The sequence below is a fragment of the Apodemus sylvaticus genome, chromosome 20, assembly GCF_947179515.1.
Source record: "Apodemus sylvaticus chromosome 20, mApoSyl1.1, whole genome shotgun sequence".
In the NCBI taxonomy this organism is placed as follows: Eukaryota; Metazoa; Chordata; class Mammalia; order Rodentia; family Muridae; genus Apodemus; species Apodemus sylvaticus.
Window position 1 is genome coordinate 55010736 of NC_067491.1, and position 72089 is coordinate 55082824.

The 72089-nt window shown below is 39.7% G+C and overlaps 3 protein-coding genes across 4 annotated transcripts in view; 1 reads left to right on the forward strand and 2 right to left on the reverse strand.

Annotated features, from left to right (window-relative positions):
- The window catches only part of LOC127670564 (zinc finger protein 14-like), a 22197-nt gene extending 17295 nt beyond the window's left edge, over positions 1-4902 (forward strand). The window contains exons 4-6 of the mRNA XM_052165068.1: positions 1099-1225; positions 1450-1507; positions 2309-4902. Coding sequence (XP_052021028.1) covers positions 1099-1225; positions 1450-1507; positions 2309-3557 — 1434 coding nt within the window. The 3' untranslated portion in view covers positions 3558-4902. The remainder of the gene's footprint in view (positions 1-1098; positions 1226-1449; positions 1508-2308) is intronic.
- Positions 4903-18798: 13896 nt separating this feature from the next.
- Positions 18799-38045, reverse strand: LOC127670565 (zinc finger protein 491-like). Its single transcript, XM_052165069.1, is given in 5 exon segments — positions 18799-21458; positions 21460-22738; positions 23535-23589; positions 29745-29882; positions 37997-38045. Coding segments are annotated over 5 exon segments (1662 nt in total). The 3' UTR covers positions 18799-21317.
- On the reverse strand, positions 37938-53067 carry LOC127670395 (zinc finger protein 501-like). 2 transcript variants are annotated; one of them, XM_052164748.1, is made up of 4 exons: positions 52926-53067; positions 46153-46279; positions 45927-45972; positions 37939-42486 (listed from the first exon to the last, which is right to left on the reverse strand). In XM_052164748.1, exons 1-4 carry the CDS (start codon positions 52944-52946, stop codon positions 40845-40847), a joined length of 1836 nt encoding a protein of 611 aa, XP_052020708.1. In that variant the 5' UTR covers positions 52947-53067; the 3' UTR covers positions 37939-40844. The 2 variants fall into 2 exon arrangements, with proteins under 2 accessions (XP_052020709.1, XP_052020708.1); XM_052164749.1 differs by lacking the exons at positions 46153-46279; positions 52926-53067 and having other exon boundaries at positions 37938-42486; positions 45915-45969.
- Positions 53068-72089: the final 19022 nt, after the last annotated feature.

Genomic DNA, 72089 nt, shown 5'->3' on the forward strand with positions numbered 1-72089 from the left:
TGTGTAGTGCACTGAGTAGTATAGTTTGAAAATGTGTCCTATTCTTTTTTATTTTTCTAGTATCTATCCAGCCCAGGCAGGCCATGAACTCAGGGTCTTGAATTCAGTTATCTGAATCAAGCTATCGTTTTCTTTTTCCTAATGTTTTTAATGGTAGCAAACACTTATTATTACATACAGGTTTGGATAAATAATTCTTGTTAACAATCTAAAAGTTTTATGGGAATGACATGATTTCATATAGCCATAATATAATATGTTTTTGACATTAATGTGCTATTGTTCCTGTGGTGTCATTGTCCACTGACGTTATTTTTAAAAAGATGGGCATTTATAGTTGAGCACAAAGAATTGCCATTTGCAAGTCTTACTTAGTCTTAAATCAAGGTTGGTCTATGAAAACCCACCTGTTTTTAATTAATATTCTCTTATAAGATCATTTCATAGAAACAGTCTTCTTAATGATGCCACTCATGTTCTGCACATCATGGAAGAATGTGCTCAGTGACCACTAAGGAACAAATCTTGTCAGTAGATGTTTCCTTTTGTCTTTGAGACCAATGGTAGATTTTTCATGTAAACTTTCTTTGGGGTTTTGATATTATAAAGACCACATTTCTGTATTTAATGACAAAGATAATAGTTGACAAAATTCTATTTTATATTGTTACAAACTTGTGAGTAGCAGTGAGCTCCTCTTTAAAATTAAGCTGGTTATATGCATTTTATGTGAAATCTCCAGGCTCTAGAAGTGGATGAAGTTTGCTGACAGACTGATAATAATTGTACATGCTCAGAAGAGCTGATGTTTATTCTGCGTTCGAAGTTGTAGAAACTTGTGCTGTAAGGTACAAAGAGTAGTTTGAAACCAGTATCGCAACAAAGGACTGATATATTTTTCCTTTACTATATAGATATATACTATTCTTAGAATAGTATGACAAGGTGAGAGGATAATTAATAAATTTGTAGTGGCCATGATATAAAGTGAATATACTAAAAGCATGAAGGAAACTTATCAAGCCACTAATGTATTTGCAGGCTTCCCCATCATTCTTCTAATAACTGCATTTTGATAATATCTGTGGCTAATTTTAGGATCCAGTGACCTTTGAGGACGTGGCTGTGAACTTCAGTCTAGGAGAGTGGGCTCTGCTAGATTCTTACCAAAAGAAGCTCTACAGAGACGTGATGATGGAGACCTTTATGAACCTGATCTCCATAGGTAACAACAATAGAAACAACAAAAACCACCATCACCACCACCAATATAATTTTTCTTACTCATGTGCAGAAAAACTATTTCTTAGTCATCTGTATAATTTTATGATTTGAAATACTGAAAGGGAACATGGTGGTAGATAAAACATTATACAAGAAAAAAGCCAGAAAGCAGTGACTTGTATATAAGGATGACTAATGTAATGATTTCTTACTGTTCATTTTTAGGGAAGACAGAGGAAGAAAGTATGGATGTGGACTACCCAAAGCTCCAGAGAAACCCGAGGTAATTTCGCGTACAGAAAAGGCAATTTGCATCAGATAATCGAGAGGGACAGCAAATCTGAGAGATAAGGAAGTGATCCAAATACATCAAAATGGAAACTGACTTAACTTCAAAGGTTTTTGTAAACCGTTACCAAGCTTGAGAATTCCAGAATGGATGATCCCACCTCTCACGTGGATTTTGTGGCCTACACCTCTTACTGTACTTTTGTACTTTTGAGGGAGCAGTAGCAGAAAGAGTTCACCTTTAACTCTTTCCCACTGGTTCATTATACAAAATTGACTTTTGTGTACAAAAGTATATGGTGTATTGTTAGTAAGTTACCTTTGGGCTTTATATATAAGGTTTGTGTGTGAAGAAAGTAAGTTTGGAGTTTAAATCAAAATCCATCTTCAATAAGTTGCCTGAAGGATATTCAACTATTTAGAATTTAATGTCTGATCTGCATTATACTGCATTAGAAAAAGTTCACTTTTGTTAACTCTGTCATAGACAATGTTTATCAAGATAAGTCTACAGAACCTTTAATGATCGCGTGCTGTCCTCAGCACTGCTTGCCGAGTGCTCAGTTCTTTTATGTGCATAAATTGTAATGGTAATAAACTCAGTATCTTTTTCCCTGCCTTGGGACAGGCCTAGGCTTAGTTTGTGCTCAACTTGCTCACTCTCTGCCACTGCCTCCTGAATACTGACTGCAGTAACAGGTAGAGGCCACAAAATCTATCATGTAGTACCTACCTAGTGATACAACAGGAATAATGCTCTCCTCTCTCTCTCTCTCTCTCTCTCTCTCTCTCTCAGAATTCAAGTGGTTGAGAAATTCTGTGACTATGAACATGGTAGTCAGTGTGGAAAGACCCACCAACAGATGACAGAGCTTACTGTTAATGGGGAGAGTCATCTTGCAGTCACAGTCTATGAAAACAGTGTGAACGTAAAAGACATCAGTGGTCACTCATCCTCAGATGTGCTCCTTAGAGGCCAAAATGAAGAGAAACCATACAGATGTCAGGAACTCATGGAAAAGGCCATCAAACATGAAAAATGTTGGAAAGATGTTATTTGTTCTGAATCCTTTCAGACACTTGGGAAGGCTCCTGCTACAGAGAACATTTGTGAAAATAAACAGACCAATGAATCTTACAGGAATCTCACTTCTCATCAAGATTTTCAGAGAACTCACACTGGAGATGAGCTACATGAGTGTGGACGATTTGAGGAAACCTTAAAGGGAGAAAGTTATATTCAAATATATGAAAGGATCCATACTGGAGAAAAACCATTTGAGTGTAAGCAGTGTGGAGAAGCCTTTGTTAATTCCAGTCACTTGACCAAACATCAGAGAATTCATGCAAGAGAGAAAACATACTCATGTAGACATTGTGGTGAAACTTTCCTGTATTCCATGGCCCGTCATAATCATGAAAAAACTCACAAAAGAGAACGGAGTTTTATATGTAAACATTGTGGGAAAGCATGCATTCATTCTTATCAGCTTCTTCAGCATGAAAGACGTCACACTCGAGAGAAGCGTTATACATGTGATCAATGTGGCAAAGCATTTAGACGGTCCTCAAACCTTCACAAGCATGAAAGAATTCACAGTGAAAAGAAGCTTTTTGCATGTAAACATTGTGGGAAGGCCTTTATAAGTGCAGGCAACTGTTACAACCACGAACGAATTCACACAGCAGAGAAAACCTATGTTTGCAAGCAGTGTGGGAAAGGATTTATACTTTCCTCATACCTTCGAAAACATGAAAGAATTCACACTGGAGAGAAGCCCTATACATGTAAATATTGTGGGAAAGCCTTCACCCATTCTAGTGCTCATTACAGGCATGAAAAAATTCACACTAGAGAGAAACCATATGTATGTGTAGAGTGTGGGCAGGCATTCACTTTTTCCAAGTCCCTTCAAATACATGAAAGAACTCATACTACTAGAGAGAAATTCTACAGGTGTAACGAGTGTGGGAAAGTGTTCACATATTTCCTATACCTTCGAAGGCATGAAAGATCTCACAATGGAAAGAAACCCATTGGGTAGAACTTGTACCTGTATAAGCTACGTGTAACTAGTCAACTTGACTTTTGAGAATATTTATTTATCATTTATTTGCTTATTTGCATGAGGTTTGGGGCAAGAATACACTCAAGCCTCAGTGGACATGCTGGCAGCAGCAGACAGCTTTCGGGATTCAGTTCTCTTATTTTCATTATGTGAATTTCAGTGATGGAGCTCAGATCCTTGCTTTTTTTAATGAATGGCATTTCTTAAATAAGTTTTATATTTTGTAGTTTTCTGTGTCTACTTTCTCCAATACAACAAATAGATGGGGCTTCAAAGATGGCTCAATAGTTGTTTACCTGCTGTGCTTGCAGAAGACCTGGGTTCAGTCCACAGCACCCATGTGGTCACTCACAGACATCAGTAACTCCAGTTCCTGGTGATCTGACACCCTCTTCTGGGCTGTGAACATTGCATACACATACATGCACGTAAAATACATAAGATAATAAGCCTTCAAAAGGATGGGATACTGGGCATAATGTAAACCTTATAAGTGTAATTTTCTCCACATGTGCGAGTGTACAGAGATGCACACCTGCTCTCGCATCAGGCACCATAGTGTATGCCTTTTATCCCAACACTGGGGATAGAGGCTAGAAAATTACAACACTGAATATAGGGATTTAAGAAAAGACCATTTCTAACCAAATAAAATCGTCACTGTTAAAACATGAGAAAGCCAGGTGTGCTGACACACACCTTTAATTTCACCACTTGGAAGGAAGAATGAATTAGGCAGGTCTGTCTGAGCTCCAGGCCAGTCAGGGATACTCAGACTTTGTCTGAAAAAAACATGGGGGAGGGGAGTTGTTAAACATAACTACTGTATCAAGGTCAGCCCAAGCTACATGAAACTCAGAAAAGGAATGTTGTGAAGAGGTAAACAGTCTAAATTTTCTCGGATAATTGAATTTTGCAAAAGTGAGTGCGAATATTGTAAGCAAATTAACATGTAGATAAAATATTGCTGAAATGACCTGAAAGAATTAAGTAAAAGTTATGCATGTTTATAATATTTGTCTATTCTTACTCAAGACTTCTTGACTGTATATACTTCTTTTGTCATTGAAAGTATAACTTAGTGAATAATTGAAGTATAATTGCACATGATTGTCATCCCTGCTGTATTAAAACTGAGACGAGAGTAAACTTGAGCTCATATTTGAAGACCATGAAGACACTACCTTAAAGAGCAAAAACATAGACTCTTTGAATTGTGGTTCGTAATGGAACTTTTGCCAAATCAATTGTGTTTCAGCCAGGCAAACATATTTTTTACGGGTGGTGGTAAGTCATGACAATATAGCTTTACCCTTTACTGTAGAGCTATATTGAGTTCATTGAATTGAAATGCACTTATAATCTGGCAGGCTATATTTGTAGCACTTTCTAAAATTGCAGTTATTTATTGTGCATGTATGTCTTTAGGCATGTGGGTCCCAAGTGTACATTTGGATGTCAGGGAACTAGCTCCTTAACACATGGGTCCTGAAGCTAGAATTCAGCTTGTCAAGCTTAGGGCATGTGCGGCTTTCACCAGCCCTTTAAGTAGTTTTTGAATATTGTATTTGATGTGAGATTGAACATGGATCGGTGTTAGTTACTTGTTGTTTTGTAACATGGTATCCCCTGGCGCATGCTCTGTAGACCATGCTGGGCTCAAACTCAAGAGATCTGCCTGCCTCTGCCTCCCGAGTGCTGTATTACAGCCACGCGCTACCACAACCCAGTGTGATGTGTATTTTCTCCAAATAACAAAATTTTTGGTTTTTGTTATTTGTCTGTGTGTGTGTGTGTGTGTGTGTGTGTGTGTGTGAGAGAGAGAGAGAGAGAGAGAGAGATGGGGAGAGAGAGAGGGAGGGAGGGAGATACATGTGATATATCTGTGGTTAGTGCAGATGTCTAAGCATGGAGGTCAGAAAACAACCTTCAAGAGTTGGTACTTTGACAGGCTGGAGTACCTGCTGAGCCCTGCCACCAACCCCAAATAAGATTTTTTTCTTTTACATTTTTAAAGCACTGTAACTAATTATAAGGAATATTTTTTAGTATTAAAAAGGTTGCACACACATTTCAACTGTTGAGAGCACGTACTGATGTCGCATAGGATCTGAGTTTAGCTCCCAGAACCTGTGTGCAGCATCTCACGGCCACACCCAACTCCAGCTCTGCCAGATCCAATCTGTCTGGCTTCCAAGGAGACCGCCGTCCCTCACAGTCACATCCCCATCCAAACTGATCACCATCCCTTAAAAAGTATTTAAGATGATAGAAGTATATTCAGTCCCTTGAGCAGTACTAAGGGACTGAATATACTACTATCATCTTAAATATTTTTCTCACTTAGAAGGCTGGAGCGAGAAGACATAAATCATGTGTACAAGTTAATCTCATCTCAAAAAAGTTAATTGCAGGATATGGCGGCACACTCCTTTAATCCCAAACTTGGCAGATTTCTGAGCTCAAGGCCCACTTAGTCTACAGAGGAAGTTCCGTAGGACCTGACTTCTTAAAGTAGTTCATAAAATATGTAGGATTCTGTTTCCCATCAGTATCTTTTAGCTTCACAAGACGTACAAGACAACATTCAAATCAGTTATGGTAAGGAAAAATGTAAATGAGATGTGTTTATGCGTCCAACTAGAGAACATTATCCTGTAGCCCACACTGTTGATGCTTCAGTCACTTAGTGTGAAGTTGTATTAATTGTGTGTAATCTGTATGTTACCAGTTTTGTTCATGTGGACACACAATCATCATAACAACAGACATCACTACTGCCATTTGGCGCCATTAGAAATTACAATTCAGCACATTGTTCCCCACAAGAAATTCAGCTTTAAAAGACCCAGGTTTCCTTGCCTTTTTTACACCCTTTTATTAAAAATAGATTATTTTTTCATACAACATATCCTAATTGCAGTTCCCTCCCTCTCCTCCTTTCATGTCCTCCTCACTTTCCCTCTCCCCTGGACCCACCCCCTTCTCATTAGAAAAGAACAGTTAGTTCTAGGAGATAACAACCAAACGATGAAGTCATCACGTTGAAGCTGGACACGTCTGCCCATCAGAAGAAATAGGAGCCCCAAGAGCAGGCAGAAGAATTAGAGGCCCACTTTGCTCTCGGGAGTCCAATAAAAATACTAAGCTGGAAGCTGCAAATTAGTGCACGTAAGACCTGATGCAGGCCCACCCAGCACATGTGCTTGCTCCTGCTGAGCTCACATGAGCTTTGCTCTGTTGATTTAGAGGGTTTTGTTCTGGTGACTTGCAGTTCCTCTTGCTTTGTACTCTGCTGCCTGTTCCTTGAGTCTCCCTGAGCTCCGGGGTGGGCAGGGGAAATGTCTCATTTAGAGATATATATTCCAAGTGTCTCTAATGTCTGTCTCTGCGCTCTCTCTCTCTCTCTCTCTCTCTCTCCTCTCTCTCTCTCTCTCTCTCTCTCTCTCTCTCTCTCTCTCCCCTCTCTCTCCATCTCCCCCTCCCTCCCTCCTCCTTTCCCTCCCCCTCCCCTCTCTCCCTCCCCCTCCTCTCTCTGTGTGTATTAAAGACAACTCACCATATAGTATTGACTGGCCTGGAAGTCTTTATCTAGACCTGGCTGGCATTGAGTTCATAGATACACGAGTGCTGGGACCAGAGGTGTGGCCAACACACCCAGCCTTTCTTTGCACTTTTGCTTTTCAACTGTCATCAAAACAAACAAACAAGCCAAGTCAGACCCTGGCAGCTCATCTTCTTAGGGCAGCAGAGATACACAGATAGACACATCTATTTCTAATTGTGATCCCATGATTATTAAGACAAAATGAAAAAGTTTGTGTTTTCCTGGTATAAGCTGTGTGGTGGCCAGAAATAGCACCACTTGCATTAGATTTTTTTTTCCTATCATGGTAACTAAGGAACTTGAATTGCACATATGAAATAGAAGTATTCCTTGTATGAGAGTCATGTGAAAATTAATGGTTATAATTCCTGTGTTGATAATTCAGTCAGTAAAATGAGGTAGTGAGAAAACAGTAAATATTTATGTAATGCAAATGAAAGATCAGTCTTTAAACATATACTCAACATGTTGAGCCTAGCTTTACTCCTCATTACTACCAATAGAACAGAAAAAAATCAAACTAAGGATTAATAAAGTAAACTTGTAGAGATGGTTTTCTTAGAAACAAACTGTACTTCATTTGTCTCCAGAAAGCACAAACTTGATAGCACAAACTTATTACAAAAATGTATGGTACTATACAATTATCTGGAGGTCTCCTTAATCTCTGTAGTCCTTTGGAAACCTTCTCATAGTGTGTATAATGAACTAGACAAGTGAAATACAAAAATTAATGTATTCAGATTAGTTTGAAAACCACACTGGTTTTATTTCTCGAGAACTGGTATGAGGAAGAAGGATGACTGTAAATTCATCGGACATTTGAAGTTGAAATTTGAGAACTGTTCATTAGCTCATTTTTGGATTGTCTGATTTAGTTTCTTTGGTTCTTTGCATAGTTTATTTATTCTGTTCAGTTGTGTGATGAACAAAGGTTTGTTCCCATTGTTTGTCCAGTTTGTCACTCAGTTGTTCCTTTTACTGTACAGCAACTATTTTAAAATTTCTGGCAATCCTCTGCCTTCTTGGCATTGTTTCCTTGGTGCTTGTAATCTTCAAAATGCCCTTGTCTCTGCCAGAGTCAAAAGTATTTTTGCTTGATCTTTTCAGCTTACATTTCTCAAGTTGTAGGTCTTAAGGTGTTCAGTCCATCTAGACTTGATCTTTTCATAAGGTGAGAAATAGGATTCTGTTTTTATTCTAAATCTGGATTCCCAGATAGCAGCAGTGTGGGGAGTAGGCTATTTTTGTATTAGTGTGAGTTGTATCTTGGATAAAAATGAGCCCTAGTTGCACAGATTTACAACTAGGTATTCTACTGCATTTATTTGTCTATATTTGTGCCAGAACCCTGTTTTGCTACTGTCTCTGTGGACTAATTAAAAATCTGATATGGTGATAACACCAACATTATTGATTGATTGACTGGTCAGAATTGCTCTGATTACCCATTGTCCTTTGTGCTTCCATGTGCACTTTTGGGTATTTTCCCCCTATGAACAATATCTTTAGTATTTTGAACTCATTGTATGGAGTATGTTAATTACTTTTTAATCACCCCTCTTTTTACATGAATTCTGCTAATCCATAACAATGGGAATTCTTTCCATCTGTACTGTTGTCTTTTTTCTTCAATGTTTTAAAATTCTCATTATAGCTATGGTTTTATGCCTCCCAAGGAGTGGTGCTTGTCAGATTTTTGTAGTATCCTACCTCTTAGTTTCATGGGATAATTTAAATAGCATTTGAGATCTTTGGAGATCTCATAGAATTCAGAATGAATGAGAGTCTGTCCTATGCCTACCCTTGCAAGTTTTTATATTACAGTCTCAGTGTCATCGATTGTTATAGATGTTTAAGTTGTTTATCTGTCAGTTAAATTTGATGAGTCATGTGTATCTAGAAATTAATAGATTCTTTTAAGAGTTTCTAATTAATTGGAATATAAGATTTTAAGGTTTTTCAGAGTGATTTTCTGAATTTTGTTGGTGTCTGTTCTTATTACCTGTAGAAAACTCTTGTGTTCTTCCTCTTTTGTTTAGTTTGGCTAAGCATTTGTTGAACTGGTTTATGTCTTGGCAATTACAATGCTACTGTTTCAAGACTTGGTGTCTAACATGTTTGTTTTCTCTCTCTTTTTTTAAATTAGTATTTTATCTCTTCCCTCTCTCCCTCTCATCTGCCACACCTATTGCTTGAACTATAACATGCTATATATAGGGTTTTGTGATTTCATCCAATTCACTCTGCTAATCCCACTGAGGGAGAGTAAAGACCATTGCTCAAATGAAAGTGAACTAAGTAAGCTATATTTTGTTGTGCACCAGACTGACTCTCCAAAGCAGGGACTGAAAGGACAGTGTGGATGAACATTTAAGGCCTCTTCATATAGGAGCAAAAGGTGCAGACTGGTATTTCCAGAGAAATTTGCTAATGTAAGGACTTGGCAAGTGAATTATGGAAGCAGAATTATGGAATTATGGAAGCAGACATCAGGTAAGATTATTTGATAGATCATCTTGGCAGAATATTTCAAGATTCTTTAGAAGAACATCTTATCAGGGCAGAGTTCAGGGTACAGTGAAATTACATAGTCATGGAACATGTCATATTCAGAGGTATTTATGCAAGAGTAAAGACTTCAGTTTTATAGTCAGTATTTCTTCTTTGCTGGGGGAGAATTTTTATTTATTTTCCCCCTGGTGCCATCATAGAAAACACTGCTAAAAAGTGTAGTAACAGTGCAGTTTGACCCCATAAATGGGAATCTGAATTTGTGAGTAGGTAGTGTCCCAGGCTACAGGAAAAGGCACTGATCTCTTACCAATAGGACTAGAACGTAGGGCTGAAGGCTCCACACTGCCACCAGCTTTACCTCTCTACATTCAGTGAGCTGTGTGGATGTTCTCCTGGGCAATGGGGTCCTCCTGCCAGTTTTCAGAGAGTGACATTCTGTCCTAATATCAGCCAGGGTTGTTTAGGCATGTCCCTGGACCAGCACACCCCACAACTCAGCCCAATGCAGCCCAGTCTCCATAGCTGTGCCTGGCTATGGAAGGTAGCCTGGACTCTGTATTCTCTCTCCATCACTAGGAATCCTTACCCTCATCGATGCCTAGTTTTTACTGCATTTAGGTTTCCACCCCACTCCAATGATCCCTAGTCTTCGCTGTCTCTCCCTGTACTCTCTCCCTCCACCACCTGATCCTTCCAACTCCCATCCCCATTCTTTATCAGTCCACTCAAACTATTCTATTGCCCCTTCCTTGGAATGTCCATGTGCCCAACCTCCCACCAGAGCCCTCCACTTTAACCATTCTGGGTCTATAAATTGTAGCTTGATTAGTTATATCTAATCACTAATATCTACTTTTAAGTGAATACATACATTTATCTTTACGGGATTGGGTTACCTAGCTCAGGATGATTTTTTTTTTTTAATTATTACTTTACCACCCCATCACAACTTTCCCTCCCTTCTTTCCTCCCACTCCCTTTCTCTCACCTCCCCACCCCTCTATTCACTCCTCTCTTTCTTCCCAGAAAAGGAGTGGCCTCCCATGAATATCAACAGGCCTTGTCATATCGAGTTGCAGTAAGATCAGGCTTATCTCCTACTGAGGCTAAACTAAGCAGTCCAATTAGAGGAAAAGAATCCAAAGGCAGGCAAAATGTAGTCAGCCTCTAGTTCTGCTATTAGAAGTCCTACAGAAAGACCAAGCTGGAAAACTATTATATATGTGCAGAGGACCAAGGTCCGTGCCAGGCACGGTCTTTGGTTGGCAGTTCAGTCTCTATGAGCCACTATGGAGGCGGAGACACAGTGAGGGTCAAGATCTGTAGGATCCTCAGGCTCAGATGGGGTGGGAGATACAGCTGCTCTTACAGAGCAGAGCAAATGGGGACCCTGAGAATTCAGTCAGGAGTAAGAGAGAGCCAGACACTAAATTTCTAGTACAACAATGTTGCAGGGCATTTCAGGTTAACTTCCCTAGCAAAAATTGAACAATAGACAGACAAAAGCTATAATTGTCAGGAACATACTATTTTGGCAAAAAGTACACTATATACAAAATTGGTATAGTTTATTAATGCAGTTAGTTGAGAATTTTAATGATCAAAAGAATACCACAGTCCATTTTTCTGTCTGCAGGTATCATATCCATATATTTCTCTTTCAGCATATGTTTCGAAGAAGGAACATTTTATAATTTTAAAATGATTTTTGAAATTATATTATGTCTCAGCTCCCAGTGTTGTTACATGATGGTCAGATACTATTGCAACCCATCAGGTCAATGGGAGGAGTGAAAAACCTAATGTGCAAATAATAACTAGCATGTCAGGGGGATTAACAAATTAGTTACCAAGTACATAATTCTTCTGCATCTACACTGGATGAAGAGTACCTTTGGCCGACATACTGAGAACCGAATCTCAAATGATCAGAAAAACCGCAGGGATAATTGAGTTCATTCCCTTGTCTAGGGATATTCTAAATGTCCTAGAGGAGTAGATTCATGAGAATGGTGTGGTAGGAAGGCAACACAGGGGGACTATTTATTTGACTTAGCTAATGTTATTGGTACAGAATATTAGTAATAAGGGCTCATTACCATCAGAGTGCTACAAATACAAAGTGTTCCTGCTCGTAACCATGTTATCCCGTGGAAGAGTCAGTGTTCTCTAAAAGAATGCAACCAACAGAATTGATACAGCATATTAAGAGGAATTTATTAGATTGATCTATACAACCAGGGTATGGAAAATACAACCGTGCTATCTACAGGCTGGAAAGATTGCTAAACAAGTATATGGAACAAGAGAGACCGATGATACAAAAGCAGTCTGAACCTAAGGCTTGGAAGGCTCTTGAAGAGTTGCTAATATAAGTGAAGGCTGAAGATGGACTCTGTTGTTTTCAGATACTGCGGGGGGTGGTGGGGGGAGAGATGCAAGTTTAAAACCAAACCAAACCTCACGTTTGCTCACTTCAGCAATCCTCCCACAGTATGGGCCTGGGAATTGAACTGCTCCTTACTGCTAAGCCATGAATTCCCAATGTCATTTCACTGATCCTCATGTCTATTGCTTCTAGATATTTTATCAGGACCTCGGTGTGAAATGGAGCTGATTGAAGGTGGTCTTCAATCTAGTCAGTCAGGATTAATCAATAAGCCAAGAGAGAACAAGATCATATCCCAAGCCCTCATGATTACTGATTTTGAAAATGAATGATTATTGGGTAATCATGTATTGTGTGCGAGTGGAGGTCAGACTGCCTGGAGTCAGGTCTCCTCTTCATCTTTTTTTGGCTTTCCCAAACAGGGTTTCTCTGTGTAGATCTGGCTGACCTGGAACTCACTTTGTAGAGCAGGTTGTCCTCAAACTCAAGTTCTTTCTGCCTTGGCCTCCCAAGTGCTGGGATTAAAGGTGTGTACCACCAACACAAGGCTCAGGTCACTTCTTTCATTAGGACCCCTGGGGCTAGAGTTCAGGTGTCTATTGGTCTGGTGGCCGAATCACATTAGTTAACATGCTCTTACATTCTAACGCCTTTGCAACGAATACATTATCTATTCCAGTCTTTCATTTTACTTTTGGTTTTCAACTTTGAAGGCTTTGTCGTTCCTTTGTACTTGTTTCTGTGTCTCAGATTTTTAAAAAGATTTATTTTTTTAATGTGCATTTTTTTGAGGGTATATGCGGTTATCTTTGAGTGCCCACAGAATCTTGAGGAGGGCATTGGATCTGCTGGAGTTGGACTTACAGGCTGTTGTGACTACCCAACCTGGGCACTGGGAATTGAACTGAGGCACTGGGAATTGAACATGCTCCTTACTGCTAAGCTATTTCTCCAGCCCCACGGCTCAGTGATATCAAATGTGCACATTCGCATGCACATGGGAAGCCAAAGGACAGCCTTGGTTGGCAGTTACCCAGGCGCTTTCCCTATTTTGTAGTTGTTGCTTTGACAGTCTTTCACTGACGCAAAACTCATGAGACAAGCTAGGATGGCTGTCCAGAGTCCCAGTCTTGTCTCCACCTCCCCCAGCACTCGGGTTATAAGGTTGTCACTGTTTTTTAACTTGAGTTCTATGGTAAAAACTGGGTCTCCCTCCAAGCACTTGAGTCACTCAGTCCCTAATATTTGTGGATGCATTATTGTTCTCCTATAATTCCTTTAAAACCCAGTTTTCATAATACTTCAATTGTGGTCGTCATGTGAAAAATAAAAGCTTGTTCTTGGTCCTGATGATAACGGTGATGCAGTGAAAAGGTCATGTTCACAGCTCTCAGAGACAAAAAAATTGAACTGGGGTTTTAAAAAATGGTCCAGGCTATCAAATACAGTGACATGGTACCCATTTGCCATGAAATGCCCTACCACATGCTGCTGCCCTATCAATGCAGGGCTTCTGATCATGTGCACTATACGGACTTTAGAATCTTTCCTGCAAGATGTGTTTGGGCATCTTCGCTGCCCTCTTCTACATCAGTGGCGTATGCTGCCCTGCTTAACACTGCAGCATTGCTTGGAACCAATCTGGCTGGCTGGCATCCTCCCACCCAGCTCCAGCTAACTTGCATTCACCTAAAATGTCTCAATTGAAAAAATTAGGGCTGATAGGACGGCTCAGCAGGTGAAGGATTTCTCCTTTTAGACATAGTAGATAAAGCTTTGAAAGGGAGGCCAGAGAGCTGGCTCAGTGGGTAAAAGTTCCTACTTCCAAACCTGAACTTGATCCCAAGGCCCAACAATTAAGAACACTTGTATCAGGCAGGAGGATCAATGGAACAGGATTGAAGATCCAGAAATGAACCCACACACCTATGGCCACTTGATCCTCGACAAAGGGGCTGAAAACAACCAATGGAAAAAAGATTGCCTTTTCAACAAATGGTGCTGGTTCAACTGGAGGGCAGCATGCAGAAGAATGGGAATTGATCCATCCTTGTCTCCTTGTACTAAGCTCAAATCCAAATGGATCAAGGACCTCCACATAAAGCCAGACACTCTGAAGCTAATAGAAAAGAAACTGGGGAAGACCCTTGAGGACATCGGTACAGGGAGAAAGTTTCTGAACAGAACACCAATAGCGTATGCTGTAAGAGCAAGAATTGACAAATGGGACCTCATAAAATTACAAAGTTTCTGTAAGGCAAAGGACACCATCAAGAGGACAAATCGGCAACCAACAATTTGGGAAAAGATCTTTACCAATCCTACATCAGATAGAGGTCTAATATCCAATATATATAAAGAACTCAAGAAGTTAGACTCCAGAAAACCGAACAACCCTATTAAAAAATGGGGTACAGAGTTAAACAAAGAATTCTCACCTGAAGAACTTCAGATGGCGGAGAAGCATCTTAAAAATGCTCAACTTCATTAGTCATTAGGGAAATGCAAATCAAAACAACTCTAAGATTTCATCTTACACCAGTCAGAATGGCTAAGATTAAAAATTCAGGAGACAGCAGGTATTGGAGAGGGTGTGGAGAAAGAGGAACACTCCTCCACTGCTGGTGGGGCAAATTGGTACAACCACTCTGGAAATCAGTCTGGCGGTTCCTCCGAAAACTGGGCACCTCACTTCCAGAAGATCCTGCTATACCACTCCTGGGCATATACACAGAGGATTCCCCACCATGTAATAAGGATACATGCTCTACTATGTTCATAGCAGCCCTATTTATAATTGCCAGATGCTGGAAAGAACCCAGGTATCCCTCAACAGAAGAGTGGATGCAAAAAATGTGGTATATCTACACAATGGAGTACTATTCAGCCATTAGAAACAATGAATTCATGAAATTCTTAGGCAAATGGATGGAGCTAGAGAACATCATACTAAGTGAGGTAACCCAGACTCAAAAGGTGAATCATGGTATGCACTCACTAATAAGTGGTTATTAACCTAGAAAACTGGAATACCCAAAACATAATCCACACATCAAATGAGATACAAGAAGAAAGGAGGAGTGGCCCCTGGTTCTGGAAAGACTCAGTGTAGCAGTATTCGGCAAAACCAGAACGGGGAAGTGGGAAGGGGTGGGTGGGAGGACAGGGGAAGAGAAGGGGGCTTACGGGACTTTCGGGGAGTGGGGGGCTAGAAAAGGGGAAATCATTTGAAATGTAAATAAATTATATCGAATAAAAAAAATTAAAAAAAAAAAAAGAACACTTGTATCGCTGGGCGGTGGTGGCGCGCAACTTTAATCCCAGCACTTGGGAGGCAGAGGCAGGTGGATTTCTGAGTTCGAGGCCAGCCTGGTCTACAGAGTGAGTTCCAGGACAGCCAGGGCTACACAGAAACGCTGTCTCAAAAAACAAAAATACCCAAAAACAAACAAACAAAAAAAGAACACTTGTATCAGGTGGGAGTGGCTCGGTAATTAAAAGCACTGACTGCTCTTTCAGAGGTCCTGAGTTCAGTTCCCAGCAACCATTTGGTGGCTCACAACCTGTAATGGGGTCTGATGCCCTTCTGGTGTGTCTGAAGACAGCTACAGTGTACATAAAAATAAATAAATCTTAAAAAAAAAAAAGAGAGAGAGAGATACTTTTAAAGAGTACTTGTAGCTCTTACAGAAGACCTGAGAGGGCCTGGATTTGGTTCCCAGTACCCAGATGGGCAGACATCAGTCCCAGGGAATCTGATGCAATCTTCTGGACTTCATATGTACCAGGCACAAAATATGATGACACAGCTCAGCAGTAGTGGAGAACACCTTTAATCCCAACACAAGGGAGGCAGAGGCAGGCAGATCTCTGAGTTCCAGACCAGCCTAGTCTACAGCGAGTTCCAGGACAGCCTGGGCTATACAGAGAAACCCTGTCTTTAACAAAAACAAAAACCAAACCAACCAAACAAAAAGCATCAAACAAACAAACAAAAACAAACCCTGCTGGAACAATCCTAACAAAGTAAAGCTGAACATTTTAAAGATTAAAAAAAATGTTACAGGGACACTACAGGTGCCAGACATCTCATGTGTATGGACTGGCAGAATAGGTGCTGTGAAAACATAAGTTTATTTGCAATCTAGCTGGGCAGTGCTGGCGCACACCTTTAATCCCAGCACTTGGGAGGCAGAGGCAGGTAGATTTCTAAGTTCGAGGCCAGCCTGGTCTACAGAGTGAGTTCCAGGACAGCCAGGGGCTACACAGAAAAACCCTGTCTTGAAAAACAAAAAAGAAAACCAAAAACAAACAAAGCAAACTACAGATTCCATGCAGTCGGTATCGAAATTCTAAGTACTTCACAGAAATTAAAAAAAAATCTGAAAGTTATATGAAATCAAGAGAAGCATAGACAATTAAAGACACTAGACACTTCGAGCAAACCGCAGCATACTGGAACAATTGCAGATAGGCACGTCGCTGGAACAGAACAGAGCACTGAGATCTAAACCCATAGGGTAACAGCAACCTAATTTGGACAGATGCCACAAATAAATGATGGAGAAAAGATTTCTATTCCACAGATTTGTACTGCTTAACTAGATATCTACATTTAGAAGAAAAAATTAATATAAGATCTGTAACTCGAAAATTGTTACAAGAAACAGAAGGAAAACAGTTCAAAGTAGGTACAGGTGAATGCATTCTTTAAAAAAAAAAAGACTAAATACTCTAGGCTAGGCGTCGGAGGGGCCTAAGGGAGTCCAACCTGTCCTGCTTTGGTCTGGATGGATGACAGCATTGTACATTTGGTCCACTAATTCAGATTACAACTATGCCCCAGATGAGCTTGGCAACTCTTTCACAACCTGGAAAATGTAGAAAGTAAAGTTTCTTTTCTGTTAAACCTTGCACATGCATATGCAAACATCTGCCACCCTCAAGTATTTGGGAAATAATGCTAGGTGCTAACATACAGAATTGCATTAAAAAGTTGCAATTACAGGAGAAGGAACAATGTACTGAAAAGCCTACAGAAGAAAATCTTTGTGGCCGGAGGATCGGTATGTATAGCCAACAGAGGATTAATATGCATGCGAACAATTACATTCACATATAAACAACAACAACAACAAAAACTAAATACTAGGCTGGAGAAACAGGTCAAGGGTTATAAACACTTGCAGAGGACTTGGGTTCACTTCTTAGTACATATGGATAACTACCTTCAACTCAAGTTCCAGGGTCTCCCACGCTGCCTTCTGTGGGCTGTTGCATGCATGTGGTGCATATGAATGAACTCCCTCCCCCCACATACATACACACAGAGCAAATAAATACCAAGCATTCAAAGAACCCCTAAAGGAGCTAATAAGATGAATAGAATTCTAGGCAAAGAGCTCCAAATATTCAGTAAATATATAAAAGCTATTTATTTCCTCTTCATACTGTCAAAAATTAGAGTAACTTTCTATTGTGTTTTTTCAACATTTACAGATTGTTTTATGTAATTCTATTGCCCAGTTTATTATACATAAAATAGGTTTCCAAAGGCCTAGAAAATAGAGACCAACAGAAAATAAATGAGACAAGATACTCGGCTACCTTTTAAAAATGTCTGTGGTATTTTAAACAACAACAAAAAATTCATTTGATGAAACAAATGAAGTACAAGTTTCCTATGAGTAAATCCTATTTACAAAGCTTAACTTCATTCAGAACCTTTATTTTGATCCTTGTTTTTTGTTATTTCGGGAGTGGTGGGATCAAAGCCAAGGTGAAAAAAGGTTTGATAAGTGTTTGAAACTGTTTGTTCTTGTTGCTGTCTTTTTTGAGACAGGTGTATAGCGTGGGCGTCTTGGAACTCACTCTGTAGACCAAGGTCAGAGATCTGCCTGCCTCTGCCTCCTGAGTACTGGGATTAAAGGCATCTGCCACCACCACCACCTGGCCTACTTTTATTTATTTATTTTGTTGTGTAAGACAGGGGTTCTCTGATGCAGTTTGGCTGTCCTGAAATCTTGTAAACCAGGCTGGCCTTGAATTCACAAATCCTCCTGCCTCTGCCTCCTCAGTGCTGAGATTCAAAGCATGTGTCATTGCTGCCCACTAAAACTGAATTCTAACCAGCTTTATTCCCATGTCATAAATATTTGTTCAATGTTTGCATACTACTTCACTTATTTTCACCAAAGTATCAACACCAAACTTTGCAACAACAGGTTTTTCCCTAACAGTGTAGAGAATAAAGAATACCTCTATATTACATGTTTAATTCTGAATGTCCCTAATCTACTATTCTGACATGTGAAAGTAGTCTAATATATTTTGAGAATCATAAACTTGTTTGAAACAATGATACTGCCTCTGTCCATTACTAGGAATGTACTAGAAACCTCATATATACATATACCTTGTTGTACAATAATAAAGGAGATTAGCTGACTGGAGTCATATATTTTCATTGGCATAACTGACTTACCTGCCTTATGATATAAACAAATTTTTATAATAACATGACAACGAGAAAGCAAAAGAGCAAGACTGAAAGACATATGTTATGTTCTTAGCAATATGATAAATTCTATTTGCTGGTATCATGATTCGGGGCAGGAGATACTATGTATACATATACACAATTGCAGCCAGCACTACATAGCTCAGTACACACAAATGAATGATCTATTACAAAATACACATGGTTTGATGTTTTTAACGAACTTTATACTAAGTAACTAAGGCAATGTAACACTATAGGCCAAGAGTTAGTGTTTACCAGTTTGTATTAAATATACATCTCATTCATTTTTTCACCATTTACCAGGACTTGTCAGGATGCAATCTTATGCAATCTAGGAAGCACTGGTATTAATGGAAAACAGAGTTCAGTATATTTTAATGAAATATGAGTTGACAGCAAGTAAAGCAGGGAAGACAAGCCCAGACAATTGGGTCTAAATGCCTAGAAAAGTGACCCTTGAAAAAAGTAAGTAATTCTCCTCAGTAACTAGGATAGTTACATCCTGGATATCAGTCTGGAAACTCAAACATAATTTATTGAATCATAAAAACACAATCACCACCGTGTAAAAATGAGATTAACTTGTACCCATGAGTTAATACTTCCTTCCTATCACAACCTTCTGGGTAAGACCAATTCCAAAAGACAGAATTATATTCGATCACAAGGTATTTTTAACAGCTAGAAACCCCAAACTACATTAAAATGCAATCAGTTCATTTAAAACAAGTATCAAGCAGGTTAACAATTGCTTTTAATGAAGAATAACATCAACATTAATCTTACTGGAAAAGATTACTAGGATCCATACATTTTGTTGGAATGAGTGGTACGGTCTTACTTATTTTTGACCAGAAGACTATTTATATCAGCGTGGCATACTTGTTTTGATGAACAATGAAAAACTTGCAATAAAAGTTGAACAACATAAGCATAAGGTAAAAATTACATGTTACACATCAGTTTCAAACTCTTCAACGTGACAATTGGTTTTAACATATAAAGATAATTCAATTTTAAACTATGTTGAATAAGAAAGGGTAACTGAAGGTCCCTTCTCAGTCAACGGGAAAGTTAACATTCTTTAATCTACTTACTAGAAAACAGCTAAAGAATGTAAAAGGGGGAAAAAAATGTATGAAAATCAGCCAGGCATAGTGGCACATACACTTTTCTAATTTCAGCACGTGGGAGGCAGATAGGCAGGCAGATTTCTGCAATTCAAGGCCAGTCTGGTCTCCATAGTGAGTTCCTGGAGAGACTATGTCTCAAAACAAAACAAAACAAAACAAAACAAAACAAAACAAAAAAGCCCCAACAGGACAAAAGTCATATTTGGGGCTGATGACAAGGCTCAATGAGGAAAGGTGCTTGCTAAGGAAGCCTGATAGGGAAGCGACTCTCAAATATTCTCCATACCTGTGCTGTGGCAGATACACACACACACACACACACACACACACACACACACACACACACCACACACAAAACACACTTGTAGAAAATAAATAATAAAATACCAAAAACTCATTGGAAGAAAATATACATTAAAAGTACAAAATATAAAATCTATATAAGAATGTTACTCTGAGAAAATCCAAGTATGCACCTAGATGTAAGAAAACTGCAAAGTAATTAATAATTAACAATATTCTCAAAAAAGAACATGCCATAAAATAACAGCCAGAAAAATACTAACAACATTCTATAAATTGATAACTTTACAGGAAACATGATTCCTCAAAATATATCTAAAATTTAAATATACTGGGTGATTACAAATACATCTGAAATTAACAAATCCAATACAGTCTTTTAACTAAAGAAACTTACATTAGTTGTTTTAAAAAACAGCAGCCATTAAGTTAAAAGTCAATTAATTTACCAAACAGACGTTTTGTTTTGTTTTTGTTTTTGTTTTGGAGACAGGGTTTCTCTGTGTACTCGGAAATCTGCCTGCCTCTGCCTCCCAAGTGCTGGGACTAAAGGCATGTGCCACCACAGCCCAGCCCAAACAGATTTTTATCACCAACATTCAAGTAGCTTTTTATACAGTTATTATTGTCGTTCCTTGCAGTGTGTCCTGGGCATTTTCAACTGTGGACTTAAGTTCTTGTCCTGCCCCAGTTTTCCAGCCACTGAAGAAAACAGGCAGGTGAAATAATGCCAAAGTTATTTTATTTGCCAAACCATACTTTAAAAGTTTTTCAGTTATTTTTAAGTATATGCTTAAGAATGGAACAAAAATAAAATCATTTATTATAGTTTTTAGTGTATTTCAGGTTTTCAGTAATAGTTTGTAAAAACATTGCCTGTTTCTTCACATTTCTTGCTTATACAATATTGAATTACATGGAAAAATGTAATGACTCTAATTTAAAATTTTCTTTTATTTTGTACAATGACAATTTCATTTGGTTAGAAATGGTACATCTTAAATCTCCCAAGCAGTGCTCAAACCTTTCAGGTAGCCTAAGGTTTATTGAATGTTGTAATCCTCGAAACTTCCATTGCCCTAGTGCTGGAATAAAAGGCACACACCAACAAACCTGGCACAACAGGTTTTTATCCAATGTGTACTTGCAATGTAAGTAAAAATTACACAATTGCTCATATTCTCTTTGTTTCTCTCCATACTTCCTTCCTTGCTTGCAACAACAGCAAGCTGGATTCAAAGACTCTCAAGCGATTTACATTGGTCTAAGTTCTATCCACTGGATTTCTTTTCACTGTGAGTTCTTTCATGTTGGTGAAGATATGTAGAACATGTGAAAGCTTTCCCACACTGCTTACATACATATGGTTTCTCTCCAGTGTGGTTTCTTTCATGTATTTGGAGGGATTTTGAAAACGTGAATGCATGTCCACACTGAACACACACATAGGGTTTCTCTCCACTGTGAATTCTTTCATGATTGTAACAAGCCCTATGCTGGATGAAGGCCTTCCCACACTGCTTACATGAATAAGGTTTCTCTCCGGTGTGAATTCTTTCATGTTTGTGAAGGTATGTGGAACATGTAAACGCTTTCCCACACTGCTTACACACATAGGGTTTCTCTCCAGTATGAATCCTCTCATGAATGTAACAGGCACTGGAATAGGTGAAGGCTTTCCCACAGTGTTTGCAGGAGTAAGGTTTCTCTCCAGTGTGAATTCGTTCATGGATCAGAAGCTGAGAGGAACGAATGAAGGCTTTCCCACACTGCTTACACACATAGTGCTTCTCTCCAGTGTGAGTTCTCTCATGATTGTTACGGGTTGTGGGGTCACTGAAGGCTTTCCCGCAGTGCTTACATAAATAAGGTTTCTCTCCAGTGTGAATTCTTTCATGTTTGCGAAGGTATGAAGAACGTCCGAATACTTTCCCACACTGCTTACATGCATAAAGTTTTTCTCGGGTGTGACTTCTTTCATGTTGGAGAAGGTGGTAAGAATGAATACATGCTTTCCCGCATTGCTTACATACATAAGGCCTGTCTCCTGTGTGAGTCCGTTCATGGTTATAACAGGCCCTTGGATGCATGAAAGCCTTCCCACAGTATTTACATGCAAACGTCTTCTCTCTAGTATGAATTTTATAATGTTTGATAAGGTGACTGGAATTAACAAAGGCTTCTCCACACTGCTTACACACAAAGGGTTTTTCTCCAGTTTGGATTCTTTCGTATGACTGAACATAACTACATGTCACGAGAGCTGTTTCAAGTTGCCTGAATTCATGGAGGTCATCTCCTGGATGTGTTGTCTTATAGTCTTGATCAGAAGTGAGACTCCTGTAGGGGTCGTTAGATTGTTTATTTCCACAGGCTTTCTCTTTGGAAGAATTCTCATGGGTAAGAAAAGACTCAGAATATGCAAAATCTTTCCAACATTTCTTATGCTTCACAACAGGCTTTTCCATACATTTCTGATGCTCATAGGGTTTCTCTACAGTTGGAACTCTAAGGTGCACATCTGACTGTGAGAGACCAATGGCATCCCTTTCACATGCACTGTTTCCATATACTACTATTCCATGAGGTATGTACTTATTTACAGTATGTTCTTGAGTCTGTTGGTGTGTTTGTCTATACTGAATACCACGTTCAAATTCATAGAATCCTTCAACCACGAGAGTGCTGAAAAAAAAAAAAAGAATACTACCACAGTCTTCTGGCTAGCCCCGAGAAGTGTTGGAGGCTGGGTACTGTGCCCACACTTGTTATTGCAATTAGAAGGCAAAGGCTGAAGAACTGCAAGTTTGAGGTCAACCTGAGCCACATAGAAAGACCTCATACTAAGGGGGGAAAAAGAGTGTAGACTTTACTGCCACAATTTATAAACCTGAAATGATGGAACACTGAACTACAGGCCCTGAGAACATCATACAAACTTCTTAGTTCCTCTAGTATCATTGCTGTCTCCTAAAATAATCTACACATACATTTACAAAAAGAATGGTGAAAAACACTACAGATACACAGTGGTTTATTTTGCTCATTTCATGCGTTGTTCTTTATTTATCCTTATTTCATGGCTGGCTCATATTTGGCAAACATGGTCTTTTGCAAAATTACCTAAATTGAATGCTCATTATGCAAGATGGTGAGGGTCAGCCTTTACGGAACTGACATAGCTGAATATTTTTAATGGAACATCCCAAACACACATATATTCTATATTCAAAGTCTAAGAATTATTAAATAATTTCATACTCAAAGGAAAGTTTCTGTATATAAGAGAATTGGAAAATGTCTCATACAGCGTAAAGTTGCAAGACATTGTGCAACATTCCATTACAGAGCTGGGATGCTCTGAATGGTCAAGCTCAATGCAGTTCACAGTTAGCTGTAAATAGGGATTATTTACTTGGGTCTCAGATTTCCTATTACTCCAGTATTTGATATAAATTCCTTTTCTTTGAGCATACATTACCTCAGATTTCTCCTAATATTTTGGTAATCTTCTATATTTTCTTCCTCGGTTTTCCCTGAAAGGTAAACCCAAAGAAAGTATTATTCAACATTACATTAAAAATCATTACATTCTAGTTCCCCCCCCACACCCTGTGGGATAATGCAACAAGGCACACAATATTCACCAACATCTTTCAGTATTTTAAATTATGCAGGTACACAGATGAATATGAAACAGTTATCATGCTGTATTTTTTTTTTTTACCTATGGAGATCAGGTTGCTAAAGGTCTCCTTCATCACATCTCTGTAGAGCTCCTTTTGATAAGAATCCAACAAAGCCCACTCTCCTAAGGTGAAGTTCACAGCCACATCCTCAAAGGTCACTGGCTCCTAAAATAATCCACATACATTTTCAAGACTAATGGTGGAAAAACACTGGAAACATAGTGTGACTTGATTCCTTCACTTCATGATTTGTTCTTCATATACTCTCTATACATCATGGTTGGCATTACTTTTAGTATTTATAAATAGTAAATACTCATTTCCTATTCATCCTAACTCCCACACTGTCACATATTTTGATGCTAATATGGAACTATATGATAAATGAACACCATAAGATGAGTATCTCTTGTGATGTTAGCTTCGGTACTCTGTACACTGCATTTTTATTCATTTGGAATCCATCAGAGTAGACACCAGCTCTAGGGAGCCTGTATAGTTAGTAGAAATGTCTATTTGTCGATATAGTTAATTATGAAAACTGAGGACATTCATTGGAATAGAAATTACCAGCTTAACGGTAAAGGGGGAGTCACCAACATGCAATGCATATATTATAACAATATAGTATTTTAAGTACTCCTAGTATCTTTCCAACTTTTTGCCTATTTCTGACATGCTAAGAGATTTTCTCTGATCAAAACCCCATTGAAATCTGGATGAATTTGCTCTTATCAGTACTGAGAGTGTGCACGGTGGTGCGTGCCTTTAATCCCATACTCAAGAGGCAGAAGTGCATCCATGTGCATTCAAGGCCAACCTTACTTACATAGCAAATGCCAGGACCCCCAGAGCTATGTAGTAAAATCCTGACAAAAAAGAAGGAAGGAAGGAAAAAACAAAGAAAGAAAGAGTCTGAGAATGTCAGTCCTAAAGAAAACATTTTTGATCAACTCCACCTCTACCCCTCCAAGGCTCAGGGAACATCAGAAAGAGGTAGAAAGACTTGAAGAGCCAGAGGGGGATACAAGTGCTATAAATGCTGACTTCTGAACAATAACATGGCTACTGTACTTGTGAATTCACAACAGCTATGGTTACCCGCACAGGATCAAGCCAGGCAAAATTTTGGCATAAATCGGGAAATTCTCTCCATGTTCCCACCTTTCCTAAAGAGCTGCTGGCAGTGGGCAGCTGCTGGAGGACAGAGTAGCACTCTTCTTTTAGGGTGTGGCCACTGGTAGTTTCCTATGCTTCAGTGCATGGTACCATATCAGTGCACATATGGCCTGTACTAAATGAGCTTAATGGCTTATAAGGAAGAAAAAAAAGATATGACGTTAGGAGAGGGGCATGTTAGGAAGGACATTCAGGAAGTTAGAGGTGGAAAATGGAAGGCAGATATGATCATTATTTTATTACGCATACAATTCTCATAGAATAAAAAAATATGCAAACAATCTCATCACTGGCATGACAGATAACATGAAATGTTTGCTGTCAAAGTGTGTTACACCAAGGCCAGATGGGAAAGATTGCTGTCAAAGCAGCTTGAGCAGCATCGCTGATGCATAAGGGGAAAGAAGAGAACCAGCTTCTGAAGGGGGGGCTGTCACTGACCCCCACTCTCTATGCTCCAGTGGATGGTAGCGTAGCCACACAGTCTACGGGCCCAATCCACTGCAGGCATTGCCACTTCTGGGCAAGTGGTCCTGGGTTGTAGGTAGGCTAACTGCATCTGCTCATTTCTCTCTCTGGTCCTCTCCCCTCATGCCAAGCTCTGCAGCTGACCATCTGCTGTAGCTTCCCCATGCTCTCTGTCTCCTTCTCCAAGGGATCACAGGCTCCCCTCCAAACTTCCTTCACCCCACTTGTTGCTTTAACCCAGGCCCCAAATCCAAAAGACATTCTCTGTTAACTAGTCAGTCACTCAAGCCAGCAAAGCAGGAAGGCTAAATGCAGACCTTCACCATTTCCTCTCCATCCCTCCAAGTCCAATCCTCCATTCTTATCCCCAGTTCTGTAGCAGACCTGCTGTGACTTCTCCTTACTCTGTGCCTGCATTCCCAAGAGACATGGATAAGAACCACATCTACCATTTAAATCACATGTTGAACCTCACACACTGACAGTGGGAGACTTTAATACCTCACTCTTGCCAATAGGCAGATAATAGAGACAAAAACAAAATAGAGAAACATGGGAGCTAACTGAAGTTATAAACTAAATGGACTTAACAGATATAGAAAAATTACACCCAAACACAAACGAATACACCTTCTCAGAACCTCATGAAACAGTTTCCCAATCTGTCCACATACTTGGACACAAAGCAAGTTTCAACAGGTACAAAAAAATTGAAATAACTTCCCCAATCCTATCTGACCACCTTGGATTAATGCTGGGTACCAACAACAGTAACAACTGAAAGGTTACAAACTCATGGAAACTGAACAACTCTCTACTGATTGAAAAAATGGGTCAAAACAGAAATTAAAGACTTTCTAGAACTGAATGAAAATAAATATACAACATACTCAAACTTAGGGACATATTAGAGGTCTAAGAGGCAAGCTCATAGTACTAAATGCCTACATTAAAAACTTGAATAGCTCTCAGACTAATAATTTATCAGCACACTAAAACAAACAAGCATGCAAACAAAACAAAAGTACAAAGAATCAACGAATCAGAATTGGTTCTTTGAGAAAATCAGTAAGACTGAAAAACACCCAAATTAAGTAAAAAGCAGAGAGAAGATCCAAATTAATAAAATTAGATATGAAAACAAGGACATAACAGACACTGAAGAAATCCAGAAATCATAAGGACATACTAAACAAACAAAACAACAACCACCCCAGGCTTTCACCGGCTTTGTCCCAACACACTCAGGCACACCCTGCACAAAACTCAACTCCAAAAGGATCAAAGTCATCAACATAAAGCCAGATACACCAACTGACAAAAGAAAACCTGGGAATAGCCTTGAACTCATTGGCATAAGAAGAAGTTTCTGAACAGAGCACCATAAACACAAGCAGTGAGAGCAGCAATCCACAAGTGGACTCAACGGTACTGAGAAGCTTCTGTACGGCAAATGGCATCCTAGCCTATGGTATGTGGAAAATTTCTACCAATCCCACATCCAAGAGAGAACTAATAACCAAAATATATAAAAGAACTAAAAACAAAACAAAAAAAAACCTAAAACCAACCAATAAAAACCCACTAGATACCAAGAAAATAAATAAACCAAATGAAAAATGGGGTTCACATCCAGACACTACTCAAAAGAGGAAACTCGAATGGCTAAAACACTAAGAAATAGTCAACATCCTTAGCTACCATGGGAATGTAAATCAAACTACTTTGATATTCCATCTTCTCCCCCCTCAGAATGGCTAAAATCAATAAAACAAGTGAGAGATCATGCTAGCGAGATGTGTGGTGAAAGGAATACTCAACCATCCACTGCTGCTGGGAGTGCACGTGTGTATATTCTGGAGCAGATGGGAACAAATACAGAGAATGAGAGGCCTTGGAACACTCAGCCCTAAATGGGATTTCTCTATAAAACCCTTCCCCCAGAGTTCAGGTAACCCTTTGGAAGAGGATGCAGAAAGAGTATGAGAGGGAGGGGTGTGGCGGGGAGGGGGAATGGAGAACATGAAGAAAACAAGGCCATCTAAAATCAGCTTGAGTATGAACTCGCAGAGACTGCGGCAGCATGCGTAGGGCCTGCCCAGGTCTGCATATATTAATGGTTTCCAGTTTTTAATTGGGATTCCTGACTATGCCTATGAGCGGGTCTCTGATACTTGTGTGTTGTCTTGGGCTCTTTCCCTTCTGTTTGTTTTGTTCAATTTAGGTGTGTTAATTTTTGTTGTATCTTATTATATTTTATTATTATCCCTTAGAACCCTGTTTGTTTGCTAACGAGAATCCGAAAGGGAGTGGATCCAGACAGGAGGGGAGGGGAGGAGGAACTGTGAGGGGCAAAGGGAGAAGAAACCACTATACATCAGGATATATAGTGAGGTGAAAAATCTATTTACAATAAGCGTGGGAAAACAAGACAGTAGCCAGAGGTAAGCTACAGATGTTTACATACAAATGCAAAATAGGAGTAAAAACAGCAACCTGAAGGTTAACATAAGAAAGGAGCCAGTCAGCAAAGGAAGATCTTAGGCCCTTTCTTACCTCATCTTTTCCTAAAGAATAGGACAGCTCTAGAAAGGCTCCTGGCGTACAAACTAAATGTTTTGTGAGTGTCCCACAAGGAGTCATGGACCACATTTTCTCAGACTTTGGGGCTCCACCCTCAGTTCACTAGTCAACTGTTCTTCTTGGGAGTGCCTTTCCTTTCTCAGTAAGCTGTCTCTATTCTAGCTCTGGTGCAACCCCTCAGTGTATGACCGACTCTGTAAATCAGGTCCCCTCTGAACTCATTCAAGTCTCAACACTTTCCTTAACGCCCTGGGCTCCCTCACTCTTTCTCTCACCTCCATGTTGAACTTAAAAGGCATCTTTTTGTTTTGTTTTGTTTTGTCTCCTACCTGACGACAAATGCCAATATTTAAAAACTTACCTGCTCTGTTTTCTGCCTTTCCCCCTCTCAACCTCAAACTCGACTAAATTTTCCTCTGGTTACCCTCCAAGTTCATCTTTAATTTAGAAGAACCCAAAAGCTATTCCAGCTTCCCCCCCACCCCCAAACACACACGTTGAGAACTCAGAAACATGTCAAACAGTTCCACTTAATGACTCAAACACAAGAACAAGCAAGACAGAAGAGCAAAGACAGCAAGAAATAAAAAATAAGTTGAAATTTTCAATTGACTCAAAGAGTACACACAGTCAATGTCGATCTCAGAAATGGTTCCTAAACAAACAAGCAAACAAACAAACAAACAAACAAACAGTAAAATAGGCAAAACTCTACTCAAACTAACAAAAAGGAGGGAAGGGACAAATTGATAAAGTCATAAATTAGGGGAGGTTACAAGAGACTCAAAAAAAAAAAAAAAAAAAACCAGAAAAAAAGAAAAGCAGGAGCATTTGGTAATATTTTTGAGAAAAAAAAACTCCCCAGAAGGAAAAAAACTATATGTAAAAAATGGTTTAATTCTGAGTCACATGCAACAAGCTAAAATTAAGTCAAGAGGATATAAACAACTTACAAATATTCGTAACAATGAGATGGAAACAGATATAACCCTCCCATCCTTTCTGTTCAAGACCACAGCCAAAGAAACCACCACGTTTTTGTTTTTACAATTAAATTATTCACCTCATCTCATATTTTCACAGCCAGCAATGCTAGAAAAAAAATTTTTTTTACCCAAATTCCACCTTTGCCTGGACAATAATTGCCAAACTGGTTGGCGAATCCAAGCAATTTTGAAGCGAACTGAAAATCCTCTCTTCCTTGCAAGCCTGAGCATTTTCTCCCACTCTCAGCCCAGAGGGAGCAAACAAATCCTCCTGCATTAACACTAACAGCAAAAAACCAGGATGCGGGATAGGCTTACAATGCGTTGGTACACGATTTGCCTAGAATGTGCAAAGCCTGAGGTTCGATGTCTTAAAAAAAACAACAAAAACAGGAAAAGAAAAAAAGAAAAAGGTAACAGCGCTTATCAAAGTCCCCTTCCAACAGTCTAAACGTTACAGAGCATCACACCAACTCGCCAGCGATGCAGTGTCCGGAGAGACTAGGTCTCACCCGAGAGCACAGGGGACTAGATGACACTGCTTCAGAAGAGGGGCCGGGCGGGGCGGGGCGGGGCAGGGCAGGGCCGGACCGACTGGACCCGACCCCAGGCTCCCCGCTGCCTGCTTTGCACGGAATGAGAGCGCACGTGGGAGAGGGCGCGGGTGACAGATGCAACGCGGATGACAGACTGCAGCACAGGATCAGGCGGCACCACACTGGGACAAAGCCTCCGCAGCGTCACCAACACTCCGCGCACGACTCCAGGAACCCAGGGCACACTCACCATTTCCTGCTTGGGACGTGAGCAGTGTTCCTCCTAAAGGGCCTACAGTCAGCTGGAGGCACAGCGACCCCGGCCAAGCAACCACCCGCCTCCCTGCAGCTACACGGGACTCAAACAGGGCGGCAATGGCGGCACCCTCTGACTATCCGCGCTCCTCATTGGACAGTTCATGCTGGAAAGTAACAGAGCCCCTGATTGGTGAATGGTACCGACACGCCTCCTTAACTCTTTTTAGTACATCATTCTTTCATGTTTAATGGAGCTCACCAGGCAAACTGATTAAAGAACCTCCCTAACTCTGGCTTCCCTCAAGACTTGGAGTAAACCCGGAGAATATTGGGCTGTCATTCTATTTAAAGAGAATATATTTCGGGATTTTTAGAGCACACATTTAGTTCTTCGTGCCTTTTCCACTTACCCTCACTACCTTTTTTCCCTCAACATTCAGGACTCAGTGACATTAGGACATCCCTACTTCCAGCTTTAGAGATAGAGGTTTGGCCGGCTTTTTACGTGGGTTCTGGGGATCCCAACGCAAATCCTCATGAAGGATAATCAGGCATGTTACCAATCACCCCTTCTCACCAGCGCTTCTTTAGGCGTTCATCACACTGCTTTCTGCAGAGTGTTTGGGTCTTATAACGCACAGGGAATGCTGAATTCAGAATGTATCTTCAACTTGAAGAACTTCTGTGGTGGTCAAGATTAGAGATTCATTTCAACAAACTCCTGGAAATAATGTTTGTGGATTTGATGGTTTATTTCAGTTAGAATTTCAATGTGGCTGTAGAATACACTGTCCCGCTTCTGTCTGTTAAGATGTTGAAAGTTGTTATGGTAGAATAAACAGTATCAAGGCATTGCGATCTCCTAGAGTTAAATCCTTAGGTGTGTCTGTCTCATCATAGGATACGAGCCACAGCTGAAGGAGGTAGAAGATGGTATCCTCATCAGCAACTAATGTAAGCTTTTCATAATACTTGTGGAATATTACCTCATGTAGCTATGTTCTCTATTTATTAAATAATTGTATTTCCTTGTTGGAAATTTCCTTGGCAAGAAATGTGAGAAAAACGTTGTCTCATCCCAAACTCTTAAATTTGCATCTCTAGAGCTATAATGTGGCTCTGTGCCTGGGGGGGGGGGAATGACCTCGTGACCCCTTCTACTTCTAGAGCTGAGAGTGTAGAGTGGGGACTGATGCAGGAGTGATCCAGGACACTTACTGGCCAGCAAGTATCAACAACTGGTGAGGTTCAAGTGAATGTGTGTGAAATACAAAGGCAGAGTGCAACTGAGGAAAATACCCTGCGTGTCCCTCTGGGCTTCACATACATACATGACCTCACAAGAACACATGCATATACCCACACTAGCACTTAGTACACCATTCACACATGTATTTTACATCTGGTGATTCATGACAACTGCATATGGTTTCTCTATCTTTCAGTACCTTCTAGTGACTGAGTGCTAAGTGTGCCCTGTTCCACACCTACCTTGATAAGGAAAAAGACACAAAGGTGTTGAATCCAAGTTTAAAAAAAAATTACAGGAGTCTCAAGCAGTTTGCTTACAAACAAGATAATGAAAACTTTAACATACTTTACATGAATCCCCAAACTGGCAAATAGTTATTGTTTTAACACTGCAGTCACATGCACAAACTATTTTGTTTTTGATAAGTACTCTATCTGCTGCAACAAAACTAGGTCCAGCAGGAGCTCTGGGGAAGTTTGATGAAAGAAGGTATTCCTCAGAGTGCTGCCCTTCTCCCCACCTTCTCTCTCATTGTGAACATGATGGAGTGGAGAGCATGAACATCACACTAATCAAGTGTCTCCGTCCAGACAGTGGGATTATGATACTTGACTTAGATAACAGGGGAAGAGCTGGAGTCCATGGCCATAGCATTGTGGTGGAACACAAGACGAGAGAAGGTGTTATGGTAACCTCAACTGAGTACAGAGGAGTTAACGTAAAGCTCAGACGTACATGCAAAGTGGCTGAGATGCATACACATTTCCTGTCCCACATGTATACATGATATCACATAAGGAGAGAGAATTTGGGGCAAAAAGATGAGGATCGGCTCTTTGAGAGTGTGTGCTGCTAAGCTTTTTGACACAGAGGATAAGCATAGCATATGGAGTTCATTTCAATGTATTCATTAATAAGTACATTTGAGGGGCTGGTGAGATCACTCAACAGTTTAGAGCACTTGTTACTCTTACAGAGGACCTGGGGTGTCTTTCAATTATCCACAGGATGGTTTGAGAACATCGTAACTCGAAGAGCTTCATCACCTTTTTAATTTCACAGGCACCAGGTTCTCACGTGGTGCACATACATATATGTAGGTAAGATACTCATACAGGTTTAATAAAATAATCTTAAAATTTAAAAAGAAGTATATTTGAAACCAGATATAGTAAAAAGAGTCGTTACAACTTTTAAGAGAGAATGTAAATTAATACAGACATTATGAAAATAAAGTATGGAGATTTCTAAAAAAGAAAAGAAAAGCCCCAAATTTAAAACTGTTGGGCATGGTAGTGCATGCCTTTAATTCCAGGACTTTGGAGGAAAGTAGTTAAAAGTCATCATGGTCTAGGGAGGGAGGGAAGGAGAAAGGGAGAGAGGGAGAGGGAGAAAAGGGGTGAAGAGAGAGAGAGAGAGAGAGAGAGAGAGAGAGAGAGAGAGAGAGAGAGAGAGAGAGAGAGAGAGGCGATCCAGGACATCCAGGGATACACAGAGAAACCCTGTCTTGAAAAACAAGCAAACAAACAAAACCTCAAAATTAAAGGGCACAATAAACTAAGACCAGCACCCTTTGCTAAGAAATGGAAAGAATTTTACTATATAAAAGAAATGAATGAACATGGACTGGAGAGATGGTTCAAAAGTTAAGAGCACGGGCTGCTCTTTCAGAGGCCCTGAGTTCAATTCCTAGCAATCACATGGTGGCTCATGACTATCTATAATAAGATCTGGTGCTATCTTGTGGCCTATAGGCATGTATGCATACATATTGTATACATAATACATAAATATTAAAAAGAAATGCACATTGATGTTTACTGTAGCATTACTCAAAAAATAACTAAGGTCTGGAATCAGCCTCAATCTTGTTAAGACAGGAATAAATGAAGAGACTATAGTGTATAGTGCAATAAATATGCACTGTTAATTTTACTAAATTTATTTTGAAATTTTTGTTTGTTTCTTACTTTTGTTCGAGCTGACCTGGAATTTTCTAGCGAGACAAAGTTGGCCTCAAATTTGTTGATATTTTTCTGTCTCAAATCCCAAATGTTGGGGTTACATGCATGTGCCACCATACCTGAGTAATTTTATTCATTCTTTTAAAGTAAAACTAAAATCCAAACAGTAGGTGATCTCAATAGTCTAAGCTTTGAAATCTCAAAGCCAAAGATTATTCTAAATCAAACAAGAAAATAATCACAGAAGATACCAACAAAAACACAAGCAAGAGCTTGTTGGTTGAAAGATCATAAAATTGGTGTTTTTAGATACCAAACTAGCTAAATGAAAAGAAAGCATACAAACTTCTAAAATTCATTTAAAAGAAAGCAAGCAGGCAAGGAAGGAAGGAAAGAAGGAAACAGTCCTAATTAACCCACATTTTGGAGACCATGACAGAATGCTATAATTCCAAGAATTGCATGTCACAAATGCAACTTGGTTGAAAGTTACTGTTTCTAGAAAAAAGCTACAACTGCTGGCATAAGAAAAGGCAATATAAACAGGGACATATGCATTAAAGAAATTAAAAATGAACAATAAAGAAAATACCTCAGTAAATATTTCTTTTGAGTAGAGATTTTGAAAATCCTTATCAGATAACATATGATACATAAACAATGTGAAGTTAACCTAATTACCATGATTGCTACTAAGTTCATATGACTCAGAACTTCGAAAAACTTTGTTTACTTTCATCAGTTTGATAAATGATGCAATCAATACAAATCAAAATAAGAGGAGAGGGAATCATGCCTCCTCAGTACGCTGTACAAAACATCATACCTCCTAGTTATAGGAGATAGTTTTCTGAGTTCAGTCATCTCAGGAACAAACTTCACTTTGCTAGCAGGAACAAACTGGATTCATGTTCCCAGGCCCTGTAACTCGATTCCTCAGATCCTGCTTCTTCAGATGTTTCATATTTATCTGTTGACCAGTAAAGTATGCAAAGAAGGAAGGTGTTGCTATCCTGTTATCTAACTAAGGCACACAAGTCATAAATGTGATACTTGTCCCGTGCATGGGATGGGTCTCAAGTGGTGCTGGTTTTTGGTTGGTCGTTGTAGTATGTGTGGCCTTGTTGGAGAAAATGTTTCACTGAGAGAGTGGGTTTTGAGACCCTCCTCCCAGCTGCCTTGAAGCTAATCTTTTTTCTAGTGGCCTTCAGATGAAGATGTAGAACTCTCAGCTCTTCCTGCACCATGCCCGCCTGGATGCTGCCATGCTTCTGCCTTGATAATAATGGACTGGACCTCTGAACCTATAAGCCAGCCCCAATTAAATGTTCTCCTTATAAGAGTTGCCTTAGTCATGGTGTCTGCTCACAGCAGTAATACCCAAAGACATTGGCATATAGGACTTAACAGACCTAAACCAAAATAAACTATAATAATTTTAAAATACTAGCAGACATAAAAATAAGAACTAATACCCAAACTTCTTAAATTATTCTGGAATGCAAAAAAGGAGGGATTCTAAACACCCCCTTTCCATGAAGCTAGTATTATCCTGATTCCAAATCCTAACAAAGACATAGTAGAAAAGAGAGGTAACGTTCAATTTCTTTGAAAAACACACATGCCAAAATTCTCAAAAAAAAAAAAAACAAAAACAAAAAACAAAAAAAAAAAAACAAAAAACAAAAGAAAAAAATCCAAACAGAATTCAAGGATTGTTATTCAATTCAAGGGTTGTTATAAACCATAACAACCTTTTAGCTTGTTCAAGTTGCCTTTGTTCTAGGCATGGAGAGATGGTTGTAAGTACATTAATGAATAAAGACATTCATTAAATGCTGTCAGGGACAGAGACTACACAATCATGGCAATAACTGCACACACATACACAAAACCGTTTAAGAAAATTTAAATTTCTTTTCATGACAAAAACCTTGGAAAGTCATAGGATAGAAACAATTGGATAAAGTATATATAACAAAATTATCGCTGATTTTGTGCTAGAAGAAAAGACCTCAAAGCATTCCCATTAAGATTAGGAACAAACAAAGGTAATCAACTCCTCTGTACAGTTCAAACTAGTGCATGATGTCTTAGCTCATTCTTGGCTTGCTTGGTCTCGCTCTAGTCAAGGATTGACTTTAACTTGAAGCAGTCACCTTGCCTTAGTTTCTTACATGCTGGAATTATAAATGAGTCACCATATTGAGTGACTTCTATGAGAAGAAAGAGACTGTTAGAACACAGCAGAAGGAACACAAAAACAGAACAATGGTCAGAGGGTCCACAAAGGCCTAAAGTGGTGGTGACCAAAATTGAAGTGGACATGGGAAAATAGCAAAAAGAATAAAGATTCTGCACTCTTGTTGATGTGGAGGACTAATACTACTAAAACTTTCATAGAGAGAGAAAGAGAGAGAGAGAGAGAGAGAGACAGAGACAGAGACAGAGACAGAGAGACAGACATAAGTCTACCCAATTACAATAACTTTTTTTTTTTTTTTTTTTTTTTTTTTTTTTTTTTTTTTTTTACAAAAAGCCAAATTGGAGAAAAGATATTCTCTTTAATATACTGTTAAAGGAACATTGGTTATCTTTTGGTAGAAGGAAACAAGGAAACTCTTTCTACTTTGGAAGAAAGATTAAATTTCAACTGTATTAACTCTCCATGTTATACTCAAAATTCTGCTACTACTAGATGATATCAGGAAATGTGTTTAATGATATAAGCATAGGGAAGCACTTCTAAAGGGGATTCAAATCTCACGGGATATATGGTTAATCCTCTACAAGTATCCCTTTAAAAATAAATGGTTTCTATATTTTCAAATAAATGAAACAAAAAAACTTGTTAAGTGAAAAGGCAACCTACAAAATGGGAGAAAACTTTTCCGGAAAAATAGTTTGGAATAGTGTCTGCGATATACAAGTTTATGAACATCTAGGAATAAAACAAGCAATTAAAATATTCTATGGAACTGAACAGAGTGCTCACACATACAGAGATAAGTGGCTAAGGCATGCACAGGAATTGTTCAAAATTTTTAGCCAATAGGGAAATGCAAATTAAACATTCTGTAATTTTATCTTATTCTAGTCACATGGCTCTTATTAGACAAAAATGTTAGCAATGATGTGTGAAAAAAGGAACCCTTACGGTTCACACTTGTGTTGGTGATAAGGTAAGCTAGCATATATGGTGGTAAGTTGGCACATGCCAGGCACTATGTAAGGAAGTTCATCAAAATATTAAAAATAGAAATGTCATTCTTTTTTTATGCAGCTCTTAGCAGGGCACTTCCACGGGACCTCCACCATTGAAGCAGACATATGTGCAAGTGTTATGGGAATTTTGGATCAAGTGTTGTCATTGCTATGACAACTCAAACATGGATAAGAAAATAATGAAAGTATTATAAAATATATTAACTGAGGTCCTGCTTTCTTTAGCATTTGCTGGTCTTTTCAGTGCCTCTGATTGTAGGATTACGAGACACAGGGGTTCCATGATAATGCCCTCTAGGACCTGGACCATGTGTGTCAGTTTTTCTGCCAAATAATGTAAATCTAATAAAGTTTTGGTAACAAAAATATACAACTGTCCTATGATCCAACAATAGCAATCAATATAGCAAAAGGACTATATACCAAATGACATAACTGTACTTCCATGTTCAATGTGGTTGTTTTCATTACAGCAAAATGGAATGATCCAAGACACCCATCAACACACGAATAGGTACTGAAAATGTGGCATTTAATGTAATTTTATTTCAGTGTAAAGAGGAAATGAAATTGTAAAATATGCTGGCACCATGATGGATTTAGAAAATATACTGAGGAAATGGAGAAAGACAAAAAAACCATTCAATTTCATTTATTTCAGTGTTTAGCTACTGAGGTTTAGTGTAGCACACTTAAAAACTATGTGCTCATATTGGGTAGTCTTGTGAAAGAGTAGGGGGAAGTTTTGAGGGAGCTGGAAGGTTCAAGGACACCATAAGAATAGAGTCAAATAACCTGGGCCCTTGGGGGCTCACAGGTTCTAAACCACCAACCAAAGAGCATGTATGGGCTGGACCTAGGCCCCTACACATATGTAGTAGATGTGCAGCTTGGTGTTCATGTGACTTTCCTAACAATTAGAGCAGGGGCAGTCCCTGAGTCTTTTGCAGGCCTTTGGATCCTTTCCCCCTAGGTGGGTTGCCTTGTCTGGCCTCAATGGGAGAGGCTGTGCTTAGTCCTTGTGATGGTTTCTATGTGCTTGACCCAGGGAGAGGCACTGTTGGGAGATGTGGCCTTGTTGGAGTAGGTGTGTCCCTGTTGGCATGGGCTTAAGACCCTTACCCTAGCTTCCTGGAAGTCAGTATTCTGCTAGCAGCCTTCAGATAAAGATGTAGCACTCTCAGCAACTCCAGCACCATGTCTGCCTGGACACTGCCATGTTTCTGCCTTGATGATAATGGACTGAACCTCTGAGCCTGTAAGCCAGTCGCAAATAAATGTTGTCTTTATTAAGAGTTGTCTTGGTCATGGTGTCTGTGCACAGCGGTAACACCCTAAGACAGTTCTGCTGTAGCTTGATGTGCCAGGGCAGGTTGGTACCCCCATGGGGAGGGGGTCTTTGGGGAAGGAGGTTATGAGGTTTGGACTGGGAGGAGAGGATGGAGGTAGGGCTACAGTCGGGATATAAATGGAATAAATAAATATGCTCATAAAGACCAAAAGACATTAAAGAGCAGATAGCAGAACACCTCACTTAAAAATGAGGAGAGTGGTAATAATACTGGGAAGTAGAAAGGTTTAAGCATAGAGGGGAAGAGAAACAATATGGAAGAAGAGGAAGAACTGGAATAAGACAGGATATTCGGGGGGGGGGCATATAGAAAGGTTATCTTATAATCCTAGTAAAAACTCTAGGCTAAACAAAAAAGTTTGAAAGGACACTTTTCCACTGATGGACGTGTCTCCCTAAAGCCAGAGGTAACTACATGAGAATTGAGTGCTAAGTTTCAGATACCTCCCTACCATTTGTTGCCCAAGGAGGACCTGAAGTCTCACTCAGGATGCGGGTCATTGTCACTGCTCAAGATTGTCAAACAGAATTTGATACTGAAATCCTATAGCTGGAGACACTATCCATTTTGATCACAAGACATGAAGAAGTCAAGCTAGAGATGAGCTAGCTTTCTCCCTTTATGGCCTTCAGGCTACAGGGGGTGGCTATGCAACTTGCTGGGAAGGGACCAGCTGTGAATTCAGTGAGATGAATCCAGGTAAAGCACATAAAGTACTGGAGTGAAAGTTATGAGCCTGCATGGGATTGGCCTAGTCCCTCTGCTCGTATGTAACAGGTGTGCAGCTTGGTCTTCATGTGGAGCTTCTAACGTTGGAAGCAGGGACTGTCTGAGTGTTGCCTACCTTTGGGACCCTTTCCCCGTACTGGGCTGCCTTGTCTAGCCTCAGTAGAAAACACAATGGATTTTGCTGCAACTTGATATGTCAAGGCTGACTGATACACATGGGAGTTCTCGTCTTTATAAAGAGAAAGGGAAGAGCGAATGGAGGGGAAGGTGGGGTGGGAGGACTGGGAGGAGGGAAAACTGCATTCAGGATACAAAGTAAATTAATTAACTAAAAAGTTTATGACAAGTTGCCTTTAGTTTCTTGGATTTTTGACTAGCTACACAAACAGGAACTCCATCTTATTTTATATGTCTTAGGATGTGATATGTATTTGCAGTTGTCTTCAGAGTCTAGAAAAGTCTTTGATTCCTGGAAGTCATGGGTCACTGTAAAACACCAAATGTTGATACTGGAAAGTTAACTAGGAGCCTTTGGAAGATTAGTAAGTACTTTAAGATGCATAATCATCTCTCCAGCCTTGATTCTCAAATTCTCATCAAGAACCAGTGGCTGCAGAGGCCACCCACATATAAGCAGACACATATTATTTTCTTGATATATGGCCATGCTAAAATGCCCTGCCAATTCTCATGTTCACACACATAAATTAAGGAATGGGTCTACTGACAAGTATTGAAAGGAATTGGGGATTTAAAGCACTAAAATTTATTATAGAAACACACAAAACTACAAAAAGGGGAGAGGGGATCAGTTAAAACTGTTTTAAAAAATACAATCATTTAAGTACAATGGAACATTAAAAAAAAAAAAGTCCAAAGAATTTATGTAAATATAAGGGCTGGAGTTTGGTTCCTAGGGCACCTTAACTTACCTTAGGGCACCAAAACTGAGTCTGACTTTAGTTCCAGGAGGTTCTACATCCTCCTCAAATCCCAGACACTTGGATTTATGTGCATATACTCATACAGAAACACACACGCGCGCAAATATAATAAATTAAAAAAATCTATATCACTCAGGAAAAACATTTTTTTCATGTAAAGCTAATTACCAAATGAAATAATAGGGTTTTTTAAAAACAGAATTTGCTATGTAAGGGAACTTAGAAAAATATCACAATAAAGAACAACAACTTTCTACTTCAAATCAACCAGACATACCCAAAAACAAGCCAGAAAGAGAAGTATGTGTTCTTAGCTACTGAACCATCTCTCTGAATTGCCAATTTCTTTTCTTTTTCTTTTCAGATTTTTTAGTTGTGTATGAACACGATTGAACAGGTACCTGGGGAGGACCAGACAGTGTTCAGGCCCCTTGGAATTGAAGCTACAGATAGCTGAAAGCCACCTAACACATATATGGGGAATCAAACTAAGCCCCCCTAGAAGAGTAGCGAACACTGTTAATCACTTTTGTTAGCCATCTCTCCAGGCTGCAATCCATGTCTTTAAATGCTTGCTATCATTTGTCACAATTTCTTGGTAACATGTCTTTCAAGTGACAGGAATGGCAGACCAGAAAATTATGCCAATGTTATTAAGCATATATATATATCTTGACTCCAAGATTACAAACAAAAAAGCAAAAATCAAAGTCTTGTGTGGGAATAGACCAAAGATCAAAATGCTAACATCTTATTGTTCTTCTTTCGGGTTCTTTTTTTTTTTAATTAAAGATTTATTTATTATATGTAAGTACACTGTAGCTGTCTTCAGACACCCAGAAGAGGGATCAGATCTCATTACAGATGGTTGTCAGCCACCATGTGGTTGCTGGGATTTGAACTCAGGACCTTCGGAAGAGCAGTCAGTGCTCTTAACTGCTGAGCCCTCTCTCCAGTCCCTCGGGCTATTTCTAAAATACACAAACTTAAATTCTCCTTATATGATTTAGCTACATGAAAATGTTCTATTTCAATCACACAGCTTTTTTTTTCTTTAAAATTTATATTTGGTTGGAACAGATTCACCTTAAAAATCCTAAGTGCTATTCAAATGTCCTGCATTAGATACTGTATTTCCCTAGCCCCCTACCCTACCTGTAAGAAAAACAGACAGACATTAAAACATGTATGGGAACAGGATTTCATCCTACATTTGTATGTATCCTAATAGGGCTAAAATTACATTTTGCTGGTCATGTCTGTTTCCACTTCAGAATGTTTTCATTTTTTTTCTTGTTTCAGCACTACATTTATTTATTTCATTTGTGTACATACACAAATACATTCATTGTTGTGCACATGGAACTCAGAAAAGACAACTTTTGGGAATTGATTCTCTATTGAAACTCCATGCGAGTTTCAGGGTTAAAATTGAGATCAGGCTATCCTAATGAGCCAAGGCTAGCTAAGCTACCTTGTGGTCCATCCAAACTCTTTTTTTTTTTCACCCCTCACAATAAAGGCAAGCTGGCCATACAGTTTATAGTTATACAAGTTCTGTCACTCTGAGATTTTATATAGGTTTCTAATGGGATGTAGGACCCAGAAATCCATTTTACATATTGTTCACACGGACAATGTTTCTATAGTGTGAATTCTTTCATGCTTAAGGAAATTACCACAGTAAGTGAATTCTTTCCCACAGTGTTTACATACATAAAGTCTCTCTTTCATAGAGTGGATTTTTTTATGAGTGTAATAGGAACTCTGACTGTTGAAGGTTTTCCCACACAGGTTACATGCAAAATACTTCTCCGCAGTGTGAGTCTTTTCATGACTGTTACGGGTACTGGAAGTGGTAAAAGTTTTTGTGCAATGTTTGCAAGTATAAGGCTTCTCTCCAGTGTGAATTCTTTCATGACTGTTACGGGCACTTGAAGTAGTGAAAGCTTTTCCACAATGTTTGCATGCGTAAGGCTTCTCTCCAGTGTGAATCCTCTCATGTTTGATTAGATCACCAGAAAGAATGAACACTTTCCCACATTTTTTACACAGAAAGGATCTCTCACCAGTGTGAATTCTTTCGTGACTGTTTCTGTCACTGGAAGTGGCAAAGGCTTTTCCACAATACTTACACGGATAAGGTTTCTCTCCAGTATGAATCCTTTTATGATTAATAAGATAATCAGAACGACTGAATGCTTTCCCGCATGTTTTACATACAAAGGGTTTCTCTCCAGTGTGAATTCTTTCATGACTGTTACGGTCACTGGAACTGGTGAAGGCTTTTCCACAATGTTTACAGGCATAAGGCTTCTCTCCAGTGTGGATTCTCTCATGATTCATAAAGTGACCCAAACGTTTGAAGGCCTTCCCACATTTCTTACATACAAAGGGATTCTCTCCAGTGTGAATTCTTTCACAACTATTATAGTCATTGGGACTAGTGAAAGCTTTTCCACAATGTGTACATGAATATGGCTTTTCTCCACCTTGAATGTTTTCATGAACATCATGGGCACTGGAGATAGTGAAGACTTTTTCACAATGTTTACATTCATAAGAATTTTCTCCATGAATCCTTTGGTGCATGAGGAGGTATTTCAACTGAATAAATCCTTTCCCACATTGGTCGCACACATAAGGCCTCTCTCCGCTGTGAATTCTTTCGTGTTTTTGGAAGCATGACAAATATCTAAATGTTTTTCCACACTGTTTGCAAATGTAACACTTTTCGACAATATGAATTCGCTCATGACTGATAAGGTGACTGGAATTAACAAAGGCTTCTCCACACTGCTTACACACAAATGGCTTTACTTCACTGTGGATGGTCTCATCTCTCTGGTCGTATGAACACTTCATAAAGGTGCTCTCGTGCTTATTTCCATCGTGAGTTCTCTCATGATGCTGATCACAATGGAGACTCCCATGAGCTGCATTACATTGCTGATTTTCACATGATTTCTCCCTAGAACTTCCATGCACCCGGAATGACTCAGAATGACCCACATCTTCCCAGCATTTCTCATGTTTAAAAGCCTTCTCCACAGGTTCCTTACACTCAAATGGCTTCTCTTGAGTTTGATCACTGAGGTGCACATCCAAGGGTGAATTATTGATGATGTTTCTTACATACAAACTGCTTTCACATACTGGTATTGCAGGAAGCATGTCCTCATTATCAATATACTCTGGAATCTGTGCCTGGGTTTGTTCACAGTGACTGCCATGTTCACATTCACCATCTTTCTCAATCACCTGAGTTCTGGAAAAAAAAAATGTGAGAAGAGCATTATGGGCACTGGAGATAATGAAGGATTTTCACAATGTTTACATAATAAGATTTTGCTCAAATGTGGACTTTTTGGTACATGAGAATGTATTTCCAATAACTGAATCCTGTGGTATATGGGAAGGTATTGGTACTGGGATGTTTTTGATTTGGCAAAGAAAGTGTTGGTGACTAATTCCAGTGGTCCACCACAGTTATAATACTCTAGAGGCAAGAGCAGAAAGCCTTCAAATTTAAGGCGAATTTGGGCCACATATAAAGATCCTGTCATGAGTAAATAAATAGACCTTCGACTTTACAAGAATTATGAAGAATCTGGAGCAATAGCTCAGTAGGTAAGAGCACCTCTTCCTCTTCCAGAAGACCAAAGTTTCGCATACCAATGGGTGGGTTTGCAGTGGTATATAACTCCAACTTCAAGGGACCTATAGCCCTTGTCTGGCTCCATAAATCCTTTCCAGATATGTAGCATGCACTCACATGAACCCACACATACACATAAGCTTAAATAATTTATGACCATAGAAAGAGAAAATATTCAACCAATGTTCTTGTGTTAGCATACAAGACTGTCACATAACATTAGGAAATACTAGTCTACTTAAGCATTTGAAATACATAGCATGTACTGGTTAGATTTTTACCAACATGATATAAGGTAAGGCCATCCTAGATGCTGTAACTTTAATTAAAAAAAAATGCCTCTATCAGATCGGCCTGTAGGTAACTCTACAAGGGTGCTTTCTTGATTTACTAAGTTATGTGGGAGGGCCTAGCTTATTGTGATTTGTTCCTTCTCTGAGCAAGTAGGCATGAGTTGTATACAACAAGTAACAGAGCCAATCAGGGAGTGGTGCTCTTCCATGACTTTACTTGAGTTCCTGCTTCCAGAGCCCTGCCCAGCTTAACCTCCTGACCTGGCCTCCCATCATGATAGACTGTGACATGAAGTATAAGCCAAAAGAAACCATTTTTTCCCCAAGTTGCTTTGGATTTTGGTATTTATCACTGGGCAAGAAAACAAACTAAAACAGAAATTGGTACCAGGCCCATAGGCCATTGCCATTACAGACTAACAATATTGTTTTTGGAAAGAAAGTGAAAGTGTTTAGACGTTTCAACTGGAAAAGCCAATGAATGCTCAGAATTTAATGATGTTTTTGGCGACCTGGGATGTGAGAATGCTAACAGCAACGCGGACATTGGAAGCCTGCCTTGTCAATATTTAGAGGGACGTTTGAGGATGTAAAGGTGACGTGGCTGCAACTTATGTCACCCCCCTTGATCACTAGGATTGACACAGCTGCTGTGGCCGGCTAGGAAGAGTCTCTTTCCTCCCTCACAGTTCCAAGTATCCCTCCTGAAGCCATGTGCTTTGTCAAAGAGGATGACCTTCCCTGTAGAGAGGAACACCAGCCTTCAGTTAACCATGCTATAACATCCAAACAAACTCTCAAAGGGATGTTTAAGAGTACCTCAAAGACCGTAAGAGTGGTTCATGAGATATTTTGTATTAAGAATCTATGCTTTCTGGTTAGCGGGGATGGGGGGGTGGTAGGGGGTGGGAGTGGGGCTGAAGAATCAGCTATAATAAACAACAACATCACCGAGGTGAAATCTTTAAGAGATTTTGATCAGCACCAAGACCACAGGGGGCTGAGGCTGCACTTCAAATTGGCAGCAAAACATGGCAATGTGTAGGACTCTGTCAGCTGGTATTAATTTTGGCAGCACGAGAGCTGCAGGAACAAATGGGTCATGGAAAAGCTGAGGCAGGGTGCCATGAAAGGCCAGGTGATGTCACTGCTGAAGCTGAAATCCCAACTGCAGTGGAGACACTAGGACTGAAGGGTTGATTGAGAACAGATGAGATTCTGTACCAAGTGCCAGGATTGGAGTTCCTGAAGAAAGGCCGGAAAGTGAATGGTGAAGGGGTAACCTATACGGACCCTAGCATATTAGAGACGACAGTACCACTGATGATTGCCAAGGACAGCAGTAGTTGTGGGATGGAGCCAGAATGAGCCTGTAAGTCAAGTGATGGGTGTGCGCTGTGTATGGCAGAGCCAGAGACACTGCGTTACCCAAGCCCTTAGGAGGCCAGGAGGTCATGAGTGAAGCCCAGAGGAAATACATTCAGCTACAGAACTGGATCAACGCTGTCGAATTTTGAATTTACTTTGATCTAATTGTAGCTTTGCACTGCTTCTTCACCTTTGAAACCAGAAATGCATAATTGATATTTGATTTACAGGAGCCCACGGCAGAGAACTTTTGGAACCGAATATTTAATGTGTATACCCCAGTTTTTAAAGACTGTGGTATTCCTGAAGTTATGCTGTGTTTTATATTTTGATATTAACATGAGATCATGGGAACAAGGAAACAATTGTGCTTGTTTTTTTTTTTTTTTTTTTTTTTGTCAACTTGACACCAAATATGGTCATCTGAGAAGAGGGAACATTTATTGAGGAAACAGCTCCATCAGATTGGATTGTAAGCAAGTCTGTGTGTGTGTGTGTGGGGGGGGTATTTTCTTGAATAATATTTAATGTGCGAGGCCGAGCTAACCCTGGGTGGTGCCACTCTTGACCATAAGGGCCTTCATTCTATAAGTTCTTTAAGAAATGAGGCTGAGTAAGTCTTTAGAAGCAACACAGTCAGCAGTGTTCTTCCATAATCTCAGTTTCAGTTCCTGCCTCCAGATCTCTGCCCAGATATCCCATGAAGAGGGGCTGTGATCTGGAAGGCAGACAGGAACCAAAATAAGCTCTTCCCTCCTAAGTCCTATTCTGTCCTGGTGCTTATCTTAGCAATAAAAAGCAAATTAAAAACACCTCTAAAGTGAGGAGGCGACTCAGTAGTGAAGAGGACTGATAGTCCTTCCAGAGAACCTATCTTTGATTCCAGCACCCACCCAGAGGCTCACAGCTGTCTGTAACTGCAATCCAGGGAATGGGGAATCTTAGGCCCTCATCTGGCCTCCAAGGGCACTACATGAATGTGGCACACAGACACACATGCAAACCAAGCACATATAAAAAACAAATATTCTTATAAATCAAGATAACAACATGAAAAAACCCAACTCATATATAAAGCCTTAAAAAAAAAGATCATTAAAAATTTACCAAATACTTATGAGTATGAAGGCAACGTTTTATGTAATGCACCACTGGGGGAAAAAAATCTCTTATATAGTTAATTGTTATACTGCATTAAGAAATTACAGAGATGGGATACTCAAATTCTGAATGATCACACCCAATGCAGTTTTATAAACATCTATTTTAGAATTAATTTATCCTTAGATATATTTGGATAATATACCAGGTTCTCAGTTGTCCTATCATTCCCAAATGTTTGATGTAAATTACTCTTTCTTAAAGAGTTTAAATTACCCCAGATTTCACCTGAGATTTTGGTAGTCCTCTTCAACATTTTCTTCTTCAGTTTTCTCTGAAAGTAAACCCAAAGAAATCATTATGGTATAGTCAACATTATAAAAATGTATTAATTCTAAATCTTACGACCTGACCAGGCAGGTTTATGCTTCCTTTCGAGCCGCACACCACTATACATATAAGCAGGAGCCAGTTGTCTGAACGAGTACGCAAAGGAAGCATGGCGTGTTGTTACCTATGGAGATCAGGTTCAGAAAGTTTTCCTTCATCACATCTCTGTAGAGCTTCTTCTGACTGGAATCCAATAAAGTCCACTCTCCTGAGGTGAAGTTCACAGCCACATCCTCAAAGGTCACTGGCTCCTGAAACAGTGCACATATTAATTAGGAGGGTTAGTTTTAACCGCGAAGTTGACAGGATACAGAATCACCTAGAACGGAAGCCTCTGAAGACACTGCTAAGTGTTTACGTAGATAAAGGTTAACTTGAGAAACTACAGTGTTTACACGAATCAACACGAGAAAATCCACCCACTGGGTGTAGAAGCAGTCTCTGACTTGTATGAAGGATTATATTAGAGGAAGTTTCAGACATGAACTATCAAGAAAGCAGCTGTAACTGCTATGAGATTAATTCTAGGCACTGGGACAATGGTGAGGCAGGCAGGCAGGCAGGCACAGAGCAGGCAGAGCAACCCGAGACTTTACTTGGGTTTTGCCCCTGGTTGTGTCTGAACAATGCAACTAGCACCTTGTGGACATTCTTTCTTGTAGGTAACCTCGGACCATATCTACTATCAGGTTTCATGTTTTTAAAAAAAGGTGACACGTTAGTCCCTCTAGGAACACTTTATTAATGTCCTATATCTAATTCAAATACATTTTGGGACACGTCTAGTAACAAAGGAAAATGATCTAAAAGTAATGAGCTACTTTGGGGCGCATGTACCATATGGTGAACTGTGTTCTCAAAATTAATATTTAAGGAGAATCTTTTTATCATTTTACCTTTGAATAAGGTCTATGATCATAATTAGACGCATGATGGGAAATAAGACATGCAGTAAGCAAGTCTTACCAGATGTGTACCTATCAGTCAAAACACAGAATGCTTAGTGCTCTACTCTTCAACAGCCAAATCTTTTTTTCAGAGCCCCAAACAGTAGCTGTTGCTCTCGAGAACTGTCCTAGAATTTTAGTGCTGTAAAGAAACACCATAACCAGGACATTTAACTGGGGCTGGCTTATCGTTCGGTGGTTTAGTATATTGTTGTCATAGTGGGGAAACATGGCAGCATGCAGGCAGACATGGTGCTGGAGGAGCTCAGAGGCAGCATGTGTGTCACTTTGGGCATAGCTTGAGCATGCATGAGACTTCAAAGTCTGTCTTCACAGTGACACACGTCCCCCAACAAGGCCACATCTCCTAAGAGTGCCACCTGCTATGGGTCAAGCATTCACACACATCTGTTCAAACCACCATAAGTACCCTAATTCAGTGACTTGCTGTCATTCTTCACAGAACATTTTAAACCTCTACTATGGCTTAGCTTTGAATCAAGTTACCTTGGGCTCACTAGTAATGCTGTCCATACTCTTTCATCAGCTGGGATCTTGAGAGTCATCAGAAGTGCATCCCAGGAGGAAGTTTTGAGGATTGAGGTATCTGAGTCAGATACAGGATTTGATATTGACACACAGGACATGAAAATGAACTAGGATCCATCCCTTTACTTGGGATGCTTTAAATTTAGCAGATAAAGACACAGCAAATACTAAGTGCTCTGTGCTTGGAGGTGTTGGAAAAGAAGACAGTGTGTTTATTTTACTAAGGGAAATATGGAATTGGTTGGTTCAGAAACAGGAATGGAAACAGTTTTGCATAAACTGGGTATGGAATATGTGTGTAAAGTGACCTGACTGTCTAAGACTACAGTCTGGATGATAGTTCAGAAGATTATTGAATAAAGGGATTGGGAGAGACCTTGGGTTATCTGATACTGTGCAGTGGAACTGGGGAACATACCTGCAGATACCCCATTTGCCACTCACACACTTTCTGATCCCCTCTAATGTTCCTTTCAGTTCTCTCATTCTATGTGTTGGCTATGCTTCTGTGAGCTTATACTTCTCCACAGGGAGTGAGGCCTTGTTAGGTCAAAATCGATAAGCATGGAAAACAGTCTGTCTGTTAAGTTTTAAGCCTTGCTACGAACCACCCTTTAATTAGAGGCGGTTAGGCTAAGTACGGCAATGCAAATCTGCCACCTTAAGACTCATGAGACTAAAAGGGAGGATCATTAGTTTGAGGCAGGCCTGAGCTACAAAGTCATAACTGGTCTCAAAATAAATTATCAGAAAGGAGAGAGAAAACAAAAGACTGGTTCCAGAGGTGAAACTGTGATGACAGTCTTTCTCTTATTATTATTACGATTTTTTTAATCTTTCCAAGGACTCAGACATATCAACTTATCAATTTGTCAATAAATAAATAAATAAATACCAAAAGTATCAGCTTTTTGTAAATGTAGGCAACCAACACTATAAACTTTGCTTACACCTGCTTTCATTCTGTCCCATAAACTGATCACACTGTATTTTCCTTTTCATTCAATTTGAGAAGTTTGAAGTATTTCCTTCTTCATTTGTTCCTTGATCTAATTATCATTCAGTAGTGTTTAGTTTCCATGAGTCTGTGTACTTTTTGTAGTTCTACTGCTGATAATAAAAGTGGACTTTTATTCCCTATTTAGAATGCAACTTCCTTATATTTATAGAGATGCTCTTTGTGTGATTGAGTTTGGAATAAACTAGATAAAAAACAAACAGGAAATCAGTAATTCAATGACATTATGAGGTCAGGGGTGGTAGGGATGCCTTTAATCTCAGCACTCGGAAGGCAGAGGCTAGTAGATCTTCATGAGTTTCAGGGCACCCTGGTCTACATTTTAAGTTGCAGGCCAGCCACAAATACGACTGTAATTTTAGATCAAGTGGCATGTCTTTTACAAAATTAGGTCCACCTCTGCTTGTTGTATATGTTTAGTGACTGAGTCTCAAAAGATAGATGATAAATAAATAAATAAGACACCATAAAACAAATGAACCAAGTAAACACACATAGAGCATTCCACTCAAACATAAGACATTTAAGCGACCAATGGAAAGTCTCTTAATAGACTCTTATACGCAGACACAAAAATACAGGAAGCCTAAAACAATCCAATTATAAGACAATAATGAGTCTGACAGCAACAGAAATTATAGAAAATCTACAAACCCGCAGAGATTAAATAACACACAACTGAACGATGAATGTGTTAGTGAAGAAATCAAGGAGACCAAATACTTCCTTGAATTGAATGAAAATGAAGGCATAATGTACAAAAACCCAAAAATACAACGAGGACAGTACAAACTGCAACATTTATAACTCTAATTTCCTACATTAAAAATCCAGACAATTGTGGTTCTCTCCACCCCCAAGTCCTACCTTGCCATGGCCCTCTTAACTATTCTGCATTGGCAGGGGGTGGGGGGGTATGAGGTTGGGGAGGGAGTATTTCGGAGAACCACCCACTGAAAATGATCTACTTTGACACTGGTGTCTTCTGTGCTGATTAGGAAGAGCATCTATATCACTAGAAGCCCACCCTGGAAGGGTGGTAGTGTCCCCTGATGTTGGGGCTCAGATGCCTGGGACCCTCCCTCGTAGTGCCTCCAGGATCTCCTGATGTTTAGAGGGGTTTTTCTGGGTCTCACAGATAACATGGAAAACTACCAAGACAATGTCAACCACATTTTGATACCTTGTTCTACCCTGTCCTACTATGTCACAGGACAGGTACAGGTGAGAAGCAGGGTCTCTGTCCAACCTTTCACCTTTGATCCCTCACCTTTCTGTAAGGGATCTAGAATACCCTGACTTTCAGCCAAATCATAGAGAGCTATCACCCAGCATTCTTTACCAGTGATTTCTACCTTAGTGACTCCACATGACCTCCTCCTCCAACCTATAATATCTGACTCAGAAACCTGCATACTTAGAAACCTGGGACTTTTATCTCATGCGGCAGGGAGTTCAGTGGGTCATTCTGTGCTAGCTCTGACCCAAAGGATTCTTGTATTAGTCCCTGACCCCCGGAACATGTCATTTGCCTTCCACTCCAACCTTAACTCCCCCTAAAGAATCTCTGGATCTCTAACTTGTCCTCGGGCATTAGAGTCCTATAGGTCTACAAGCTGCAAGTGTGGGATTAGGGACTCCGTTCTGCTCAGACCTGATCCTGCCACCTCTCAGAAGCACAGCTGTCCCCTCCCTACCCTGTTCTCCAAAACTGAAGAGAGAGCTCCTTAATATAGGGTAGAACCATCTCCTCCCAGTCCTTGAATCTTAGGGTTCATTCTCCTGAACCCCCAGTTCCTATCTCCAGAGCTCAGTGCTATAGGGGTGAAACTCATGATGCTGTGCCTTGCAACCTAAGGTTTTTGAGAAGAATTTGCTGTTATCTTGAAGACTGCCAAACCTTTTTAATCCCTGCCCACTGGGATGAGATGCACACATCCCTCTTAGGGGGTTAGGGAGAACGCATCAACTGGGGAGCTAGGGCAATATTATTCTTCAAGCTTTTCCTATAAAATATGATTTTGTACTTTGACAGAAAAGTCAGACAGGAAGATGGAGGGATGGCTCTGCATTAGGCCACTTTTGGCTCTTCCAGAGGATTCACGTTTGGTTTCCAGCTCCTACACTAGGTGGCTCATACCTGCATAGACATTCATCTCTAGGGGATCCAACACTTTCTTCTGACCTCTGCAGAAACCCAAGCATACATGCACACGTGCACAGGAACACGAACACACACACACCCCAAAATAAATCTTTTTCCAAAATAAATTAGATCTTAGACAAACGACCTAAAGAAGCACTTTAAGACTTTGCGAAAACAAGATCCCAAAGTCCAAATCACTAAGTGAAAGAAATAGTGAGGATCAAGGCTGAAATTAAGTAAAAAAATAAGTAAAAAAACAAACAAACAAAAAGAGCCACTGAAGTGGAGGATGGCTCGGGAGAGCACATGTGCCTTTTTCAGAGGATCTGAGTTTAGTTCCCAGGATCCACAGAGTGGATCAGAACCAATTATAACTCCGTTTCTCACGGATCTAATGTTTTCTTCTAACTCAGTGAGCATCTGGAAAACATGTTACATATCCTTTCTGGCAGGCAAAATGCACACACACACACACACACACACACACACAAAATTGAGTCGGTGTTCGAAAAGATAAACATAACTGATAAACCCTTAGCCAAATAAAGCAAGACACACATTAATGAAAAGAGAGATGAGAAAGGAGGCATTCCAATAGACACCAAGGAAATTCAGAGAATCATGGTAACGTACTTGAAAATTTTATATCTCAAGGTTGTGCATTGTGGTGCATGCCTTTAATCCTAGCATTTAGGAGGCAGAGGCAGGCTGATCTCTGTCAGTTCAAGGCTAGCCTCATCTATATAGCATGGTCTAGGCTAGCAAAGGCTACAGAGTAAAACTCTGTCTTGAAACTAAAAAAATCCCAGTAACCTCATTAGTATGATTTCCATGCTGGTCACTAAGCAGTCAATGACACACATGCTGCTCAGGAAACTCAGAATATCTTAGGATCTTCCCGCCGGAATCTGAGGGAGAAAAACTGCACAGTAGGGCTGAGGGTGTGGCTCACTTAGTAGTGTTTACTTAATATGCAGGAAGTCCCTCCCTTGGTCTCCATCCCCAGCACCATAACAAATCAAGTGTGCTGACTCATGCCTTGAAATCTCAAAACCTGAAGTCAGGAGGATCACAAGTTCAAAGTTATCTACAGCTACATATGGAGTTTCATGATAGCCAGGGACACATGAAACCCAGTTTTAAAATAAAAATAAAAGTAAATGAGACCAAAGAAATGGGGTCTGCAGGTAAAATCAGTCATCTGGCGTGCTTCGCGACCTGTGTTTGATCCCTGCACCACAACGGGGTCCTTTGGCCCCCGTTGGCATAGTAACGCTATGGCACGGGAGACCAAAGATTGGTTCACCACACATGAACAGCACGAATACATTTTTAAATGTTCTGCACACTCAAAACAACTCTCAAACAAAAAATATCTTATCCAGAAGACACGTATGTTTTTCTCTCAGTTGGACCCTCTCAACTGTTTCCCTAGCCACAAATTACACTCTCTAGAAAAATCTATTATATAAAGGCAAAGGGAACAAGCGACGACGTTAATAATTTTTCCAGAGGATTGCAATCTTGGTAAACACTAATTAAGGAGCTCACTTTGTAGGGCATGATGGTGCGCACATCTAAATTGCAGTTCTCAGGAAGCAGAAGCAGGCGGATCTCTGAGATCAAGGTCTGCGTAATGAGTTCCAAGAAAGAAAACAAACAAACAAAACAAACACACATTACAGGCAGAGGCAGGCAAACCTCTGAGTTCGAAGCCAGCCTGGGCTACCGAGTGAGTTTCAGGATAGCCAGGGCTACTGAGAAACACTGTCTGAAAAATAAAGAAACCAAGCAACTAAAAACTCACCAGTGCCAGCGCCAGCACCAGCACCTCCAACAAACGCACATCACATATCCCTCCTCTTTGGAGAAGCAGCCTAGAGCAAAACTAATACGAAACCAAGGAGGTCGCAGGAAACACTAAAGCATGCCAAACCCAAGTGCAAGGGCAGGCCGGCAGCAACTCAAGTCCTTTCACTGCACTGACCAGACTGCATCACCAACCCGTCACCGCTGCAAGATCTGCAGGGTGCAGGTCCACTGCGCGGATTCCTGGTGATAGCCCGGGGACTGGGATAAAGCAGTTTCACAGCGACGGGACTGGGGGAGCCTCCGACTCCCCGCTCCGCCGGTGCCAGACTCCACCTCGGACTGCAGCACAGCGCCAGGGGAGCGTCGGGTCGGCGGCGCAGTGTCAAAGCCGTGGCCCCCGATCCCGGGATGCACCGAGCACTCACCATTTCCAGCTTCGGACGCATGCAGGGGTCCTTCGGAAGGGCCTGCCGACAAAAATAGGTGGCACTCACTGCAAGCAGCTGTCACAACACCTCACAAAAGCTACACGGGATTCAAAAATGGAGCCAGGGGCCGAAACTTCGGAACAACGTTGTTCCTCATTTGACAGTTCCAGCAAGGAAGTAACAGCGACTCTGATTGGCGAAAGATACTGGACCCGCCTTCTTATTCCTGAGTAGCAGGATCCACGACCTTTCCCAGCCCAGACGCAAATAAAAAAATGATAGATAAAAGCAACACCCAATCATAACCCAGGCGTTCTCTTTGGAGTAAACCTAGAGGGATCCTTGCTTTTAAGCACAAAGCTCTCTGGGATTTTAGTGCTCGCACTCTCTTCGTCGTGCACTCAGTGGGCTTCTAGTGTTTGACAAGACAGCGCTACTGATTGTCTCAGGATATATTCCAGACTCAATTGCAGGAAAAGGAAAACCCATGACCTCAAACAGGAAGGTTACCAGGTTGGCGAAAGTACAGTGCCAATAATGAGAGCTAATGTAAGAGATGAAGCAAACGGACTTTTGCACCTGTACTTATTGAAAGTTAAGATTTAAATGTTGATTGAGTCCCAGGTTTGAGAGAAACCTGTCCACTATGTTAAGGCGTTGTCTGAAGAAATAAAACTGCAAACCACTTTTTGATAAATACATATGCTTTTGCAAATAATGCCTCTTCTGAAAAGCTTTATTTGGGACCACTTCTGGGTGTTGAACATTGTTACTACAAACCAAGCAGAGAGCAGAAAACTACTTATATGAATGAATAATGTAAACAGAAAAAAAAACTCAGAGATGAGGGTTTGGTGCTTGTACTGGTTAGCCTTTTGTCAACTTAATAAAGGTTGGGATCATCTGAGAAGAGGGAACCTCAACTGGGAAATGCCTCCATTAGATAGGCTATAGGCAAGACTGCAGGGCATTTTTTGGATTAAAGAATGATGTGTGTGTGTGTGGGTCTACCGTAGTCATGCATACTTAGGGAGATAGGCCTAGGCTGTATAAAACAGGAAGGCAAGCAAGCAAAAGAGCGTTTCCCCGCGATCTGTGCTTCAGTTCCCACCTCCAAAATTCTGCTTGATTTCTGTGATTTATTATTATTATTATTATTATTATTATTATTATTATTTTCGGTTGTCAACTTGACTACATACATCAGTAATGAGCTAAAATCTGGAAAAAGAGGGCATACCTGTGAGAAAATGTTTTGCTCGCTTTGAAGTGGGTGAATCTACTTCAGGTATGGACCTTTGTTTGAGGTAGAAAGTCACAGGCCTTTGATCCAAATTTTGAAGCAGGAAGACACAGGCTCTTAATCCTGTAATATAAGCCACATGGTTTGCTAGACCTGGAAGAGAAAGCTTTTGCTCTTGCCTGCTTACCCCAGCCTTGCTACCACGACCGTTCCTTCACTGGCATCAGAACCTTACTTCGTAGGGATTCCAGCATGAACTGAGACATTTAGCCTTGCAGACTGAGAAACTACAGGATTCTTGGCCTTTCCATCCACAGCCAGCCATTGTTGGATTAGCTTGACTGCAGCCTGTAAGTCATCCCAGTAAACCCCTTTTCTTACATGTGGAAAGAGTCATTCTATAAGTTTTGTTGTTCTCAAGAACCCTGACTAATAATTTCCCTTCACGATGGACTTTAAGCCATAAGATAAAATATATCCTTCCCTCAACAAAGTTGCTTTTGTTCAAAGCAATAGAAAGAAAAGATAGACAGAACCATTTCAACTAAACTCTTATTCAATGATCAGAAAACACAGTGAAAATAATATGTTAGGAAATGAGGTTACACTTGAGATATTCCTTTTCAAATAACCAAGTAGTTCACACAAAAGACACATATGTCTTATGATTGAGGTGTCATAAAATCACTGATTTTACTTCTGCCTTTAGAATATGCTCAGAATTGAAATAAGTTGAATGAGAGAGAGAAGAATGGAGAGAGGAGGGAGGGAGGGAGGGAGGGAGAGAGAGAGAGAGAGAGAGAGAGAGAGAGAGAGAGAGAGAGAGAGAGAGAGAGAGAGAGAGAGAGGATGGTAGATAGAACCTGTACAGAGCACCTCCAGTAGCTCCCAGTGGAGGGATGGGGCCACCCACCCATCTCAAGTTTTTAACCCAGAAATATTCCTGTCCAAAGGAAGAACAGGGACAAAAATTGGAGCAGAGACTGAAGGAAATGCCATCTGGGGACTGCCCCACCTGGGTATCCATCATGTCTGCAGAAACCAAACCGAGCACTCTTGCTGTTGTCAAGAGGCTATTGCTGAGAGGAACCTGGTGTTAAGGTCTTGTTTAAGAAGCCATATTGTTGAGATTTCCTAGGTGTGGCTTCCCTGTCACACGTTGAAGATACCATATTCATACAGACTTCCTGGTCCTCTGGCTCTTACAACCTTTATGGCCCCTCCTCTTTGGTGTTCCCTAAGCCTGAGATATGGAGGTTGTTTTGCAGATGTAACATCTGAGCCTAGACACCCTACAGTTGGTTGTTCTCTGAATTTTGACTAGTTGTAGTCTCTGCTGAAAAAAGGAAAATTTTTTGATGAGAATAGAGAGCTTACCTGTAGATATAAGGAAGAGGTATATACTGGTTTAGAAAATTGGCAGTAGCAATCCTCTAAGATGTTTGACAGTAGTATCCATAGGTAGTTAGTGCCAGCCATGATTTCCCTCCTGCTGAACAAAGAGTCTGAAGTCCAATTAGATAGCTGGGAACCTCAAAGATTCAAGAGCCACTTTTTTTTTTTAATAAATTTCTTCTCTCTCTGTCTCTCTCTGTCTCTCTCTGTCTCTGTCTCTCTCTGTCTCTGTCTGTCTCTCTCTGTTTCTCTCTCTCTCTCTCTCTCTCTCTCTCTCTCTCTCTCTCCTTTTTTATTTATTTATTTATTTTTGTTTATTTTGAGACAGGGTTTCTCTGGGCCCTGCTGTCCTGGAACTTGCTCTGTAGATCAGGCTGGCCTCAGGTTAGCAGAGATGTGCCTGCCTCTGCCTCCCCAGTGCTGGGATTGAAGGTGTGCATCACCATCCCTGGCCATGTACATCTTTTCATGATGGCCACTGTAGTGATTCGCAGGGGTCTCAGAAAAGCACCATTACTGAATCTTTTCCTCCTTTGACAGCTCGCATAGCAACTTCGGGGTCTATGGAAGCCAGTCCTCAGGGAGGAAGGCTTTAGATCAGATCCAGGTCTATTCCTTTAAGTCTGTATCTGCAGTACATGGAGGCCAGCAACATAGACTTATCTTCTGGCAGGCAATCAAGAGCAGCAGCAGTAGACTATATTGCTCTGGGACTCTCTTGGCTTCCCCTTATAACAACTTAAAAGGAGGTTTCTCATGTCTGGTACTGGAATTTTGTTGAAAGTCTATGACTCGTGTGTGTGTGTGTGTGTGTGTGTGTGTGTGTGTGTGTGATTATCACATAAGTGGCATAATTTCATTTAAACCATATATATATGTGTGTGTGTGTGTGTGTGTGTGTGGTATGTGGTGTGTGTATGTATGCATGTATGTATGTGTGTAATCTTTCAAAGACATCCAAAATAAATATTTTTATGGCTTGTTCAACCATCCTAACTGCTATTAATTTTTGTTCCCCTCATCTTCTGTGTTAGCCCGCCCTTCATCTCCTTCATTGAAAGTCCACAATTCATTATTTTTCCCTTTATACTAACTCTTTCCTGCTATTTTCCGCTTTAGAGGAACTCCACTCTTTCTGTTTTCCTTGTTTCTGAAGTTGCAGCAGGTTATCTGTCACATCTGATTATTTGGAGGGAGGAAGCTAGAGATGAGAGAGAACATTGTGGTATGTGTCTTTTTGAGCCTGGATTATTCTACTTAATAAATTTTTATTGGTTATTTTATTTATTTACATTTCAAATATTGTCCCCCTTCCCGCTTTTCCTCTCCACAACACCCCCATTCCATCCCCTCCCCTTTGCCTGTATAAGGGTGCACCCCACCCACCCACCCACCCACCAACCACCCATTTCCACCTCGCTGCTCTAGCATCCTCTTAAGCTTCCACAGGACCAAGGGCCTCTCCTCCCATTAATGTCACATAAGGCATTCCTCTGCTACATATGCAGCTGAAGCTATGGGTCCATCCATGTGTACTGCTGGGTTGGCGGTAAAAATAATAACTAACTCATAATAACACTTAATATGATATAACTCTTCTTGGTACAACTGCAAATGTATGATTTTAACTGGGGGGGGAGGTATTGCACCATGGTCACCATTCCCTTAATATGTTTGTCTCCTCTAACACAGGATTTAGCCCCACTGAAATTTCTGATGCATTTTATTACTTGCATCACACATTAAAATTTTTTTCTCCTTTGTAACCTTGCTATGCTTGATTAAAATGCTCTTCATCAAGGTAAACCACAAGACAAATTCTATGCTGGACTTTTGGGAGACTTACTTTGTCAACTCGATTAATCTGAATCTCTTTACCTCATCCTCAGAAAAGCCCCCAAACTAGTCACATTCTTAACTAAAACATCAGACTTTAGGCCACACATTAAAATTCTTTTTGAAACCTCTTAAGTGAGCAGGCCTAATGTTCAAACTATCTTCAGCACCACCATCTTCCATATTCCTGCTAAGGAAGGTGTCATTTCTGGGGCTCAGTGTTAGTCACTGCTGTTGCAGATCTAGCATTCAGCAGCAGTTGTAGCCAGGTCAGCCTTCGTGAGCAGAAGTTCATGGTTTCAAGCCAAGGAAAAATCCCCATCTCCTCCACCATGTTCACTTACATGTGCCCATTGGGCAATGATAGGGATGGGTGGGGAAAGAAGCTGACTGTCTAACTGGGTCATCTTATTCAGTTGATCATTAATATCCTTTCAGGTGTTTGCTATAATAATACATCCTTTGACCAGTGTCAGCTTCAGCAAAAACGTCTTTCACTTGTCTGTTCCAGGGAAAAACACCAGTATAACCTAACTGATTCTCAGAAATTTCCACATCATGAGCCAGCACTTCATATGAAGGTATTGTGAAATACTCAAATCAGTAATGCAGAGGTCATCTTTCATGTTCAAAGGAAATTCTTGCCTATACAGGAGCATTCATGGTCTATATTCAGTAGTGGGTGATGACTCTAACTCATTATTTATTGTATTTATAGCGTGTGATGCTTTTTCCTGTAACCCAGCATTTGTGCTGAATGTGCCGTACTATTGCCATCGTTGTTGTCTACCACTTCTGCAGAGTGTATTGTGATGGGATGACATTTCTATTGCAACAATTACGGTTCATGTGTTAAGCTTATTCCTATATCCTATAGACTTGTTTCTATAAGTGAGCAATAAGTGTGAATGTACCATGGACATGCAATTAAGCAACCAAACACTCATAGTGCAGTGTCATGGGATACTCATGTCTCTAATCAAGAATTCATGTTGCATGTACTGTGGTGGCCTTATCTAGTATAAGAGTCTGCACCAGTGGAATAGTGTCAGAGATTGGTTCCATTTAATGGAGTGGGACTAAACTTTAAGAAGATATTGGACTGTTGGTTCCAAAATGACTGTGATGGTACTGTTGTAGTAGTAGATCATACATGCATATTGGCATTGTAGAACAATGTTAGCATGCAGAGTACCTGCCAACATTAGGAACACAAGACAGGAGTTATGAAAGATTTATGTAGGCAACTTGACTTCTCCCTGTTCAATCAGTTGTGTATGTTTTGTCTTCCTATAAAGATTTACCAACAGTTTGAGGAAAGCACCCAGTATCCTTTGTAATATACAGGATTGTTTAGGGGTTCTGATGAAACAAGTTTGGCCTATAGCTCTTTGGCTGTAAGGATTTCCAGAACAAGGGATCTCATTTGATAAGAAATTATCTGGTGGGCTTTTTCTCTGATTATTTGAAGACTCCATTTGAACATCTTATTATATGTATGCATTTTAGGAAGCAGATAGTCTATTAGGTTTCTTTATAACTGCAATACCTTTCCAAGCTCCTTGTTTTATACCTAGCCTCTGTGGCTTTATAGAATACAGCATGTTTATCAAAGGATTAAAGGATAGCATCCACATTTAAGTGAGTACATGCTATATTTTCCTTTCTGGGTATGAATTACCTTTCAATATAAATTTGCCGGCTTTATCTTCTCACCAGAGAACTTCATAATTTTATGTTTTTTAAATCATCTGAGTAAAATTCCATTGTGACAGCACATTTTATAAATGTATTTATCTGTTGATAGCCAACTAGCCTGTTTCCAATTTCTTGCTATTATAAATATATCTGCAATGAATATGCCTGAGATCTTCTCTCTGTAGGAGTATAGATTGTCCTTTGGATATATTGCCAAGTAGTTCTTGAAATATATCCATTCCCAGGTTCCTGGGGAACTGCCAAACTAGTTTCTGTAGGGACTGTACATGTTTGTAATGTGTCTATGTAATCATATCTTCCCTGTGTTGATATCCTGCATTTCAGGGCATGAGACACAATGATGTAAATAAAATTCATGGATCAGTATCATAAATTCATTGACTAAACAGTGATTTGCAGTTTATGTTGTACAGCATTCATGGAGAAAAAATTATCATGAAAATGCAACAATGTCTACATTTAGAACAACATACTTCACCATCCCTGATGTCTGTTCTGGGCTAGAAATTAACCCAACCTTTTGATATATCTGTTCACTAACTTCATGAAAAGAATATAGAGATCATCAGCAGATATTAGGTTTTTTGAAGACATGTAGGTATTTGTATTATACACTCATATCAAAAAATGTAATATGTGTGGTACTTAAATGTATGGAGGATAATTGGGATATAGTAATTCAATTTTCTATCATAGCTAAAAAGAAAACAATAGCAAAGGATATCAAAATTAAGATGAAATTAATAAAATGATTAATTTATTAATGAATTTCTACAATGAAATTTAGTTAAGGATCTGAAGTGGTAATTCCTACTTGACAGTCGGTTATACAAGAATGAGACAAGAAAGGTCAGGAACAGAGGATGGGCAAATTTTGTGTGTAGACATGGATATAATAAGACAGAATGGTCTCTGAATGCCGGGATCTATTGGAAAGTAACAGGTAAACATAATACTAATAATATTCAGTTTTATGGAGCACAGTATGTCTTTCATTTAGCTTCTCAATGCCTTCCATGGGTCTTGGGTCTTTCCTTGCCTCTTCACCCTTTTCTAACATGGAATTCAGCTGATGTAATATGTTTGCATTACTTTCTTGGTAAAGCTTTGTGTCCGGAAACAGAGGAGAGTCCAATCCTGGGATCTTGCAGTCTTGGAGGAAATAATTTTGATCCTGCCTGGAGATGAAAATATGTTATCCTATATAATTACTTGTTTTTCACTGAGTGTGAAGCAGGGCCTGAAGGATAATGTGCTCTGGAACTCTCAAAGGGTGAAGGAAAGAATCCTAAAAATATCTCAGGCTGATTAGAGTGACATATTCAGTCATCAACCTCATAAGGGTTCAAACACACACACACCCCACACAAACTTTGCATATATATGCTACACCATGAGTTTTAATACTCTTAACTCTTAGATTTTGGCAGAAAGAATTATTAATATGCTGTTCTCTTTGTTTTTTATTTTCTGGTTTCTACAGATGCCAACTCTCATCTGTATCATTGTAAACCCTTCTTGCTTAAATGAAACAAAATACCACTTATATCATGATGGGAATGTAATAATTAGTGCATTTCCCCCTATTTTTCAAGTAACTCCACTGAGAGTAACAATAAGTTGGAAAACATTATCTTTTGAAATAGAAAATTATTTAAGGTAAGTGTGTTGTCTTGACAAATTATTTTTAAATATTTATTTGTTTCAGGTTAAGCATAGATTTTAACATTGTAGTCTGTATTTCCCATCCTGTATATTCCCTTCCAATGTCCTCTTTAACTTTGTTTTCATGTCCAGTTCTTTTGTCCTCTCAAGTTAGTCAGGGTTTCTATTCCTGCACAAACATCATGATCAAGAAGCAAGTTGGGGAGGAAAGGGTTTATTGAGCTTACACTTCCACGTTGCAGTTCGTCACCAAAGCAAGTCAGGACTGGAACTCAAGCAGGTCAGGAAGCAGGAGCTGATGCAGAGGCCATGGAGGGATGTTTCTTACTGGCTTGCTTCCCCTGGCTTGCTCAGACTGCTCTCTTATAGAACCCAAGAACACCAGTCCAAAGGTGGTACCACCCACAAGGCCCCCCCCCCTTGATCAATAATTGAGAAAATGCCCCACAGCTGGATCTCATGATAGTCGTTGCTTGTTTCAGCTGCTTATGATTTGGGCGCAGTAAGGCAAGAATTAGAAATATATCTGTCTTCACTTTTGTTTTGTATCCTTAACATTTTGCAAAGATTGGAGCAAATATTATCTGCATCTTTTGGTACCAGATATTTTAAAACCAATTTAACCCATCAATTAGTATATTTCCATTATACATTTACTTGATTTTATGTATGTATTCATATAGACATATCTATGAGATTATGTTCACCAGTGACTCTTCCTTAGACAATCTTAAATCTGAAGAGATAACATATCTGGACAGTATGTTTCATATTCTTTGGTGCATTTGGAGAGAAATAACCATATGCAATTATTTTAAAATAGGCATTTTGTAACATCTAGATTTTTTTTGTCACTGCAGGGAATACTAGAATTAAATATTAGAAATGGGGAAACAAAGCATGTACCCAACTCTAAACTCAACATGGCAAAATAAAAATATACAATGAATGTCCAGTTTGTGAGCAGTTGACAGAAAATTGCAAAAAGACTAACACACATTCTGGTGAAAGTGGCATTTGAATGCATTGCTAACATCTTAGTGTGATGATGACTAATCAGGTCAAGTCATTGGAGAGAGGAAATAATTCAGGAGTAAAATGTGATTAGGAAATGACTACACCTTTTCATATTTTGTGAAATAGAAAATATGATCAGAGTATTCCAAATTTTGCCACTAGGTGAAATACTTCATGTCGACGTCTACATGTCCCATGGATGATTTTTTAATTTTGCAAGAAATTAAGGCTGCATTTGACTGTGCTTTTTCTCAGCTGTCCACTATCACCTGCTTAGAGCACAATGTGCAGTATGCCCTGTGTATCAGTAGCAGTCTCCCTGCGATGAACCCTTCTTCGGTAAACCAGCTTTAACTACTCATTTCATCAAATATGAACAGAAGAAGAATGACTTGTCAGATAATTTAACAGGTCATGAATTAAGGAATTAGAAATCTGAGATATTTTGGTTATTTCCCCCATATATAGTAAACATTTTCCTTAATGTAACACATTTAAAAAAATATATAGTTTTGTGCAAAATAGGGAATATACTACATTACTATCTAATAATCTTCAATCACACTTCTTGTTAAATCTTTTATAATACAGTAATAGTGCATATTAATTTGAAATAGGATCCTTCTGAGAGTTTTTAGTCTATTTTCCACACATTCTTGTTCTATGTGCACAATTACAAGCATTATAATTGTCACGAACTCAAAAGTTCATGTGCTTTGGTATGTTTGCCATTACCTACCACAACACTGATTTTTGAATTTACATGTTTGTAATTCAATTTTATTTCTTTTGTTTTATATTAATCCATTCTATAATATTTTAGTGTAATATATTATACTAAAAAATATATGGGAAGCCAAAACAGCACTAATAGAAGGTTTGAAAACGCAAAGTAAAATGTGTTGCACATGAAATAAGGTCTGAATAATTGGTGCATTTTCTGTTGTGGCATTTGTACAACTATAATATCCTACAGCATCTGATTATGTTATGTTTTTCTTTTTATTGGATATTTTATGTATTTATATTTCAAATGTTATCCCCTTTCCTGGTTTCCCCTATAGAACCCCGTCTCCCAAGCCCCCTCCCCTGGCTTCTATGAGGATACTTCCACTCCCACAAATCCACTCACACCTCTCCGCCCTGGCATTCCCCTATACTGGGGAATCGAGCCTTCACAGGACCAAGGGCTTCTCCTCCTATTGATGCCAGACAATGCCATCCTCTGCTACATATGTGACTGGGGCCATGTTTCCATCCTTGTGTACTCTTTGGTTGAGGGTTTAGTACCTGGGAGCTCTGCGGGGTCTGGTTGGTTGATATTGTTTTTCTTCCTATGGGGCTGAAAACAGCCTCAGCTCCTTCAGTCTTTTCTCTCTCTCTTCCATTGGGGACCCCATGCTCAGTCGAATGGTTGGCTGCACGCGTCCACCTCTGTATTTGTCAGGCTCTGGAAGAGTTTCTCAGGAGACAGCTAAATCAGGCTCTGGTCAGCTAGCACTTCTTGGTATCCACAATAGTGTCTGGGTTTGGTGTCTGTACATGGCATGTATATACAGGTGGGGCAGTCTCTGGATGGCTTTTCTATCAGCCTCTCTTGACACTTTGTCCCGCATTTACATTAGACAAGAGCTGTCCTGGGTTAAGAATTTGGAGATGAGTAGTTGGTCCCCTTTGTTTCTTGGGACCATTTGCTTGGAATATTTGTTTCCAGCCTTTACTCTGAGAGAGTGTCGGTCTTTGTCACTGAGGTGCATTCAATTCCTTCACCTCTTTGGTTGTGGTTTCCTGTAATTCTTTAAGGGATTTTTGTGTTTCATCTTTAAGGGCTTCAAGCTGTTTACCTGTGTTCTCCTGTAGTTCTTTAAGGGAGTTATTTATGTCCTTCTTAAAGTCCTCTATCAACATCATGAGATGTGATTTTAAATCTGAATCTTGCTTCTCCAATATGTTGAGGTATCCAGGGCTTTCTGTGGTTGGAGAACTGGGTTCTGATGATGCTGAGTAGCCTTGGTTTCTGTTGCTTATGTTCTTGCACTTGCTTCTTGCCATCTGGTTATCTCTGGTCTCAGTCTTGCTGTCTCTGCCTGGAGCTTGTCTCTTCTGTGGGCCTGTGAGCCTGTGAACTTAGGAGTGACAGCACTCCTGGGAGACCAGCTCTTTCTGGATGGGATTTGGGTATGGAGAACTGTTGGACATCCTTAGCTCTGGGGTGCAGATGGAGACCCTGATTATGTTATAACATACAAATTATTTGGGTAAATTTCCATCAACCACTCCAAAATCCTAAATATTAAACTGTAATATCTATGGTGTAATATCCTTTACATCAAAAAATAGCAGCCAATAGCCCAGTAACAGTGCTATGTGACAATAGAAGTCCAGGTCCTTCCTAATAAACAGAACAATAAGTTCTTTTTAATTAATTTTTTAAAATTAATTGTTTTATTTATTTACATCCCAACTGTTGCCCTCCCTTCCTGTTTTCCCCTTCCCAGTGTTCTTCACACCATCACCCATCTCTTTTGCATATGAAGGTGCTCCCCCTCTCTCCCTGGTATCCACCTTCCCTGGGACAAGAAGTTTCTAAAGGATTAGGCACATACTCTCCCACTGAAGCAATACTAGGCAATCCTCTGCTACATATATGCCAGGGGCCCTGTAACAGCCTGCATGTGCACTTTGGCTTTTGGCTTAGTCTCCCTAGCTTCCAGGCCTGGGGATAGTCCACACTGCTGGACTTCCTTTGGGTTTGCCATCTCCTTCAGATCCTTCAATCCTTCCACTAGCTCTCCCGGTGGGGTCCATGACCTCTCTAAGTATCTACATCTGTCTCAGTCAGCTGCTGGTAGAGTCTCTCAGAGGGCAGCCGTGCTAAGCTCCTTTCTGCAGTCATAACACAACAACAGTAGTAGTATTCGGGTTTGGTGCCTGCCTTTCCCTCACTCTCTACTGCATTTTGTCCTTCCATTTCTCTTAGACAAGAACAATTCTCTGCCAAAAAATTTTAAAGATGATATGGTGACCAAAATACAGCCACTGGGGGTCTTATCAATATACTAGAGCTATCTGTAGGTTCCATTTCTCCACTGTTGAGCTTTTTGGCTAACACCAACATTGAGTCCTGGGCACCTTTCACATCCCAGGTCTCTGGGATTTTCTAGAGGTTTTCCCCATTCCCCATCACCCACCCTTAGCAGCTGCATACGTCCATTCATTTTGTTGGTTCTCTGGATTTTTCTTCTACCCCCCCCCATACCTCATCCTGCCCCATTTTACCTTCCCACTCACCTCTCCCACCCATGTTCCTCCCTCGCTCCTCAGCCTCCCTTGGTTATGTGGTTCTCACTCTAAATAAGATTGAAGTATCTTTACTTGGGCCTTCCTGTCCCTTCCCCCACAGCATTGAGCTGGGCTTCTCAGCCCCTTCGATCAACCTGCGACATTCCTGGCCGCCACCCCCAGCCTTCTGCTTGTGTTATCCCTGGCCTTTGTTCTTCTGAGAACAATACAGCTGCTTTCACCTGGAAATCAAGGCAGCCTCAGGGCAGTCTCACCTGGAAACATCCTGGGACCTGTAAGACGTGAAGTCCTTTAATCCCAGCAGGCGACCCGCTGAGAAGAGGAGCCAACAAGTTCTTGGATCTCTCCTTGAAGTCTGGGGGCAGGGTTTATTTTAAAGGCTATATATTGACTAAATATTAGTAAAGCTTTGGTCTTGATCGGCTTTACTCATTTCTCTTTCGTCGCCTTCCCGTTTATCCCCAGAATTCTCTTCCAGGTCTCCTGTTCACCTGTAGTTGCTGGCAACTACACCTTCCTTCTTATTAAACTTCTGATGTTCTGTGGACTGTATCATTGGCATTCCATACATTTGACTAATATTCACTTATCCATGATTACAGTGATATGCGTGACCTTTTTGGACTGTATTACTTCACTCAGTAATATTTCTAGTTTCATCCATTTGCCTTCAAAATGCATGATGCCCTTTTTATTATACTATTATATTTTATTATACTATTAATTATTAATATACTATTAATATATATATTATAGTATATTTTATTGTACTATTAATATAATTTTTATTATATTATTCAATTGTGTAAGTCAATAACAATTCTTGTATCAATTCATTGGTTGAGGAACATCTGGTTTGCTTCCTTTTTATGGCTATTATGAATAAAGCTGTTATGAACATAGTTGAGCAGGTGTCTTCGTAGTATAGTGGCGTATCTTTTGGCTATATGCCTAGAAGCAATACAGTTGGGACTTCGGTTAGAACCGTTTCCAATTTTCTGAGGAATAGTCAGATTAATTTCTAGAGTGATTGTACGAGTTTGTAATTCCACCAACAATGGAGGATTATTCCTCTTGCTCTACAACTTTGTTAGCATGCACTGTCACTTTAGTTTTGATCTTAGTTATTGCGATTTGTGTAACATAGATTCTCAGGATCATTTTGATTTGCATTTTGCTGATGCCTAAAGATACTGGGTATTTATTAAGTGTTTCTTGGTTATTCAGTAGTACTTTGTTGACAATCCTCTCTTTAGATCTGTATCCCAATTTTCCATTTGGTTTATTTGTTTTTATTGGAGTCTAACTTCTTGAGTTCTTTACATAGTTTGGAATTATCCATCTATGGAATATAGGGTTAGTGAAGATATTTTCTCCTTCTGTAGGTTGGCATTTTGTACTGCTAACAGTGCTGTTTGTCTTACAGAAGCTTTTAAGTTTCAAGATGTTCCATTTATCAATTATTGATCTTTGAGCCAGAGACGTAAGTGTTCTGTTCAGGAAATCTTCCTTTGTGCCTATGTCTTTGAGGCTATTTCCCATTTACTCTTCTATTTGATTCAGCTTATCTGATTTTATATTGAGATCCTAGGTACACTTGTACTTGAGCTTTATGCAGGGTGATAAATATGGAACAATATGTGTTCTTCTGCATGCACATGGACAGATAGATCATCACAATTTGTTGAAGATGCTTTCTTTTTCACTGTATGGTTGTGGCTTATTTGTCAAAAATCAATTGGCCCTAGGTATATGGGTTTATTTCTGGGTCTCCAATTCTACATCAGTGACAGACCTATCTCTCTGTAACAATGCCATGTGGCTTTTGTCCCTATTACTTGGCAGTACAGCTTGAGGTCAAAGATGGCGATTCCACCAGAAGTCCTTTACTGTTGATAATTGTTTTGGTTATCTTAGGTTTTTCAGTTTTTCCATATGAAGTTGAGAATTTTTTCTGCCCATATTTGTGGAGAATTCTGTTGGAATTTTGAGGGGGATTGTATTGAATCTATACATTGCTTGTGTAAGATGGCCATTTTTCACTGTTTATCCTACCAATCCACGAGCAGGAACATCTTTCCATCTTCTGAGGTCTTCTTTGAGTTCTTTCTTCAGGGATTTGAACCTCTTATAATACAGATCTTTCATTTGTTTGGTTAGAGTTACACCAAGATATTTTATATAATTTGTGGCTATTGTGAATGTGTTGTTTCCCCAATTTCTTTCTCAGTCTATTTATCATTTTTTAGGAAGTAACACTACTGATTTGAGTTCACTTTATATCCAGCCATGATGTCCAAGTTGTTCAGCTGTAGGAATTCTCTCATAAACTTCTGTAGGTTGCTAATGTATATTATCATATCATTCTCATATAATAATATCTTGACCTTTTACTTTCCAGTGTGTTTCCCCTTGGACTTTTTTTGTGATCTAGCTGTATCTAGACATTCAAGTACTAAGTGGAATATGTAGGGAGAGAGTTGGGAGTCTTTTATTTTAGTGAGATTGCTTCAAGTTTCTCTCCATTTAGTTTGATATTTACTATTTGTTTGCAATATGCTACTTTTATTATCCTCATGTACATACCATGAGTTCCTGATCTTTCCAAGATTTTTTATCATGAAGGGGTATTGAACTTCATCAGTCTTTCCAGCATCTAATGAGATTATAATGTGAATTTTTTCTTTGAGTTTGTTTACATAGTGGATTATATTATATATTTTGTTTTATATTTGCATACTGAACCATCCCTGCATTGCAGGAATGAAGCTTACTTGATGCTGTTCAATGATGTTTGTGATGTGGTTTTGTGTTCAGTTTGTGAGAACTTTATTGAGTATTTTTGAATTAATATTCCCAAGTGAAATTCATTTGAAGTTCTGTTTCATTGTTGGATCTTTCTGTGATTTTTGTATCAGACAAATCTGGCTTAATATAATGTCTTAGGTAGTATTTCTTCTGTTTCTATTTCGTGGAATACTTTGAGGAATATTGGTATTAGCTCTTCTTTCAAGGTCTGGTAGAACTCTACATTAAAGCCATCTGGTCCTTGGTTTATTTTTGTTTGGAGGTTTTCAATGACTGCTTCTGTTTTCACAGGATTATGAGATGATTTATGTAGTTTATCTGATGTTGATTTAACTTTGGTACATTTTATCTGTCTCGAATATCATATATTTCATGTAGAATTTCCACTTTTATCAACTATAGCCTTTGATAGAAAGGTTTGATGATTGTTTAATTCCCTCAGTTTTTTCTTTTTTTAATTTTTTTTTTTTTTTTTTTGGATTTGGTTTTTTGAGACAGGGTTTCTCCGTGTAGCCCTGGCTGTCCTGGAACTCACTCTGTAGACCAGGCTGGCCTCGAACTCAGAAATCCACCTGCCTCTGCCTCCCTGAGTGCTGGGATTACAGGCATGTGCCACCACCACCTAGCTCTTAAATTTTTTAATAATTATTTTTATACACTTCATATTTTATTCCCTACCCTGCCAACTCCTGTCCACCCTCCAGCTGTTCCACATCCCATACCTCCTCCCCTCCCCTAGTCTCCACATGGATGTCCCTAACCCCCCACCCCACCTGACCTCTAAACTCCCTGGGGCCTCCAGTCTCTTGAGGGTTAGGTGCATCATCTCAGAATGAACACAGAGCTGGCAGTCCTCTGCTGTATGTGTGTCGGGGCCTCATATCAGCTGGTGTATGCTGCCTGGTTGGCGGTCCAGAGTTTGAGAGACCCCATGGTGTCCAGATTAACTGAGACTGCTGGTCCTCCTACGGGGTTGCCCTTGGCTTCATTCAGCCTTCCCTAATTTAACAACAGGGTCAGCTGCTTCTGTCCATTGGTTGGGTGCAAGGATCTGCATCTGACTTTTTCAGCTGCTTGTTGGATTGTCTGGAATGCTGTCATGCTAGGTCCCTTTTTGTGAGTGCTCCAGTCTCAGTAATCGTGTCAGGCCTTGGGACCTCCTCTTGCACTGGACCCCACTTTGAGCCTGTCACTGGACCTTCTTTTCCTCAGGCTCCTCTCCATTTCCAGCCCTGTAATTCTTTCAGACAGGAACAGTTATGGGTCAGAATATGACTGTGGGATGGCCCCCTTCTCACTCATTCGAAGGCCTGTCTTCCTGCTGGAGGTGGGCTCTATAAGTTCCCTCTCCCTACTGTCAGGCATTTCATCTAAGGTCCCTCCCTTTTAGTTCTGTGAATCTCTCACCTCCCAGGTCTCCTAGGTGTATTCTGGAGCCCCCCCCCACAACCTCCTGTCTCCCGGAGGTTTCCTGTTACCATGCTTTCTGCTGGCCCTCTGGGCTTCAGTCCTTTTCCCTTCCCCAATGTCAGGTCAGGTTCCCCTCTTGTCCATCTCACCCCTCTCTCTCCTTTTCCCCTTTCCCCAGCCCTGTCTACTTTCTCTCCAAGGTTCCCCCTCCCTCCTCACTTGTGATTGCTTTCTTCTCCCTCCCAAGTGGGACTGAGGTGTCCTCACTTGGGCACTTCAGCTTGTTGAACTTTTTGAGTTCTGTGGACCGTATCTCAGATATTCTGTACTTTTTTTTTTGCCTAATATCCACTTATTAGTGAGTACATACTATGCATGTTCTTTTGTGTCTGAGTAACCTCACCCAGGATGATATTTTCTAGTTCCATCCATTTGCCTGCAAAGCTCAGGATGTCCTCATTCTTATTAGCTGAGTAGTATTCCATTGTGTAAATGAACCACATTTTTTTGTATCAGTTCTTCTGTCATGAGACATCTACGTTGTTTCCAGCTTCTGGATATCACAATTAAGGCTGCTATGGACACAGTGGGACATGTCCCCCTGTGTGTGTGGATTGGTGGGGCATCTTTTGAGAATATTCCTGAGTGGTATAGCTTATCTTTAGACAAGGAAATACAAGAAGTCATCAAAAACCTCCCAACTGAAAAAAGCCTGTGGCCAGATGGATTTAGTGCAGAATTCTGCCAGACCTTCAAAGAAGACCTGATACCAACTTTCCTTAAACTATTCTATAAAATAGAAAGAGAAGGAAAACTACCTAACTCGTTCTATGAAGCCATATTTTCTCTGATACTTAAACCACACAAGGACTCAACCAAAAAAAAGGAACTTCAGACCAATCTCCCTCTTGAATATCAATGCAAAAACACTCAACAAAATTCTTGCAAACCAAATCCAAGAACACATCAAAACCATCATTCACCATGATCAAGTAGGCTTCATCTGAGGAATGAAAGTCTGGTTTAACATATGAAAATCCATTAATGTAATCCACTATATAAACAAACCCAAAGGAAAAAAAATCACATGATCATCTCCTTAGACACAGAAAAAGCATTTGACAAAATACAACACCCATTCATGTTAAATGTATTGTAGAGATCAGAAATTCAAGGCCCATACCTAAACATAGTAAAACCAATTTATTGCAAAGCAACAGCCAATATAAAATTAAATGGAGACATACTTGAGGTAATCCCACTGAAATCGGGGACAAGAAAAGAATGCCTATTCTCCCTATATCTATTCAATATAGTACTTGAAGTGCTAGCTAGAACAATAAGAAAACAAAAAGAGCTGAAGGGGATACAGATTGGCAAAGCAGAAATAAAGGTATCACTATTTGCAGATGATATGATAGTATTCTACCAGAGAACTTTTCCAGCTGATAAACAACTTCAGCAAAGTAGCCAGATATAAAATTAACCCAAATAAATCAGTAGCCTTCTTTTATACAAATGACAAACAGGCTGAGAAAGAAATTAGGAAAACAACTCCCTTCGCAATAGCCACAAATAATATAAAATATCTTGGGGTAACTCTAACCAAACAAGTGAAATATCTGTATGACAATAACTTCACGTCTCTCAAGAAAGAAATTGAAGAAGATCTCAGAAAATGGAGAGATCTCCCTTGTTCATGGATTGGCAGAATTAACAGTAAAAAAGGCCATCCTACCAAAGACAATCTATAGATTCAATGCAACCCCCATCAAAATCCCAACACAATTCTTCATAGACATGGAAAGAGCAATTCTCAAATTCGTCTGGGAAGGCAAAAAACTCCGTTTTTGTTCTTATGTCTTCTTTTTTATTTCTGATTTTGTTAATTTGTATACTGTATCTTTTCCTTTTAATTAGTTTGGCTAAGGTTTTATCTATCTTGTCGATTTTCTCAAAGAACCAACACTTGGTTTGGTTGATTCATTATTTTGTTCTTTGTGTTTCTATTTGGTCGATTTCAGCCTCTATTTGGCAACTTTTTGCCATCTACTCCACTTCAGTGTATTTGTTTTCTTTTATTCTAGAGCTTTCGTGTGTGCTGTTAAGTTGCTGGTACAGGTTGTCTTCAATTACATCATGAAGGTACTTAGTGCTGTGATTTTTCATCTTAACACTGTTTTCATAATTTTGGATATACTGTACCTTCATTTTCATTGAATTCAAGAATGTCTTTGATTTCTTTATTTCCTCCCTGACCAAGTTATCATTGAGCAGGGAGTTGTTCAGTTTCCATAAGTAGGTGAGTTTTCTGTTGTTTTTGTTGTTATTGAAGTTCTTGTTTAGTCCATGGTGATGTGACAGAATGCAGGGGATTATTTCAATCTTCTTGTATTTGTTAAAATTTGTACCCAAAATTATGGTGAATTGTGGAGAAGGTTTCAAGACCTTCTGAGAAGAAGTTATATTCTTCTGTTTTGGGGGTGAAATTTTCTGAACATATCTCCTCAATTAATCTGGTTCATAACTTCTGTTAATTTCACTGTGTCTCTGTTTCAGTGGTCCACTGATAAGATTGGTGATTTTAAGTCTCCCACTATATTTTGTGTGATATTCTGTGTGTCTTTTGGGTTTTAGTAAAATGTGTTTTACAAATGTTGGTGACCATGAGTTTAGGGCATAGGTGTTCAGAATTAAGACTTCATTTTTGTGGATTTTTTCCTTTGATGAGTATGAAGTATCCTTCCATATCTTTTTTGATTGAT

What these genes read in the sequence shown, in the direction of transcription:
- LOC127670395 (XM_052164748.1), bottom strand. Translation starts at nt 52,946, where the DNA reads ATGCGTCCGAAGCTGGAAATG. An exon ending in TCTGAACCTGATCTCCATAG is followed by an intron (nt 45,973 to 46,152) that starts GTAACAACACGC and finishes GTTTACTTTCAG; the next exon opens with AGAAAACTGAAGAAGAAAAT. An exon ending in GAGGACTACCAAAATCTCAG is followed by an intron (nt 42,487 to 45,926) that starts GTGAAATCTGGG and finishes TTTTTTTTCCAG; the next exon opens with AACTCAGGTGATTGAGAAAG.